At 39.3% G+C, this 72,089-nt stretch overlaps 4 protein-coding genes and 1 long non-coding RNA gene across 5 annotated transcripts; 3 read left to right on the top strand and 2 right to left on the bottom strand.

Annotated features, from left to right (window-relative positions):
- Positions 1-11,145: 11,145 nt before the first annotated feature.
- LOC114561593 (uncharacterized) lies at positions 11,146-12,192 on the bottom strand. Its single transcript, XM_028587656.1, has 3 exons — positions 11,964-12,192; positions 11,674-11,830; positions 11,146-11,459 (listed from the first exon to the last, which is right to left on the bottom strand). The coding sequence occupies exons 1-3, from the start codon at positions 12,168-12,170 to the stop codon at positions 11,146-11,148; spliced, it is 678 nt and encodes a 225-aa protein (XP_028443457.1). The 5' UTR covers positions 12,171-12,192.
- Positions 12,193-28,867: 16,675 nt separating this feature from the next.
- scinla (scinderin like a) lies at positions 28,868-37,148 on the top strand. Its single transcript, XM_028587286.1, has 17 exons — positions 28,868-28,931; positions 30,067-30,259; positions 30,407-30,561; positions 31,692-31,853; positions 31,965-32,114; positions 32,233-32,322; positions 32,428-32,560; positions 32,728-32,816; positions 32,921-33,136; positions 33,224-33,357; positions 33,911-34,001; positions 34,340-34,510; positions 34,605-34,779; positions 34,859-34,974; positions 35,077-35,154; positions 35,250-35,310; positions 36,509-37,148. Exons 2-17 carry the CDS (start codon positions 30,079-30,081, stop codon positions 36,628-36,630), a joined length of 2,124 nt encoding a protein of 707 aa, XP_028443087.1. The 5' UTR covers positions 28,868-28,931; positions 30,067-30,078; the 3' UTR covers positions 36,631-37,148.
- A 178-nt stretch (positions 37,149-37,326) lies between these two features.
- Positions 37,327-38,171, bottom strand: LOC114562087 (uncharacterized). Its single transcript, XR_003693437.1, has 2 exons — positions 37,889-38,171; positions 37,327-37,785 (listed from the first exon to the last, which is right to left on the bottom strand). It is a non-coding gene; the product is annotated as an uncharacterized LOC114562087 (long non-coding RNA).
- Positions 38,172-45,985: 7,814 nt separating this feature from the next.
- dr1 (down-regulator of transcription 1) lies at positions 45,986-48,924 on the top strand. The gene is made up of 3 exons (XM_028587490.1): positions 45,986-46,959; positions 47,114-47,277; positions 48,519-48,924. The coding sequence occupies exons 1-3, from the start codon at positions 46,740-46,742 to the stop codon at positions 48,663-48,665; spliced, it is 531 nt and encodes a 176-aa protein (XP_028443291.1). The 5' UTR covers positions 45,986-46,739; the 3' UTR covers positions 48,666-48,924.
- Positions 48,925-49,952: 1,028 nt separating this feature from the next.
- LOC114561590 (protein wntless homolog) lies at positions 49,953-53,297 on the top strand. The gene is made up of 12 exons (XM_028587650.1): positions 49,953-50,058; positions 50,275-50,538; positions 50,624-50,748; positions 50,869-51,024; positions 51,134-51,270; positions 51,840-52,008; positions 52,096-52,193; positions 52,277-52,340; positions 52,453-52,596; positions 52,690-52,773; positions 52,895-53,060; positions 53,197-53,297. The coding sequence occupies exons 1-12, from the start codon at positions 49,953-49,955 to the stop codon at positions 53,295-53,297; spliced, it is 1,614 nt and encodes a 537-aa protein (XP_028443451.1).
- The last annotated feature ends 18,792 nt before the right edge of the window (positions 53,298-72,089 follow it).

Genomic DNA, 72,089 nt, shown 5'->3' with positions numbered 1-72,089 from the left:
GAAGAGATTTCAACAGCAAAAAGTAATAGGCACTCAGTTATAAAGCACATTTGATGCATTATCATCCATCAGAACAAACAACAGTCTAAGTTTCTGTGATTGCATTTCATGAAAAAGCATTGCCAAGTGTGAAAAATTAGACATGACAGATGTGTTGCACAAGACTAAAGAATGCATGTAGCACAACAGAGCTGGGATAGCTGCATTGCTAAATTCTTTTAAGATAGAACATTAGAAGACAGGAACAAAGCATCATATGCTGGGAATGTTTGATTTGCTGGGAGAGGAGATTACAGTTTGGAGGAGAGTTACATGAGCCTAGAGGAAAGAAACTGGATGCAGATAAGGTATTTCCTGCAATTATGTAATGCTGATTACCTTGAGGCACTTTAAGTGGGCAGATGAAAGAAATATTTCCATAAAAGAACAAACAACAACCTTGCTGATGGCAGAGAAATACTGAGAATGATGGGCTTCAGATATTGTCCTCTTTGGATGCCTGATTGGTACAGATTCACAATGTCTAATATAATGAAGGACTTCTCCACAACCTTTCAGATTAATTACCACTGGAAAACATCTGCAGAGAGTTCTATGCCTACATCAGTTTACCTTTCATTAACAACAATAATCCCTGTTTAGTCTTGCAGCCCACACCTGCTCATTACCTTGTCTTTCCATTAACGTGCATCACAACCCAGTAAGTAGCTGAGATAACAAATGACAGAACGTATGTCACACAGCCCACCAGAAATAATATTAACATTTTCTGATCTGGAACAGTTTGTACCTGCGCCAGTGTTGAAGTACTCAGGATTTTATTTCAAGACAAGTCAAGACCTGGGGGGATATCAGCTGCAGGGATATCACTAACGTGCCTGTGCATTGTCTGCTTTATGTGTTAACATCATTACTGGGATTGGATGTAAAACTTCCTGCTTCAAATGCAACCAATAATTTGACTCACTTATAATTTGAAATGTGTTACTGTTGTTGACCCCCTCTCCCTGCCCCCTTAACACGCACCCCAAAGAAAGTGAATGTGGGAGACAGCAGAAGATGCTCTGGCTGTCTGGGAAACATTACAGTACATTGTCACATTATCATTAACAGAGATCGTGGACAATCCTGAGGCGGTTGTTTGTGACAGTTGATATGTGAGGTTGATAGGTCATTTTAAACTGAATATTATTTACAAATAGAAATATAGAGAGCAGACAGACTCATGAGAAATAAATGATGTTAGTCTTCCCCCTCATGGTGATACTCCTGTATTACAATTTTATGGCTGTATCCAGCTTTCATAAGTCACTCTGGGTACAAAAGACAAGGACATTCAGAATGTGTGGGAGTGGGTTCACTCTCAAGAGCTAGAAGGATGCAAGAGACATTTTTTTCCTGCAGTCGCAAGAGGTCCAGTAAAGAGCAAAGTAAGATTACCAGACCTTTAAAGTCTGGTGGGGTGGTGATTGTGCAGTGGATATAACACATGCCTTTGGTGTGGAAGACCTGTGTTCAATTCTCACTATGATACATCTACCAATGTGTCCCTGAGCAAGACACTTAAGCCCTAGTTGCTCCAGACGCATGTGACCTCTGACACATATATATATATAGCAATTGTAAGTCGCTTTGGATAAAAGCGTCAGCTAAATAACATGTAATGTAATGTTAAAGAAGAAATCTGATGAAATTCTATATTTAGAAGTTTTGTATGTGTGTCCAAAGCCTAATATATCTTATTGCCTGCTGTTTTAGATTTTGTTTTTTTATGTGAGTATATATCCTTAAACAATTTTTAATTAATTTACATCTTCTTCAAACGAGTTTGCGGATAAATTGACAACATAAGTATTTACTCAGCATACAAGATACGCTTCCTCAGAGGCAGACATTTTTCTAAAACTGGTGGTTTAGTCATTCAGTGTTCTCTATTCTGATAGATTTGATGATTTGAAATAATTTACTCACCAAAGATACATTTATTTATGGAAAAGCATTTCTGTAAATATGCTGTACCATTTACATAGCAGATGGTGTGCTTCACTTTGAGAGTGTTTTATGTAAATGTGATGACTAATGTGTTCATGATGAGCCTGTGGAATGAGACAGTGAAATGTTATGTGGCTGACCCTTTAATGTCCCACTCTCCTTCATCTAATGTGATACACGCACACGCACACACACACACACACACACACACACACACACACACACACACACACACACACACACACACACACACACACACACACACAGAGAGAGAGAGAGAGCCTGAAGACTTAAGAGCACAACACAACACAGCATGATACACTGCAGCTGCCACATGGCAGGCTTTGGAACACAGAGTTGCTGGATCAGGGTGAAATGTGATCAACAATGCTATACAGTGTGCACTTTTTGGTCAAGTGCATACAGGGATCTCTGAAACACAATCCCTCCCTAAAGAGGAGTGTACAAATGTCTAACACAGCTAGTTATGAGTCACTCCTCAAACTGGATTACCCCGAAGGAAATAACTGTTCTTCTTTTCTGTTTTAAAATGAGATTGTTTACTTTGAAATAAGTAGAAATGTCCCTGTGGTAAAGCAATATGTTATCAATGTCATTGATAATATATGTTTCATTGTTTTGAAATTTAATTGAGCCACATAGGGTGTTCAGTTGGTGTGTGTGAAGAAAGTGAGAGCAACAGCAGAGATGTAAATGCTACAGGACAAACTTTACTCAAGTGAAAGAATAAAGGTGTTGCCAAAAAAAAGTACTTAATATTATTATTGGATCATAATCTATAATCTGATAGATTGATGTACATATGATTTCAGTGTTGCAGCTGGTAAATGCAGGGCTAATTTTAATTGCTTTATATATAGCGCAATTTAAAATGAAAATAACATGATATCTTATTTGTTGATAATATTTTGTATTAATAATTTTAATCTGTAAAGTAACTATTAATTCAATTTATCAAATGAATGTAGTGGAGGTCAAACTAAAATATTTCCCTTTGAAATGTATTGTAATAGAAGTATAAAGTAACATAAAAATTAAATTACTCAGATCAATCAGAATCAGAAAAGGATTTATTGCCAAGTAAGTTACACTTACAAGGAATTTGGCTGGGTGGTTGGTGCATACATAAACATATTAAACATGAATATGAAATAAACAATAAATACAGAAACAAATATGTACAAAATAGCTGTTTAACATAAGAAAAAAAGGCAGAATTGTTTATTGCAGAATGTGCAAAATATATAGTATGTATGTGCAATGGGCAGGTGTAGAGTCCAGGATGTAGGTTAATGCAAAGTATAGTGGCTAAGGGTGGGGGGGTTAAGAGTCAATGTCTGTAAAGTAATGTAAAGTACCTCAAACTGTACTAAAGTATAGTACTTCATTAAATGTACTTAGGTTCTTTACACCACTGGATGCTATGCTGACTGTATTGTATCATCCCCAGATTTGTAAGGTCTGTGTTTAAGTTAAGTTAGTTAAAAAAAATACTTAATAATAATAATTTTTTTTGTTTCTGCATGTGGCCAGCCCGGAGGAAGGAGCTGGAGACCAAGGCAGTGCTAGTCACACTGCAGGAACAACAAAAGAAGCCACAGAAAGCCCAAGAAATGAGTGACTTTATACAGGGACATGTATAAAGTAATAATAGCACAGGAAGTTGAAAACATGAACATGAACCACTTATTAAACTAGAATGTAATTTATCACAAATCCCATGTCTAATCACTGCAATTAGTACTGATTGGCTCTGCTTGACACCACAGTGAATTGTATTTGTGTACAACAGAGGGGGAGCTGGAGAAAGAGAAAACAGTAGATGGCCACCAGCAACACAGTTTTCATCAATCAAGTGTGCAGCATTCACGGGATGGCTCTCTGTTGTGCAGTACATCTTGACAACATAAGTGCAGTGTGCAGCAAGATTGCCAGTGACAATCCCCTTGCTGCACCTCCCTCCCACTGCAGCACACGGCTCATCACCAAAACACCAAACAGGCTCAGGCCAGATACAGTTTTTTACAATCACTTTGCTACTAATTTCAGAAGCTTGATGTCATTTTTCAAAACTCTAGACACAAAACTCAAAACGGTCATCACTTGTAACACAGGCTGTCCAATGTTCAAAACATTGCATTGTGCATTCATATCTTTAAAGAAATATTGCACTTGCACAATCACTGGTTCAAAAAACAAATTTATTGTGAAATACCATTGAAACGTTACTTTGGATCACCCACACACAAGCTACCCATAGTTTCACTGGGTCATCGTTCGTACAATCATTACAGTTTTTTACAATCACTTTGGCGCTAATTTCAGAACCTTGACGTCATTTTTCAAAACTCTAGACACAAAACTCACAACCAATGATCAAAATGCACATATTTCAAAACTCTAACACTTTTTTCAATTGCTTGGATACAATACACATAAACCTAAGATCATTTGTTCATTTAACAAAGATCACCTGTTCAATATGACACAACTTAACATCAAAGTACTACTATTTCAAAAAGCAATTCACACATTACATTTCAGATGATTGTCTATTGATTTCATTACAATTATCTAACTATCAATTGATACAACTACTCAAAATGATAAGTAACTGTTGCATTACTCTCAATGCATAGTTGTATGGAAACAGACAAACAATATTCCATGTTTAGATCATGAAAGTTTCAAGATAACGAGGAATATATATATATATATATATATATATATATATATATAAAGTATATATAAATTATATATCTCAATCGTCAGTAACGAGTTGGCAGAATTGGACCTGCAATTCCAAGGGCCTGCATCCATACAGTGCAGTACTGTCAGTAAATATTCTTAAAGGTGGTACATGGGAGCATAGAAACAGTATCTAATAAACAGTAATACATTACAGTAAAGAAGGATGATGAAATATTACATCCATAGATCATGTAGTCTAATTGGTTTATGCTCCACGCTAATTGGTGACAATGAATCTCGTTATCTTGAAACTTTCATGATCTAAACATGGAATATTGTTTGTTTCCAGACAACTATGCATTAAGAGTAATGCAACAGTTACTTATCATTTTGAGTAGTTGTATCAATTGATAGTTAGATAATTGTAATGAAATCAATAGACAATCATCTGAAATGTGTATTGAAATTAGTGCCAAAGTGATTGTAAAAAACTGTAATACCCACTGTGCCTCAGGAAAATGCCACACGTGTTCTACTTGTATTGTGTCTCTTTGTATTGTTGTCATTTCAATATTTGTGCATTGTTTGTTGTATGTGTTATCATGTGTTTATCATGCACTCCGGACTGCAGATCAATTTTCCCATCTGGGATAATAAAGTGACTGACTTAAATATGCAATGAGAATACAGCCTTACAAGTTACTTTTAGTTAAGGGAAGAACATTAAAGGCGCAATCTGTGAGGTAACTGAGTTAAAGGGTCAAACTACAGCCAAAATTCAAAACACAGGTAGTTCCCTAAACTGTGACTGACATATAGATTGACAGGACTAACAATGGAATCTATTTTATTATTTTTGTATGCGATTGTTTGTTCACATTAATCATGTTTGTAAACATCAGTCATACAGCAATTTATTGGATCCCTGGCTACATTTTCACTATTTGTTTTCATATGCCAGTGATCATAATTGCTCTTTTGCTTTGTTAATCAAGCACTACATCGGTGGTTCCCAACCTTTTTGGTCTGATGTATCTATCCCCCACAACCCTGTCAGATGAACTCACATACCCTTTCATCCATTCACAATGTATGTAACACTATTCATGATATAAAAGTGGATATTGTTAATTATACAAAACAATAAAGTTGATCAATTGAACACGTTGGTTTTGGTCTGCAATCGTACTATTACTATAAGCCATTACTTTAAGCTAAACTATTTCAACTGTTAGGTAGCCATTTAAACTTTTAGCTTTTCACTTTAGCTAATCATTAGAACTGTTTGGTCATTACTTGTAACTAGTTATTTCTACTATTTATTCATTACTTTTAGCTAACTAGTTTTCACACACTTTTACATAATTGCAACATGTAGGGGCGGTTTCCCAGACACTGATTAAGACTAATCATAGACTAAATTGGAGATTTAAGCTGGACCAACTGAAATTGAATTTCTCAGACATGGTTTAAAATAGTCTCAGACTTTCCCTAGTCCTGAATTACAAAGTCTGATTTACAGAAGTCTGATTAGAACTAGTCTAGATTTAAGTCTTAAACTAAACCTGGCCAGAGGCAGGTTTAACTTCAGATTAATTGATGTTGGCCTCCAGATTGACTTTAGCAATAAAGGAAAATGGATTACCTGGATATTTTTTTTTTTTATTATTTTTTTTTATTGAGGAGTAAAGCATTATACATTGAAACCATGAAAGTTACATTTTTGTTTTTAACTATAATGACCCCCCCTCACACCCAAAACATCTTTTCCCTGGGCAGCTTAAATACAACAGAATAACAATGCATCTGGTTACAAAGACAGAATATAACCATTATGTCACTATACCAATTCAAGGCATGTACCCATGTATACCAATCTAAACAAAAGTACTGGTGACAAAAGTATCATTATTGCAGTATAAATGCATACTGAAAATAAATAAAAATAGTAATAATTTTTCCATTCTGTGAGACAAACTACACAAGGGTCAAAACAACATATACAGTGTTACAGAAAGGTATAAAGAGATAGATGCATAGAAAATAGGTTAGCTGGGTAATTCTTTCAAATTTTTAAAATATGACAAAATAGGTTCCCATTTCAAATAAAATCTGTCCACAGATCCCTTAAGTGAAAATTTTATCTTTTCTAATTTTAAAAAGAACATCACATCCTCTAGGCAAACTGTTGCAGATGGTGGGGTAGGGGATTTCCAACTTAACAAAATTCTTCTGCGGGCCAATAAGGAGGTATAAGCAATGATGTCCCTCTGGGTTGCAGTTAAGGTAATTGTTATAGAGTCACTGGGAGATCCAAAAATAGCTATTGAAGAACAAGGCCGCGGTGCCACCCCAAGGGCCTCACTAATAGTTTTAAAAAACAATTCCCAGTAATTATTTAGAGAGGAGCAAGACCAAAATGTGTGTGTTAGACTGGCTGGGGAGAAAGAGCACCTATCACAGGTTGCGTCTAACCCGGGATATATTCTCGCTAACCATTCCTTGTTCAAGTGAACCCTGTGAAGCACTAAATTGTATGAGCCCTAACCTAACAGAGGATGACGATGAGTGGACCCTTTTGAGCGCCTCCCTCCAGAAAGCCTCAGACAACTTTATGCCCAGTTCATCTTCCCATTTGGATTTAATTTTATCCAGATCATACCCTTTCAAAGACACGAGCTGGGAATACAATCTGGAAATCAATCCCTTATTATTAAAATTGAGAGTAAGACTGTCTAAGGGCGAGGTAGGGGGAAAATCAGGGAAGGGTGGAAACTTGTTCTTAACAAAATTACGAATTTGAAAGTATCTAAAAAAGGGAGGGAATAAATGATTTTTGTAAATAGGACCCAAAACTGATGCTGATGTAAATTTATAGTGACAGCGAAATTGATTAAAGATCTTAAGAGTAGAAAGTACTACAGGGTTAGATGTGAATCGAGAAGCTTTCAAAGGTAGGGAAGAATAGACTAAAGCAGGGAGACAGGAGGAGTGACATGTTTGTGCTTCAATTAAACACCAATTTGTTTCTGGGCAATGAAGCCAAAATAATATTTTCTGTATATTTGACGCCCAGTAGTAATAGGTGAAACTTGGGAGGCCTAAACCACCTACATCACGGGACCTCTGAAGAATATGTTTGTTAACTCTGGGGGTCTTATTTTCCCAAATGAAAGAGGATATAGTTTGATTAATTGAACGGAAAAAGGATTTGGGCAAGAAAACCGGTAGGGACTGAAACAAATAAAGAAACCTGGGAAGGATTGTCATTTTCACTGAATTTATTCTTCCAGCTAAAGTAAGGGGAAGACTACGCCACCTTTCTAACTCAACCTTTGTTTCTTTGAACTGAGCTTTATAATTGGCTTCAAACAAAGAAGAAAAGGAGCGCGTCATATGAATCCCAAGATATTTAAAGCCATTTGGAGAAAAACAAAAGGGTAATGATTCTTGTTGAATTAGTAGTGCCAAATCATTAATGGGGAAACATTCACTTTTTGGGAAATTTAATTTGTATCCTGAGAAAGTACCAAACCGACCTAATAATGATATAATTAAAGGACAACTGGATACGGGGTCACTGATGTAAAGCAAAAAGTCATCGGCGTATAGAGACACACAATGCTCAATACCCCCTCTCCTAACCCCCTGGAATGTGGTGGCTGTTTTCGAAGCTATTGAAAGAGGTTCAATCACAATGTCAAAAAGAAGTGGGGACAGTGGGCATCCCTGACAGGTCCCTCGTGCTAATGGGAAAAAGTCTGATCGAGAATAATTAGTCCGAATTGATGCCGAAGGGGAACGATATATTAATTTAATCCAAGACGTAAAAGTATTACCAAAACCAATTTTTTTTTAAGACTGCAAACAAATAAGGCCATTCAATTCGATCAAACGCCTTCTCCGCATCCAAGGAGATAACTACCTCCGGGTGCGGAGAAGTATCAGAAAGATACATTATGTTAGCGAGTCTACGAATATTAGAGAAAGAATGGCGACCTTTAATAAATCCTGTTTGATCGTCTGAGATTATTGAGGGGAGGACATGTTCTAAATGGAATGCCAACACTTTAGCTAAAATTTTAATGTCAGTGTTTAAGAGAGATATAGGACGATACGATTCACACTGGGTAGAGTCTTTGTTCTTTTTGAGAAGGAGTGTAATAGATGCTTGTGAAAAAGTTGGAGGCAGAGAACCTGCCTCCAAGGACTCTTTAAAAACCTCAAAAAGAATTGGTGCGAATTTCTCCTTAAATTTTTTATAAAAATCAATAGGATACCCATCGAGGCCTGGGGACTTACCACTCTTCATTGCCATAATGGCCCTACAAATCTCTTCAATCTCGAGGTCACGTTCTAAATCTGCTGCTCTGTCAGATTGCAAAGTAGGAATATCCAAATTGTTTAAGAAATTTTCCATATCCGTTGTATCAGAAGGGAATTCAGAAGTATATAATGAAGAGTAAAAGTTTTTGAAATTGTATTAATATCTTTTGGATTACTAACTAGAGTTTGATTTGAGTCTTTTATTTGAGAAATAAGACGGGAGGCAGTTTGACAGCTGGTGAGCCAAGAGCCGACTTGATTTGTCTCCATATTCATAGGAAAGACCACGCGTCCTCATTATTAATTGTTCTGCATGAGAAGTGGATAAAAAATTAAACTTTGTCTGCAACTCAACTCTTTTTTTATGTAGTTCAGCTGTGGGAGCTTCCGAATACTGTCTGTCTAAATCTAATATGGATTGCGAGAGTGTTTGCAGCTCCTTCTTGTGTTCTTTGTTAGCATACGATGTATAAGAAATTATATGACCCCTCAAGTAAGCCTTTAAAGTCTCCCAAAGTAACGAGTAAGACACTGTATCTGTTTTATTATATTCCAGAAAATTATCTATACTAGATGAAACAAAGTTACAGAACTTATCGTTTGATAGCAATAATGGATTAAATGCCCAGATTGGTCGTTCTCTGATGTTCAAAGGGAAGTGCAGGTCCAGCACCACAGGTGCATGATCGGATACAACTATAGCTGAGTAGTCAACTTTCTTAACCATTGATATAAACAAGTTGTCTACAAAAAAATAATCTAGTCTAGAAAAGGAATGATGAACATGAGAATAAAAGGAGAATTGTTTAGCCAACGGGTTTAAGAATCTCCAAGGATCTACACAGCCGTACTGTTGCATAAATAGAGAGAAGGCTATTGCCATATCGGAAACATTACTACAAGTGCTGGATCTATCCAGCTGAGGATCAAAAACACAATATCAATCCAAATCCCCAGCGAATAACAAATGATGTGTATCTAGCTTGTGAATTATTGATAGGAGACTGTTTGTAAACTGGACGTCGTCCCAATTGGGAGCGTAAACATTAACTAAAACCACTGGGATTTGAAAAAGAGACTCAGAAACAATAATGTAACGGCCATTAGGGTTACCTGGACTATTTTAATGATGATGAAAGAGCTCCATTTAGACCAGACAGAAGGGTGGTTATGGACAGGAGCAACCCACTGAATGATTTTGATGAAATCAACTTTTGTGAAAGCAACTGCAGCAGACATAATTAGTCTGCTTGAGACAAGGCTTTCATCTGATTCTTTTAGGGGAATGCCTATCCCTCCTTTGCTACAAGTTACTGATCACCTTAAGGTTTTTGGCATGTGGAACCTTCCATCGTGAAACAGGCGATTTGTGTGGCGTAAGTGAACCAACTGTGTGCAAAATAGTCCACAAAGTGTGCAAGGCTATATGTGAACTGAAGGACGACTACATCAAGTTTCCTGATGCTGCTGGCCAAGCCAACTACAAGGTGGAGTTCTTTGAATATGGAAAGTTCCCTGGCTGTATTGATGGATGTCATATACCAATAAAGTGTCCCTCTACTGCAGATTCTGAGGAGTTACAGAAATCGTAAAAACTGGTTCTCAATAAATGTACAAAGTGTGTGCACTCCCACTATGCAGTTGGAAAGGTGCAACTCCTCTCTGTACGCTCAGTTTGAAGGTGGTCAACATACTTGGTGACAGTGGGTATGCACAGACCAACTTCTTGTTCACCCCTTACCTTCATGCAGTCACACCTGAGCAGCAGCGGTACAACCAAGCTCATATCCGTACCAGAGGTACAGTGGAGCGCATGTTTGGTGTATGGAAGAGTCGTTTCCAGTGTCTCAGAAACACATTGCGCTTTGAACCAAGAAGATGCTGTATTGTCATAATTGCAACAGCAGTGCTTCACAATTACCTCAAACAGCATGGCTGCCCAGATCCTCAAATGGAACATAGGGATGAACCAGATCTTCCCATGGTTGAGCCAGACAATGACAGGTATGGACTGGCGTGCAGAGATGCTTTTGCTTTGCGGCACTTCTCACAATAAAGTTACCTCAGATGATTAAAGACAACAATTGCCACAGATTGATGAACAAAAGTTTTATTTCACAAATTGAGATATCGTGACCCTGAACTGGTGCTGGTTTCAGTAGAACATTGATACTGCTGCTGCTTCATGTTTCTCTCTTCCTCCTTCATGGCTAACTCAACATGAAATATTTTCATCTTCATTTCATGTTTATCTTTTAAATACGTTAATTTGTGCTCATGGAATTCCATGGCCAGTTTCTCGTGCATGGTCAGCCTCTTGGTCCTTCTCATCTGGCCAGAATTAGTGACACCATCTTCTCTCCAGGCTGCTGCAGCTGTAATGGGCTGACTTTCATCCTGTCTCAGGACCTCCAAGCTCTGGTGATCATCTGAAAAGTATTATATTGCAGCATTAGTGAACAATATGCATTCAAAAGTTCAGTTTATGAAATATTTCTGGTTATATGACTGCAAGAAATGACTGACAACAATACATATTCCCTGCAGTTTAAGGATGGCACATATTGAATTAATGTGGCCTACCAAATGAGGATTGGAATGGGGCCCCAGCTGAACTGTACACATGATCATCATCAGGGATACCTTCCAGGGGCTGCTGGCTATCAATGATCGAAGTCAACAAGTCTCCTAGGTCATCGGTCTCCGGCCTTTCTGGGGGTCCACCACCAGCCTTGAAAGGCTCCCTACGTGCAACAGCATTTGTCTTCTTTAAGTTTATTTTTATGTTTTTCCACAGGATCTTAGAAAGATGAGACAATGTAAAAAAATAAAATTATGTGTGAAGCTGTTTGTAATATACTTGGATCAAAGTGAAGCAACATTTCAAAGTGACTGACATGTAAAAGTAGACTAACAATAATACAGTAGCTTACCTGAAGTTGCTGAGGTGTCCTGTTGCTTACTTTTTCATTTGAGTTAAATTCATTGCAAATTGAAGTCCAAGCAGTCTTTTTCTTGTTTTCTGTTGCTGAATCATGCTCTTTGTTCTCAATAATTTGGTGGTTTGACACAATTTGCTTCAAAAGGGTCCTTTCAAAGTCACTGAAATTCTTTGAACGTTGTCTTTTACCTTTGTCCATTGTTTGGTTGGGCGATTTACTCCAGTTCCACACAATGTTAATGTTTCTTAAGGATCCAGCCCTGGTTTTTGAAGCAACCTGAGGTCTGCACCAAGTGCATAACATTACTCTAATCAGGCTTCACAGAGAGTAGCTAGTTAGTCTTTATTAACCTTAGTCTGCAACTCCCTAGTCAGGTACTACTTAATCTCAAATAAAGCAATGTCTCGGAAAGCCATTTTTTAAGTCCGTATTAATTTAAGTAGAATTAGTCTAGTCCTCATTTATTTTAAACTCTGTCTCGGAAACCGCCCTGTAGTGTTTAGGTGTTACAGTTACAGATATATATACAAACTAGTTGAGCTTCTTTACAATCTTTCCACATACCCCCTGGAAACTGTGGAAGTCCCCCATGAGATACATACAGTGGGGGACATAAGTATTTGACCCCTTGCTGATTTTGCAGGTTTGCCCACTTACAAAGAATGCAAAAATCTACAATTTTAATCATATGTACATTCTAACAGTGAAAGACAGAATCCCAAAAAAAATTCCAGAAAATCACATCATATGAATTTATTAAAATTGATAACCATCTGATGAGGAAAAACAAGTATTTGACCCCCTGGACAAACAGCAAGTATTCTGGCTCCTACAAGCCAGTTAGTCTTTCTTTAAGACCCAGCCCCAATCCGAACCAATTATCTACATCAAATACACCTGCCTCACCTCGTTACCTGTATAAAAGACACCTGTCAACACCCAAACAACCAGCATCCAACATCACCACCATGGGCAAGACCAAAGAGCTTTCTACGGACATCAGGGACAAGATTGTTGATCTGCACAAGGCTGGGATGGGCTACAAGAGAATCGGAAAGCAACATGGAGAGAAAAGATCAACTGTCGGTGCAGTTATCAGGAAATGGAAGAAGCACCACACCACCGCCAACCTCCTTCGGTCTGGGCCTCCACACAAGATCTTGCCTCGTGGGGTGTCCCTGATCATGCGAACAGTGAGGAATCATCCCAAAACCACAAGGGGGGAACTGATGAATCAACTGAAGGCAGCTGGGACCACAGTTACAAAAGAAACGGTTGGTAACACACTACGCCGTCATGGATTGAAATCCTGCAGCGCACGCAAGGTCCCCCTGCTCAAGAAGAAATGTACAGGCCCGCATGAAGTTCGCCATTCACCACCTGGACAACTCAGAAGAGGCCTGGAAGAAGGTGATGTGGTCAGATGAGACCAAAATAGAACTTTTTGGCCTCAACTCAACTCGTCATGTTTGGAGGGCAAAGAACACCGAGTACAACCCAAAGAACACCATCCCCACCGTCAAGCATGGTGGTGGCAACATCATGCTTTGGGGGTGCTTTTCAGCCAAGGGGACGGGACAACTCCATCGTATTGAGGGGAGGATGGACGGGGCCATGTATCGTGGAATTCTGGACCGACATCTCCTTCCCTCAGTGAGAGAGCTGAAGATGGGTCGAGGATGGGTGTTTCAGCACGACAACGACCCTAAGCACACCGCCAAAGCAACAAAAGAGTGGCTGAAGAAGAAGCACATCAAGGTTCTGGAGTGGCCTAGCCAGTCTCCAGACCTGAATCCGATTGAAAATCTTTGGAGGGAGCTTAAAATTCGAGTTGCCAGGCGACAACCTCGGAACCTGAATGATTTGGAGGCTGTCTGCAGGGAGGAGTGGGCCAACATCCCTGCCGAAATGTGCACAAACCTTGTCACCAACTATAGAAACCGTTTGACATCTGTGCTGGCCAATAATGGCTTTTCTACAAAATATTAACATGCTGTTTGTCCAGGGGGTCAAGTACTTGTTTTTCCTCATCAGATGGTTATCAATTTTAATAAATTCATATGATGTGATTTTCTGGAATTTTCTTTGGGATTCTGTCTTGCACTGTTAGAATGTACATATGATTAAAATTTTAAGATTAAGATTTTTGCATTCTTTGTAAGTGGGCAAACCTGCAAAATCAGCAAGGGGTCAAATACTTATTTCCCCCACTGTATATCCCTGTTTGGGAATCATGCTCTACATGACCATGCCACTATTTTGTTGATCAGTGGGATATGAAAAAAATACAAGAAGCTGATTTTAATACGACAAACTTATGCAGCAGTGTATATTTAACCAGAGACAAGAAATAATATGCTTTACCAAACATTTTGCAAACATGAGGAAATGTATCACATATCACATGTGTTATTTGTGGATTAGTCTATATCCATGACGTTCCACTTCTGGGATTGCTCCGTTGCCGGATGTCATCCTTTTCAGGTGGATGTTTGTTACCTTCCGCTTTTTTTGTGTTGGAATTTTAAACTCTGGTGGATTTATGAGGACTATGGTTAACTGCTCCTTAGATCTATGCAGGGTAAATCCAAACAGCTAGCTAGACTATCTGTCCAATCTGAGTTTTCTGTTGCACAACTAAAACAACTTTTGAACTGTTTTGGTATGTTCCACCAAAACAAGTTCCTTCCAGAGGCTATTTTGCAGCAGCACCTGGGCTCCGTCCGGCGCTTAGCATCCCCCATGCCGATTGTGATTGGTTTAAAGACATGCCAATAAACCAGAGCATGTTTTCCTCCCATCCTGGAATGCTGTGTGGACTAGTCAGACCCTCCTTCACAGCGCTGTGGAGGAAGGTCTGGCAATGCGAGACTATTTGTGGATATAAAGAAAGTGGTTTGCATTCTGCTCTCTGTTTTGTGAGCATGATGAAAAGTCTCGCATTGCCAGACTTTCTTCCACAGCGCTGCAGAGGAGGGTCTAGCCAGTCCACACTCTGAGCATTCTGGGATGGGAGAAAAACGTGCTCTGGTTTATTGTAGGGCTCACGCTAACTTTTATCCCAAGGAGCACATGTGCTCCTAAGTAGAAAACTTTACGAGCGCCTAAAGGATCTTAATTGTGCAATGAAAATGTATCAAAATGTATCAGATAATGTGTTCTTTCATAAAAGGAATACGAGGAGACATTTACAAGCAAAGGAATTGAATTTATTTGAATAGAACAAGTAGCCTAAACTAGGTTTTTGATTATTTCTGCTTCAAACTGTATTTATTTAATATTTATGTAGGCCTAATCATTTATACTTTAAACTGCATATGGTTCAAGGTTCATTTATTGTCATTGTAGCCTACAACAAATGTCCCACTAAATCCAGACAGCCCTTTGGAGAATTCTCTCCAGTCAGCTAATAGAGTGACTTACATAAGGTAACTGCTATAACTGTTGGTACACAGTGATACATTTTTTACAACACGTGTTATAAATACAAAATGTCATGAAGTGTAATGTTTTCTGTTTTAATAATAAATGTTCTACCGATCAAATATACGGTAGTGGTGTAACAGACCACTCCCACAGTTACATAATACACACAATACATGTTAAAGTGCTCATATTATGCTCATTTTCAGGTTCATAATTGTATTTAGAGATTATATCAGAATAGGTTTACATGGTTTAATTTTCAAAAAGCACCATATTTTTGTTGTACTGCACATTGCTGCAGCTCTTCTTTTCACCCTGTGTGTTGAGCTCTCTGTTTTAGCTATGTTCGTCACAGAAGTAAAGGCTGGACTACAATAGAGCTGTTTGGAGCAGTTTGTGAACAGTGTTTTCTTTTGGAGATGGTTCCTTTGGGGTGGACTTTGGGCTTTTTCACTTTGTAAACCTATGCTGTGCACAAAAAAGATATATCACATAATAAAGGAAAGGGAAAAAGCCAAAAAGCATAATATGAGCACTTTAAATACAGTTTTACTGTTGCTGTGAAACTGCCTAAACGTGATCAAAGTAAAAACTGCGAGGTTGTGCGCAGAGCACAGAGACAAACTGTGGCGCAGGTATACGTCATTGTTTCTGGTTTTAGTTGCAGCTTGAAAAATCAGCAGCTATGGGGTCAGAGTTGAAATAATATGAGCTTTAAATGCAGCGCTCAGCAGCAATTCCGAGCGGTTATTGCCATTTCTTTAAACCAATCATAATCGTATTTGGTGGTGCTAAGCGCCGGACGGAGCAACGGGGGCTCTACAAAATAGCCTTGGGAAGGAACTTGTGGATGTGTTATTATTTGATTTACTATAGATAGACGTAGAGGAAGAAGATAGATGGAAAAGAAAGAAGAAGAAAAAAGAGTGTAAATGTGTGTGTATGTATGTATGCATCTGTGTCGGTGTATGAATGGGTATATGTGAGCTGTAGGTAGGTAGATATATACAGTGTACGTGTATGTAAAGAAGAATTGTGGTGAATTGTTTTGTATTTAACTAAAGGATAAAAATAGACAAAGGGCTACCCCCCCTACTAGAAAAGTTTGTTTATGAACTTCTTCCTACTCCTTTTTGAACATGGGAATTTCTTATTTGAATTACTTATAATAATTTTGGTAGATTGTGCTGAGAAGTACATGTCCTTATTTATCTGTCTTTTAAATGTATATATATATATATATATATATATATATATATATATATATATATATATATATATATATATATATATATATATAAAGCATTCAGAGATGCTTGGACACCTCTTTGCAAAGATGGCCAACCAGGAAGCCCCCAGGTGTGTTGAGCTCTATTTTTGAATCAATACAACAGAGCACCATTGACCTGCCGAACAGGAATGGCACAAAACTCTGAATCTTGGCTCAAATGAGGCACAACAGAGTCTCCCTTGATACCCTTTGCTGTGCTGTGCCTGTACTCCTCCTCAAGGCATGGCTTTGCATAATGTGTCCACACAACAGAGTGGAATAGTTCTCCATTTACTTTTAAAGTAGGTCACTGACATACACACTGACTAACAGAGTTGTTAAGACACTGCTCTGTAACAGCAGTTGCTATGTTTCTTGGTATGTGATCAATAAAAGAGAAGGCATGGCCATTCAATGTGTTTGTGTCCATCTAATTTGAAATATGTTCAAGGTTTCTTTGTTTCTATGTTGCATTTGATATTCTTCATTTTTGATTTCATATCACAGACCTGCCCTGTGTTGGCTAGAAAATGTTTTTGTTTAAGATGCTAAAAGTATCACCAATATACTATTGTAAATTGCCCACAGACGTAACTGCTATGGTTTCGTATTGTTCAGCTCATGCGTGAGTTATTTTAAAACTCTGGTGTGAACAAAGACAGTTTCATTTGTTTTAAATCCTCAAAAGGGACATGCTTGCTAGCATCTGCTCTTTGTCACTAGTGAGTAAATTATCCTTTTTGCTGGAGGGCTGTGTGAAGCCAGTCTTATGACTTGCCAATTGTAATGATGTGTACTGAGAATGTGCTGTTTTAGATGACTTCCAGACATGTGCTGAGGTTACAAAAATGTATAAAGGGCCAAATATCAACAGCAGTACAGCTCATTTGCAAATAAACCAGTGTTTCATGAGCTACAGCAGCAGAAAGATACCTTAAGTCTACTGTTTGCTTCAGAGTGGAACATTATTGGATGTTAACTTCAGGCTCAGAGGAAGCATCCTTGTGTCATATGCTCACTGACGTTGTTGGCTGTTGTGTAGCAGGTCACTAAGAGTTGTGCTGTTTAGATTTGTATCACTCAACATGAGTAAGTTTCACAGTGAGCTGACTCAGAGGGAGCAGGACTTGCTGAAGATCCGTCGCGACAGCGACACTAAGGCTGCCGAACTTGTCAAGATGGAGAAGATGCTGGAGCAGACCAAGAACCTGTTTGACAAGAAGACAGAGTCTGGTTCAGATAGCATGGGCTACCAGGAGAACATGGGTCTGTATCGCAAACAAAACATTCTAACTTCACATTTTAAAATTCCTAAAATCTCATGCTGGTGGTTGTGTTGAGTGACAGTGTCTGTTCTGGTTTGCTTGTTACAGTGGAAGACCTGGAAGAAAAAGTGCGCTCCAGCAGACGACACAGGAGAAACTCCCTCCATCACACACAGATGCTGGAGAGCCAGATGAAAACAGTGAAAGGCGAGCTGGTGGGCACACTGGACCATCTTCAGGAGCTGAGGAACGTCTTGCGTCGTTCACAGCAGAAAGCAGAAGAGCGCAAAGCTACGATGGAGAAGCTGGCAGCAGGGCTCAGGTAAAGCTTTAATACACCAACTGAATGTCTGACCTGAGGCCCTTGATCCTGCCAACCAAACTGTGCAGAGTTTACAGAAAAGAAGACTGCACCCATATGCTGGTAAAAAAAAGAAAGAGACTTCAGCCGCTGCATTGGTCTTCTCTCTGTTCTCCTCCATTGCTGCAGTAAGCCATTGTATTGCATCCAAAGACTAAATTGAAAAGACTTTATCCGTGGTATTTCACAACCTGCCCTTAACAAACGTCTAAAGTAGCTTTTTCTTCCTTTTATTGACCATTTTTGTCCCACTCTTATTCTCATATTTTGAAGACTTTGTGTTGACATGCTTTGAATTTTAGGTTGTTGTCCAGAACTTGGGCTTCTCTATGTCTTCTAGAAATAATTTGAATCCTGCTGCTTATCCCATCAGGGAACCATCTGTTTTAAAACTACTCTGAAATATACATACAGTACAGTATTCCATATTTCTGTGATGTTCTTTTACTTTTTGCAGATTGCACTTAATGAGATTGCTCATCTCAGAGGCAATAATAAGTAGTATTCAGCTCCTAAAAATATATCCTGAGCAGCCCTCATAAATGCTTTTTTTTCTGGTTTGCTGTCTGCTTATCCATTTATGAAAAGAAAATATCTCTATGATTGATGGGATTCTCATGTGCAGCCCTGGAAATCACCTCAATGTTATTGCTTCATGAACCCAATTTTATTGAATTTATTCCTGCCCATAATATCATGTATATGGTGTTTTCTAATCTGTAAATTCATAATCTTAATCACTGTGATGTTATTACATTCTTAGACACTGATCAATCTTATGATGTATGCATTGTTTCTTGGAAAATCTATATTTGTATGCAAATCTACAATATAACAACAGAAAATATTTGTGATAAACAGCACAGATATCATTTTTGCTTTAATATCTTTGTAGGACTGGCATATACAAATTTATCTTTTAAATGAACTGTTTGATAATGTATTGTCAGAAGTGCAAAAATAAATCATCCTGAGATTTAAACATTAAATGTTGTATTACAGACAGATCTGAAGAGTTTTAAACAGAGAAAAACACAGTGGCCTAGTTTTTTTTCTCCCTCTGGTGACAGAGAGACACGTGTTTCAGCGTTCTGACTCCCTCTGGGATAAATAGCCTGTTGTCTGTTTGCTGTGGTGAATCATCTGAAAGCTGTAGTCTTCCCTTTGGCTTAGTGTGATTACACCTAATTTAGCACAGCTTGGTTCACACTGTGTCACATGCTGTGAGGCTGTAGGAGAATTTCATTCGCTGACCCTGACATAGACATTTAACTGTAATTATAAAACCACTGTTACGTTCCAAAACACAAAAATATTATTTTTTTGATAAGCAAAATCATGTAATATTGCTCATTATTTACAGCTGCATCCACATATATATATATTTCATGCTTCTCCTAGTGATGATTGTTATATTATGAATATTATATAAGCGTGGACTGAAGCTGATTTGGGATCATATAGGCAAGAAACAAGATATCGTTATTGCTAGTTTAATCTTAACAGAACAAGTTCATTATTTGGTTTAGCTCTTTACCAAATAGTGAAGAGGTAGTTTTTGTGACAGACCACAAGAAGATCACAACAAATGACCCTGCAGGGGGCACTGGAGACCTCAGAGCAGTACTCTCCTCCTTCATAACACCACATATTAGGCATCAATTGATTTTATTTCCAGGTATGTTATTATTTACTATTTACTATTATTTACTTTATTATATGTATTATAACTGTTTAGGTAAGCTTTTGTCTATTAATATTATTTAACAATTATTTAATGGCTCTAGGGAGAAAGTAATATTAAACTTGATATCTATGGCACAAAACATGTGCCTCAAGAGTAGCAGTTTGTTCATTCATCACAGGGTTCACATATCCAAGTCCTTTAGCAATACACTGAACCCAATTCGCCCCTAATGAGCCTTGCATGCAACTCTGACACATACTGTACACACAAGTATTTTTGTATTTTATTTTTATTTTATTTAACCTAGCTTATTTATTTATACAGGCAATCTCATTGCGACACAGGGTCTCATTCTCAAGAGAGACCTGTTTATATACAAACATAAATATATACCACATACATACACATACATTGTGTAACTTTAAATGATATATATGCCATACTAAATGATTAATCTTATTACTCTTATGTAGATAACTTCAAGTAAAGTGTTACCCTTTTTTTATTGAATCAGTGTTTGTTCACAACCCTTCTCACAGGTTGTCTCTAAAACGTTATTATAAATCCCAATACTTTTCTTCGCAAGACGGGCCCTGCGTCGCAATGAAGCGCTGGGATTGGCCAGGCTCATGCTTGCGTGCTCAGGTCCTATCCCTTGATCCCTGTGCTATCCTAACTCTAACCACTTGAGGTCAATGCCTAACCTCAACTATCTGCCCATTCAGCTGCTAAGCAGTGCAGGTCTTGCCAACAAGTGGGATTCACAATAATAAGTCTCTAAAAAAAGAGTTTCAATTCAGAGTTTGGGAGACCTGATAGCAAAAGCCTGATCCACTTACAAAAGGAGACCTTTGGACAGCAAGAAACAACTGATTTTAAGATCATATGTTCCTGGGAGATGGCACATGGGCGAGGCTAGAAGGGAGGAAAAGCCATGTGAGTGAATAACAGAACAGAGAGAATTATGAGTTTATCAAGGAACCACTACGTAGCCATGGCATTTACTACATGTATTGTATGTTAGTGTTTCCAGTAGTTTGCTTAGCTTTGTGAAGGCGTCACACCCACTGATATATAGCCCATTCCTGAAAACACTTTTCATTTGGCTTTCTGTCATTATTCACATAATTAGTCAAGCCTTGGATATCATTTTCCCTCACCCATTATGTATTTATATGTAGATGTAGAGAGGTTACACTAGAGCACACTGAAAGTAATAGTTTGACATTTTGGGAAATATTCCTGTTTGCTTTCTTGCAGATGATATATATAATAATAACAACAACAACAACAACTACAAAAATAATAATAATAATAATAATAATAATAACAATAATAATAATAATACCACTCTGTATGGTACTGTATGAAGCTACATCCAGGAGACATTATCTTAGCTTAGCATACAGACTGGAAACAGCTGTCCAAACTAAGGTAAAAACATTTTGCAGTGTTATGTGCTGGACTGTTCCTTGACTGGGGCCAGTGACTTTGGTGTCTTGTCATCACCTTGAGGTTGCCAGACAACCAGCTGAGGCTGCAGGAAGCATCTGCACATAACTCCACGCAAAACCTCAATATGTAGTTTTTACATCCGTTTTTGTAGGAATTAAACAAAGAAAATATAACAAACAAAATGGATAACTATTCCTTTATTTCTGTCAGATCTAGACAGGTGAAGAATTACAATATATTTACACTAGGAGGAGGATGGAGAGAAAACAGGTTAGTCCACCTGTTAACACGAAAAGCCTTTTGAAGGGTTGCCTTTATGTATTGTGGCACCACATTAGCCACTCAGAGACATCCTACTCACACCACTTTTCAGCTGCCATATTATTCTGTTGTGTTGTGTGTTTGGCTGTGTTGCATAATTAATTGAGATTACAACTGCAGTAGATATTTGTTTGTGTGAGCTGGTGCAGAGTTTACTGTATGTGCAGAAAGCTATGACAGATGTCCTTGTTGTGACAGTTTTGCAACATTCACTGAAACAACAAAGCTCATACATCAAAACAATGTTTTGTTCAGTCTCTGAGACATCTGCTGCTTTCTCAATACAATGGAGGTGAATGGAATTTAATTTGTGGTGCTCACTGCACTATTTATATTTACAAAGACCAACAGCTATGTCTTTCCAGAATATCCCTGTGACTCTGAATAATCCTCAGACCACATTGTCAACAGTTTTTATGAGCATTTTATGAGCAAGTCTCTCCAGAGTACCAGGGTTGTTATGTTTGTAAACAGATAAAATTGTTAAAATTGTAATTGTTATTATGATAGTTCAGCCACCAAAAACCTTAATTGTATTGGGGTGGAGGTAGAAATCTCCCAAACTATCTACATTGCAAGATACCATTACAAATGAATAAACGTTCTAAACATAAGTAGACATTTTGCTTAAACACACTTAAACTATTAATAAATTAATGTATCATTGATGTGAACAGGTGCCACATGCACATTAAAAGAGGTTACTTCCCCAAAGAAAAGACAAACTGGGGGTAGGGAAAATCATGGCTGCATAGAGATAACATTAAATGAGAAAAGTTAATCTACAGGATTTGAAAGCAGTACAGGATGCCTGAGAGCCTTACATCATTCTATTCTACTCTATTTTTTATATTGTTAATTGTCACCTCACACCTGAATATGTGTTTTCCTTTACACAAATAAAGACATTTCCACCAGAAATTAGTGCATAGAAATTCACCAGAATGCAGATAATTAAGTGTTTGACACTAAAACAAATTGGGGGAGGACCCTACTTAATATATGTTGGAACACAACCAAATCCCATGATGTAACATTATTTTTCATAAATAATCATAAGAGAGGTGCCTTTTTGCATGAGCATCTGCCCCCAAAATCTCTGTGCACAGCGCTGTTGTGGAATGTCACATTATTGACCAACATCTTTTGACACTTGTACGTCTTACTGACGTGTCATACAGATAGTAGTCTATATCCACGACGTTCCACTTCCGGAATTGGTCCATTGCCGGCGGAAATTTGGCACTCTTTTTTGCCGGATGTCTGTTACCTTCCGCTTTCTTTGTGTTGAGGACTCGATTTAACTGCTCTTTAGATTTCTACAGGGTAAACCAAGACAGCTACCTAGACTATCTGTCCAATCTTAGTTTTTATTTGCACAACTAAAACAACCTTTGAACGCTTGTACACATGTTCCACCAAAATAAGTTCCTTCCCAAGGCTATTTTGCAGCAGCACCAGGGCTTTGTCGAGAACTTAGCGCCCCCCAAGACGATTGTGATTGGTTTAAAGGGGTGATATAATGATTATATAGGGTATTTCCTTAAGGTCTCCTAATGGGGTATGTAACACTGGTTGGGCTGAAAATGGCCTGGTTGATATTTTATTGGCTCTTATGCATCCCTGTGTTTTGGCCCTATTTGTAACAAGAGCTTTTCTTCCAAATATGGTATGCTCATGAATAATTTAGATGAGCTGCGCGCTGATTGGTTGAGCGAATCCCCATACACACACATTAGAGACGTGCGCTGATTGGTTGAGCAAATCCCCATACACACAAATTAGAGAAGCGACAGAATCTCATATTCCAGACACTACAATGTTTCATTACCAAATTCAGCTTCTGAGACTTTTTTATGCGAGAAATCAACTATATAAAGCTCAAATATGGGCCGTTTTACGAAAATTGATGGCTAATTGCAAATTTGGTAAGACGTGTCGGACTTTAGGAGCTCCACACAGTCTGACGAGAAAGCGGCAGCCTGCTGGGCTCCATACCCAGGGCAAAGTCACCCTTTGTGGATTACTGCACTACAGGGGCTCCGCGGCCGGCTGCCGGTATAACTACAATATATTTACAGTTTGAATTTCGTCACGGCACGATTTGAATTTAAGGCATTTTTGTGAACGTCGGGGGTCTTGTTAGGAGGAGCAGCTAGCTAGCTATGTGTCCCATTCAATACAATGGGAAACGATTGTGGCTAGCTAGCTACACTTTCGGGCATAACTATAGTATATTTACAGTTTGATTTTCGTCACGGCATGTATATTACCGGTTCCCCAAGGTCTTACAAAGCTTAGCTAACACTTGTCCGATTTCGGATTTCAATTTAATGCATTTTTGTGAATTTCAGAGGTCTCGTTAGGAGGAGGCTAGCTAGCTCTCACTGATGGACTCCAGCTCACCGCGGGCTCTATCAATGACACTTGCAGACATGAGGCGTTTATTTCCCCAATCGTTTGTTTAAATAACTCATCACACATATCCATTATAAGATTAACTGGAACCTGCGGTAAGAGATTGCGGGCATAACAAGCTCGCTGACCGTTGTCTCACTCACACACCGGCCATTTAGCAGGAAGAGGGGAGGGAGAACAGCGAGCTGCAGGCCCTGTAGCTCTGTCAGGGCAGCGGCGTTTGGTAGTCCAGTCACCCAGAAAGGGTGAGTTTGCGTGGGTATTGAGCACCGCGGGCTGCCGGCCATGATGGAGCTCAATCAAGCTCACAGCAGGCCGGGGTCTGTGAAGGAGGACAGGCAGGGCGGCGATGTAGCAACCCAGGCAGCACCGGCCGCTGAACTCCGATACACAGTCGGATAAAATTTGTAATTAACCATTCATTTTCGTAAAATGGCCCATATTTGAGCTTTACATCTCGCATAAAAAAGTTTCAGAAGTGAATTTTGTAATGGAATAGCAGAGATCTGCATGACCTAGATTCAGAAGACTACCTGATCTTACCAGCTTAGACCGGATGCTTACGTCAACTTCTAGCTTTGTTGAGATTCGCCCGTTTTCACGACAGTTTCAAAATATAAGATTTTCATAGTAAAGGGGTGTCAATGGGATTTTGAGCTTCTATGTCCTATTTACCCACCGAACTGTCGTTATTCAACTATGACAAGGTAAAATCAGTTTTGCATTCTATCACACCTTTAAAGAAATGACAATAGCCTAAACCAGAGCACATTTTTCTCCCATCCCAGAATGCTTTGTGGACTAGCCAGACGCTCTTCTGCAGCGCTGTGGAGGAAGGTCTGGCAAAGCGAGACTATACAGATAGTAATCAAGTATTCAAGATAAGTAGCTGGCACGTGTCAATTCTGCAAGCGAATGTCATAAAATTGCTGCTATTCTGAAGCTTTGACAGATGTCGACACAAGGAGATGAGGCAGCAGCGGATTGCCAAATGTTGACCTCCAGCCTATAGGAACTTCTTCCATATGACACAAATCTGAACTTATCTGTACATCCAATGCCAACAGCCTTTATGTTGCAAGATGGCATTCATGTAGTTATGTTTTAGTTGCCTATAGCATATCCTAACCTTAGCATGGTGGTTTAGTTACCTAACCAAACTGTATCGTTGCTATGCACAAATGGGAAAATGTTGGCATTAGACGTTAAAAATAACCCTAAACTTTGACATCCAGATTTTGGCAGGGTTACTATTTTCATTCTTGTCTGGCAATAAGGTTCAATGACCTGCAATGTGCATGTCATATGCGGCTGGTGTACTGCCCTTTTGTCCCTATGGGATAATCTCCAAAAACGCTGTATCATACTTTTCTCTTTTTTCATTAGACTCTCCCTGCATGGTAAATGCACAAACCCCATTACTATAGTTTGTAACAAAGGCTTTCCTTCTAGTCTAGGCCCAAACCAAGATTATATCCTTATGACAGCCTCAGGGGTATTTCTCACACTTGATCTTGCTACAGAAAGTACACAGAGTATCCCGATCACAGCATTCCCCATGACTAGCAGCCTAAACTGAACATTATGCAGTAGACAGTCATACTCATCGTTAATATGGTGTTGCTGCTAGCCTTTTCAGATAAATTGTTAAATTCATTATTGAATTGTTCGTCCAGTCAGTCAGTTATTTACAACAGTTGTGTTTGATGCATGTGTATAAGTCTTTTTTCTTTTATATTTGCTAAATGTCTGCACCTTCGTCAAGAATACCTTCACAAATACTGTTTAACACAAATCCAACCAGGACCAACAAATGCAGCAATATCCCAAGTAAGTCAATCACACTCACCTACACTTTCCTGATCTGCAGTGCAGCTGCATGCATGAGTTCATGAGTGCAGTATATGAGTGCAGGTCTTACATACTGAAACTCAAATACACGGCCTTGCAGCATTATAGAGTATTCCAGTCAGGTTATTGCTCTCCTTCCTTGTATCCCGGATAAAGCCCATATACATTAAAAGAAAACCTTGTTAAATGAAGGGCAGGGTTCTATGGGGGATTGCAGATAATCCAGGAATATTGCTTTGCAACATTAATCTATATAGGCTATAACAAAAATAACAAAAAGCAGACTTTTTGCCTTTCATTGTCTAAACTTTTACTTCAGTGATTGCAATTTTTTTTCTCACCTACAAAAATTTCACCATGTTGGGAAGCATGCTTATTTGCTTTAGCGAGAGTTAGGTAAGAAGATGTTGTTGAAGGTTGCAAAAGATCTTTTTCATGAAAGTGAAAGTGCTGCTGCAGGAAAATTAAAATTCATTAGACACATCTGCAGGCAGTTTTGACTGAAGTATTTGCATGTAGGCTAGTCTCGCATTGCCAGACCTATCTCCACAGTGCTGTGGACTAAGGTGTGGCTACAGATACATTCTAAGATAGGAGAAAAAAACGCTCTGGCTTGTTTGCATTTCTTTAAACCAATCACAATCATCTTAGGCGCCACTAGGCTCCTGACTCAGCAACAGTGGCCCTGCAAAGTTCTCGTGAAGGAACTTGTTTTGGTGGAACATTTGCACCCCACAAAAGAAAACGCCACATACAATATTAAATGAAGTTAACTGTTCACACAATAGAGTAATGTGAGATATATAAATAAGCTGTATACATGGTTAAACATAATTTGCTCTTACCGCTGTATCACCATGTGTACGTTCACGTCCACAGCAATCCCACAAATCGGTCCCAAAACGTCCTAGTTAGATAGAAGCCTAATAAATGCCGTAAACATATTATTTGTAAATCTTTACATTCATTCCCAGAAAGAACCAAGCAGGCCTGCCTTGTTGCGCAATCCAAATTTTCTTCAAAACTTGCCATTTTCAGCGTGTAGCTTGTTAGCTCGAAGTTTGTTGTTGTTTGTCATATTGAAGGCATTTTGAGAACGGTGACACACAGAGAGACAAAGGAGGGGTAAAAGCCTCTAGTGCCGGATTTCAGACTTTAACCAATGATAAGACCATTGTTTCTCAAATGGGTGTATGCGTACCCCTAGGGGTACTTTGGAGCACTTGCAGTGGGTACGTGAGATTTTTTTTAAATATGTTAATTTAAAAATATCAGTCATCCATAATTCCCTGAAAAATTATACTATAATAGTAAATTAATTAATTAAAGTAGTATTTAAATGTTTTTCAGTTACAAAGTTGTTGTTTTGTCAATCAAACAGGTGTGGTGCAGCGCTCTAATGTACCTCTTTATACAGACTTTCTTTCCCAAAAGAAATGCTTTGCGCTAGTTAGAGGGTACTTGGCACAGAGAATATTTCATGGGGGGTACATAATTGAAAAAAGTTTGAGAACCACTGATCTAGACTATATGTAGGCCTTTCCCTTGTTCAATCAGGAAGAAGCCCTGTTATCAGACTTGTGAGTGGGCCATATGCTTTATAGCAGTGTTCCAGCCAAATACTGCTGAGGGCTGTTTATGTCTTCATGTGAAATTCTGAGGCCCTGCTGATGAAAACAGCCTGCATGATTATGCAATATGAAGTGCATTTTGGTCACACTCAAGTTAGAACAAGTAGCCTGTAGTTAGCAGCCTTTGTGTTAGGATTGTGTGTGTTTGTGTGTGTGTGTGTGTGTGTGTGTGTGTGGCAGTGTGTGTGTCTGTGTGTGTCTGTGTGTGCACTTGTGTTTAGTCTTGTGGAAGCATGTTGGTATGTCCCAGTCAGGGCCTCTGTAAGTTGTGTGTACCCTACAAGACAGAATGTGCTGATGCAGCTCTGATAGTAGCAGTGATGGACCCAGTCCTAACCTGAGGTGACTGCCGGAGCTCAGAGGAGATATTTGTGCCTTCAGGCTGCCACATAGGAGTAGTCACAAATTTTAGCTGCTGACAGGCCAGTGCAAAACAATCACACCGCAGACATACTTACTAAAACAACAGCAATGTAATTGCCAACCAGCCAAGAGGAGTGTGTAAAATGCACTCTCAAATGAGTCCCAAGAGATGTTCTTGCCATTACAGATCTTCTACGGGGCTTAAGAAGGAAATGATTCAACAGCTCATATTGGCTCTAGTTTTTATACTCCTTACATCAGGTTATGCATGTTGGTGTGTTATTTTTTAATAGAAGCAGCCTTCATTTTGTCTGGATGGCTTTCCTGTCACAAATAATTCTGCATTTTTTCTTTCTGCTGTGCCTTCACAGCAGAGCAAGGCTAGCTTTTACTTTTTATACTAAGTTATCTGGCTGCTAGCTGTAGACATATCACACATATACTCCTAAATGTCTTTGATATAAATAAATTACACCCATTTGCATTTATGATGGCTGCATACACAGAGTGTTAGTGTAGGGTGTTAAAGCATGAAGGATTTTATTAGAAATATAAAAAGAAAAGCTTCTTAGCTGTGTGTGTTGGTCCACTTCCACTTCTGAGCCAGATTCCACTTAATAGTTTGCCTGTGATCTTGATGCGTTTGCCTGGGTTTTCTTTTGCATATGAGTTCTCAGATTGTGTTCTTAATCGAGCATTGTTACATGAAGTTACATATGCTATTTTTGCAGCTCTTGTGCAGACTGGGTTGGGTTGGGATTCCACTGGACACGCCTCTTGTCACCACGCGGATGTCTCTGCAGACTATATAGCAGACCTGAGTGCAGACAGCCTGGGTGGAAACCTGGAAGAGCAGCAGTGCAGCAGTATCAGCTTCTTCTAACCCAGCATCTGTCTTCTGTCCTCACCAGGTAATAAGAAATTCTTAATATTCTGGATGGCTATAAAAACTTTCTGTAGCTGTTCAGATGGCATGTATGAAATTATAGACCAATTGCTTATTTTACATTTTAAGAAATTCACCTTAAATATTCATAGCAACAAGTTCAGCTTTGCCTGATTCGGCATCAAAGGAAGCACAATAGTTAATGCTTTACACAGCGACATTTGACAATTATGTAACATAATTTTGAATGTCGTGATTACACTGTACAGTATAAGGTACATTTTGTCTTTGGCTGTGAGGAAAGGCTTTTCCTGCTCAAAAATACCACACAAACAATTTGCATTGCAGTTTAGCAGTAAGTGCAGAGGCCACTCCCTGATGATTTTCCATCACTTTATGTCAACACAGTAACTTCTGTAAATTCAGGGTAAGGTACGTGTATTACAGGTTAGGCAACAAATGCTGCTGAGTAAATAAGGGATTGACCTTTTGTTCGTGGATAAATGGAAATGTTTAATGGAAATGGAATAAAGAAACACAATGCACTATTGATAAAATCGTAGAACTGTTTTAGTGAATTTTTTAAATACTTTGTAATGTACAATGTATTTATTTCCCTGAGATTCTCAATATCAAGGTTATCTCAAGTGATGATAAAGAGTGGGGATCCCAATATTTGTATAACTTTGAAGAGTTTCTTTTCCTGGTTTTTCAAACATGATGAGAATGGTTACCTGATTTGAGTCTTAATGGCAGAATTTATATCTGTATGAAACTAGGTCTGCAATTATCTAATATTTTCATCATTGAGTTTAGTGAAAAATGCAATTTATTATAAAGCCAGAGGTCATAAAATCGCTTGTTTTGTCCAACCAGCTGATCAAAACCCAAAGATAATCAGTTTACAATCACATCAGAAAAAGAAAAGCCGCAAATCTGCACATTTGAGAAGCTGGAAGTGGACACTGTTTGACATTTATGCTTGAAAACTGACTTCAATTTTCAGTTATTTTTCTGTTAATCAAGAAATTGGTTAATGAGATAATCTTTTCAACCCTGTATGAAAGTACAATCTATCAGCTCTTGTGTTATAAGGTTAGTTACAGTTTCTTGCTGTAGCCTGATAGTTTACTTGTTAATGAAGGCGTATTTCCCCTCAGGCCCTGATCACTATGGCATCCCACAAGGAGTTCGCTACTGCGGGGAAGAAGCCCGGCCTGCAGGTGTGGCGGATAGAGAAAATGAATTTGGCACCTGTACCTACTGAACTCCATGGAGACTTCTTTACTGGAGACTCTTACATAGTGCTTCACACCACTTCTGCTCCATCTTACAACATTCACTCATGGATTGGTATTGGACTTAGATTCTCTGCTGACACCTAAAATAAACTCTAGCTCATAGAATGAAATTCCCCTCATTTGTTTGTCTATACACTCTCTTTTTTTACAGTCATTCATTGTTTTTTTTGTTTTTTTACCATTATCTGTTATACCACAGGCGAGAAAGCTTCCCAGGATGAGAAAGGGGCAGCTGCCATCTTCATGATGCAACTGGATGACTTCCTGCACGGAGCCCCAAGACAGTTCACTGAGTTTCAAAACCAAGAGTCTGTCACCTTCATGGGCTACTTTAAATCTGGCATCAAATACAAGGTAAAAAGTGAAACACGATAGTTAAAGGTCCCATGACATGCTGCTCTTTGGATGCTTTTATATAGACCTAATACTGGGCGGGCAGAGCAGAGAAAGGGGAGGTAACCATCTGAGCTTTCATTTTCTCAAAGGCAGAGCAGGATACCCAGGGCTTGGTTTACACCTATCGCCATTTCAAGCCACTAGGGGATCATATGCAGGCTGGGGGAACGCATATTAATGTTAAAAAACCTCATAAAGTGAAATTTTCATGCCATGGGACTTCTAAAATAACATGATAATGCTGATGGAAGATGGCTCCAGGAAAGTCCAGGTATGCTCACGAGCCGAACCAGCTCATGCTGTATGTTCATGTCTTCAGATGTCAATGTGTAGATGTGACAATAGCGGGTGACTGTAGATTTGCGTGTGGTAAATAGTTTAAAACACATTTTTACAGAAATAAAAAAGTTGTGACAATTTCTTTCGTAACCAAGAGAGACAAATTACTTTTATTTGTACTTGACAACAAAACAAATGAAACCAATGTAATGACCTAAGCATGTTTATCTGTCTGGGAAGTAGAACTCGTCACAGTGCTATTTTTGGCAAATGTTTGGAGTGGTGATCGGTTGCTCCTACAGGTTTTCCACTCAAGTTTTCCTTGGGGAGTTTAAACGGTCCAACAAGACAAGCAGAAACATGCTCTCTAATGCCAAAACATCAGATGATGAAATGAAATAGGCCACTGAAAAACAGACTATAGCCAGTATTTTATTTTAGTATCATAGATGTGGAAAATATGGTGTCGAAATACTAATCCAGATAAACCACAATCTATACATCTTTAAATGAATAGTTTGACATTTTAGGAAATCTTGCAGAGAGTTGAGTGTTCAGTCTTTTATATGCCCGGTCAAGCTAATTGGCTGCTGGCTGTAGCTTTATATTTAGTGTAAAGACATAAGAGTGGTATCAATCTTTTTTATTTGACTCTTGGTAACTAAGCAAATAAGCATATTTCCCAAAATGTCAAACAATCTTTACATCTTTAATTAGTAGGCTATGCTTTGAAATCGACAAACAATGCAGTTGTAGTTTAATGTAATAGTTCTAATGCTTTAATCTTCTTGACTTTCCTCCTGTCAAAGGAAGGTGGAGTAGCCTCAGGCTTTGCGCATGTTGTGACCAACGAGGTAGATGTCAAACGCCTGCTGCATGTTAAAGGTCGCCGGACAATCAGAGCCACGGAGGTGCCTTTTTCCTGGAGTAGCTTCAATAAAGGAGACTGCTTCATCATAGACTTGGGAAAGGTGATCTATCTAGAAGACAGACTACAAAATATGTTAGACTGTGAGATATGTTGCAATGTTTCACCATAACTTTCTTTCCATCTTCTTTTCCTCTGCTCTGTGAAATGCTAGGCCATCTTCCACTGGTCTGGCAGTGAATCCAATTCATTTGAACGCATAAAAACCACTGAGCTGGCCAAAGATATCCGCGACAATGAGCGACGGGGTCGTGGTGACTTACAAATGATTGACGAAGGCTCTGAACCAGAAGCTGTCATTGAAGTGAGGCTTTTTTTACATTTAAATTGGAACAGCTTTATTCAGGATACATCTGACTTTGGCTGCTAGGAAGGTTGTTTGTGCAATGTTGCAGTCTGTGAGCGTTTGTGTTTATTTATAGGTGCTTGGACCCAAGCCCAACCTACCATCAGGAAGCCCTGATGAAGTACCCACCGACATGAAGAAGAATAACGTGGCATCTCTCTATTTGGTAAATATGAGAAACTATCAAGCTTTAAATTAATGTTGATAAATGTTACAGTTTAAAACATTCAGATTATAAAAGTAGATTTTTTTTTATCTTTCTACTTTTTAGATTTCTGATGCTACCGGTTCCATGACGACAACTTTGGTGGCTGATAAAAACCCCTTCAAACAAAACATGCTCTCCCAAAGTGATTGCTACATCTTGGACAATGGAGGAAACAACAAGATTTTTGTCTGGAAAGGTATTACACCATAACTTATATTCATTTCTGCAACCTTTTTTTTTTTTAAACTAAGTTGTTAGTCAGCACTCCTTTCCAAGTTATTCCAACTGGGAAAATATGACTGAATTTATAGATTTGACCAGAGTTTGTATTCTCTAACCACTGTACCACACGCCAAAATGCAGGGCAAAAGGCAAATGCAGATGAGCGCAAAGCAGCAATGACTTCTGCAAACAAGTTCATCAAAGACAAGAATTACCCCCAAAATACTCAGGTAATGTGGCCATGTAGTGAATGTTGCTACTATAACTTCATTCTTCCTGTCTTGTCTTCCTGTTGGTAAATATGCTTGCTCTTCTGTCAATTTAACATGAACAGATCCAGGTAATGCCAGCAGGGAGTGAGACCACCCTGTTTAAGCAGTTCTTCTTCAACTGGTTGGACAAGGATGAGACCACTGGCCCAAGTAAGGCATACACCATCGGTCACATCGCCAAGGTGGTTCAGATTCCCTTCGACTCCTCCAAACTCCACGACAACATCAGCATGGCTGCCCAGCACGGCATGGTGGACGATGGCTCTGGGAAAGTCCAGGTATATTCACGACCCGAACCAGCTAATGCTGTATTTTCATGTCTTCAGATATCAGTGTGTAGATGTGACAATAGTGGGTGTCTGTAGATTTGGCGTGTGGAAGGAGGTGCTAAAGTACCTGTGGACCCATCCACCTATGGGCAGTTCTTTGGAGGTGACTGTTACCTGGTCCTGTACTCCTACAAAGCAGGAGGCAGAGAGAAGCATATCATCTACACCTGGTGAGGGCAACCTTCTCAGCATGGCCAGATTTACCTGTTCCCCCTAACAGGTCAAAATATTGTTGTTGGGCCTCTACCAACCCCCCTTTATATAGGAATATTCACAATGTGAGCACAATGTGAGCACAATAAAAAGAAAAATAATAAATATCTAAAAACATCTACACAGGGTCCCTCTACAAGACAGGGCCACAGGAGATTAATGCAGGAATCATCTTAGTAGTAGATATTTTATTTTTCTAGTAGTGCAAATTCCTTTTTTAGTGATCAACCCTTTGTTTACACAATTCACACAGAACAGAAGCATATATTCATATAGCTGACTTAACAGTTGTTTTATACAACATATATACTAGTATACTAATATATTAGGATGTGCCTTTAAATTATATCTATATAGGATTCCATTAAATGAATTTGCTGTCTAGGAGCTGGGAAAGTTGACTGCTTAAGCTAGTTGGTAAACCAGCATTGCTTTTCATTGTACATATCTACATTGATTTAGCTTGAAGCTTCTTGAATAAGTTATGAATACATTATGGCTTTGCTGTAGGCAAGGGCGGAAGTGCACTAAGGATGAACTGGGTGCTTCAGCCTTTCTCACCGTCGACCTGGACAATTCCATGGATGGAGCAGCTACCCAGGTAAGATATTTACTGTGTCAATCTATGGTATTACTCAGGTTTTTCTTTACAGGAATAGTTTGACATCTTGGGAAATACACTTGTTGAGAGATGATGAGAAGATCACTACCACTCTCAACATAAGAGTGGTTTGTTTGTTTATTTAGGATCCTTATTAGTGGTATCGATCTTCTTATCTATTTCTCAGCGTGAAAGCAAAGTGTGTTTCCCAAAATGAACTAAACTCGAAAGGAACTATTCCTTTATCGACTTACTCCTGCCTTTCAATAGGGTGAACGACTCCTATCACCTCTGTCCTAATCTTACGTGTAGACTAAGCTACTGCTGTGTCTTGGCAGGTTCGTGTCACTCAGGGCCAAGAACCCCCTCATCTTGTGAGTGTGTTTAAGGCCAAGCCTTTGGTTGTCCACCTGGGTGGGACATCCCGCAAGTCTGGCGAGAGCAAGCCTGGCAGCACACGACTCTTCCATATCCGCCAGAGCTCCACCAAAGCCACACGGGCTGTTGAGGTCAGCTTTGTTTATGACATTGAATGTGCATAAACTGAGTGTCATAATGAGCGATTGATACTATTTTCCCCCTCTTTGTTTCTCACTGACCCAGGTGGAGCCCACTGCTTCCTCTCTGAACACCAATGATGTGTTTGTGCTGAAGTCGCCGAATTCCCTGTTCCTGTGGAAGGGAAAGGGAGCCACTCCTGAGGAGGTGGCTGCAGCTAAGTATGTTGCCAGCCTGCTTGGAGGAACTGCCACTGAGGTGGAGGAGACCAAGGAGCCAAGTGAGTGCTGAAAAAAAACATTGATTTTAGCAGGATAAAAGTGTAACAAAAAAAAGTGATGTTTTCTCCTCGTTGTTAGCTGGTTTCTGGGCAGCACTGGGAGGGAAGAAGGACTACCAGAACTCTATTACTCTGCAGAAGACAGTCAGGCCTCCACGACTGTTTGGCTGTTCAAACAAGACTGGCAGGCTTATAGTGAGTATCTAAGTTTCCATCCATTTTCATTCAGGGGAGTTAGTTGTTTTATTTAGATTTTTTGATATAGCCACTTTGTAAACATTGACTTATCATATTTAGGCGGAGGAAGTGCCCGGTGAGTTCACACAATTGGATCTGGCACCTGATGATGTCATGATTCTGGATACCTGGGATCAGGTATGCCGCCTTCAATTTCAATGAAACAATTTTGTTTTTGTTCTTATTATATTGCTGCCTTATCCCTAAATCCTTTGCATTATTTCTCTCACCAGATCTTTGTTTGGGTTGGAAAGGAAGCCAATGAGACAGAGAAAACTGGATCACTCAAGATTGGTAAGACAAACAGAGCTATTAAAGGGGTGATAGAATGACTATATAGGGTATTTCACACTGTTCCTTAAGGTCTCCTAATAGGATATGTATCATTGGTTGGGCAAAAAATTGCCCGAATGCTATTTTATGGGCCCTTAACTACCCTGTGAATATGGCCCTATTTGTAACAAGAGCATTTCTTCCAAATATGGTATGCTCATGAATATTTAGATGAGCTGCACGCTGATTGGTTTGAGCGAACCACATAGAAACACATTGGTGACGAGACAGCAGGTCTCATATTTCAGACACTGCAATGTTTCGTTACTAAATTCACTTCTGATATTTTTTTATGCGAGAAATCAACTACATAAAGCTCAAATATGAGCCATTTTATGAAAATTGATGGCTAATTGCAAATTTGGTAAGACGTGTCGGATTTCAGGAGGTCCCCACAGTCTGATGAGACAGCGGCAGCCCCACTGCGCTCCATACCCAGGAGAAAGTCACCGTCACTGGGTTGGCTACTGGACAACCAGGGCTCCGCGGAGCTGCCCGGCTGCCGGCATAACTATAATATATTTACAGTTTGAATTTCGTCACGCCACTTATATAACAGATACCCTAAGGTCTTACACAGCTAACGCTTGTGTCCGATTTCAATTTAATTCATTTTTGTGAATAGGAGGGGTTTTGTTAGTGGCTAGTGTCCATTCAATCCTATGGGTAGCTAAAGATCGAGGCTAGCTAGCTAGCTACACTTTCGGTATAACTAAAATATAGTTACAGTTTGAATTTCCTCACGCCACTTTTATAACAGCTACCCTAAAGTCTTAGAAAGCTAACGCTTGTGTCTGATTTAAATTTAATTCGTTTTTGTGAATGGGAGGGGTTTCATTAGCTGCTAGTGTCCATTCAATCCTATGGGTAGCTAAAGATCGAGGCTAGCTAGCTAGCTACACTTTTGGTATAACTATAATATATTTACAGTTTGAATTTCGTCATGCCACTTATAGAACAGCTACCCTAAGGTCTTACAAAGCTAACGCTTGTGTCCGATTTCAATTTAATGCATTTTTGTGAATTTGAGGGGTATCGTTAGCTGCGTTTTTCAACTATGACAAGGTAAAATCGGTTCTGCATTCTATCACCACTTTAAAGATGAGCAGAAATTGCAGAAGAGAATTTGTTCACAAATGTATCCTTGTTTTTCTTTCAGCCCAAGACTATTTGAATTCAGACCCTTCTGGCCGTCGTGGTATCCCCATCAGCATCATTAAACAGGGGGATGAGCCACTCTCCTTCACCGGCTGGTTCCATGCCTGGGACCCCAACATGTAGGACAGAGTTGCAGTGCCTGAAAGACAGAATCAAAAATAGAGTAGAAAAGCAACAAAGCAGTAGCATCTGCAAGAAACTTGCAAAGATTCATTACTTGTTTATCATTAGTCTTCAAAGAATAATAAACCTGTAAGATATTGTGTGAGCTTGGAATTTCTGAAGATGCATTAAAGATTTCACATCCCTTTATGCAATTATGTACTAGGCACAGAATCCTGTTATTCACACTTACAGTATCTAAAATATATTCAATTATGTATATTTTCGTTCTTTCTTAAATGAAAGACTGTTTACAATCCAGTAAATAACCATGATGCACTATTTCTCTCAAGTTCAGTGTGGCCTTATTTGTCATGGATGAGGTTGTGAAATTTAAGACATTACAAATTTATTTCTGTTTGCGACAAAACAAATGTCTATTTTGTAAACGTAACCTTTCCCTTTTTACAGCATAGTTTGCAAAGACAAATATAGATTGAGAAATTCTGAATTTGAATAAAAAGATGACCTGTTTTGAAGATAGTCTTTTCTTATTGGATTTCTCTATTCAAACAGATCATGTGCTTTTTCCTGACTTTTTCTCTAATAGCAGTAAAAATGACTTGTAATATTAGGCTACTTTAGGCACTTAGGAGCAATAGTGAACATGCTTTCGGAGACGAATTGTTGTGTGGAAGGATAGAACAGACCCAAGTGCAAAGTTCAACAAAATCAGGTTTATTTTAACAAAGGTGGAGGTGTGGGGAGGTGTATGCCAAAAAACAGGAGGGGAGACACGAGGGCTAGGGAAGGATGACGAGGGCCGAAAACAGAATGATGAGGGACTCACTGGGATAGGATGGCGAGGGGGATTCCAGAGCAAAGCTTAGGAGGACGAAGGACACAGGAGCAGAAGCTAGGATGGAGAGGGAAGACAGAGGATAGGATGGCGAGGGAGCTTACTCGTGATAGGGTGGCGAGGGAGCTAGGGGAGCGCGGGGAAACCGGGGCCGAGGAAACTGAGGAGGAGACACAGAAGTCCGGGGAACAGGGAGAATCTAGATGAGGGAAGGCTGGAAGCGGGAGCGAAGGTAGGATGAAGTGGAGAGCCGTGGGGAAAGAACCGAGTGGTGAAGCCAGTTGACTGGGGATGAGAGCGAGGCATGGAGACGATGGCTGCAGGGGAGAGACACAAGAGAGGTGAGGACACAGGCACAGGACAACGACAGACAGCCTATGTCTACAAATGTTCAGAGAGTGCGCTTGTATCTAGTGTCACCAGAGTGGTAGAGACAATGATCCAGCGAAGCTAGTGAGTGGAGCCGGGGTTGAAGTACTGAGCTTGATTGTAGATTGTAGATGGCAGGCAGGTGTGCGTGGCGGGAGAACGTGATATGGAATGATGACCAGGTGTCCGCAGTCAGCTGGCAGTAGCAGGCAGGAGGAGGGGAAAACACAGGAGACACAGAGGCAGGGCCAACAGAGAAACACACAGAAGACCTTGAGAACTGGAAACAAAAAACCCAAACCACCACACGAATCACTCAAAGTTGTGTAGTAAATATAAGAATATCATTTAGCAAGGAATTTATCATATTTTCATCATAACTGTATTTACCCAAAAAAGGAATTATATTTTCTTAGCAGTGTTGTAGTAAACTCAGTAAACTCTTTTGAGAACAATGTTAACAGTTTTCATTGAAACTGCTTTCTGATAATAGTCCCAATGGGAAATAGTCCCAATGTTGGATTATCCTGAGCTACTGGGACATTGTTTCTGGAAAATATGTTGCAGTTGAGAACAGCTGTCATTTTTCCAATGCTTCAAACATCATAAACTAAATTGGATTACCTCTATTGTATTGGTGTAGCAGCAGCAGATGCTTAAACAAAGCCTAAGAAAATAAAATCAAAACAATCTGCAATGCCACTAGTAGGAAGTTATGTAAATAGTTGAGAAAATATGTTTTTTAATCTGTGATGGTAGGTGCACTGGCCCTTGTTGCCATGTTCAAAGACAAATTAAGTGTCTGATGCCTCTTGGTGGACTTTAATTCCAAGTAGTAAACAAAATCCCAGCTTCAAATTAATTTTGTTTGTCGTAGTCTATGCCACCATGAAGAACCTAAGTAATAGTGAGGCGCTGGTCAAGGCAGCAGGTTGTACTCTGGGCAGGACTCTGGAGATCAAACAGTTGGACGTATGTGAGGACTCCATCAAAGCCTGTGTCAACGCCTGCCTGAATGCAAGGTGGACATTCTTAGTAAGCCCACACCATTTGCTTCAATGCAATCAGAACATTTTTTAATTCTGGAACTGCTTCTACTCTGTACACTACTGTTGGTTGTGCAACTATAAATATTTTCCCAATACATAACAATTGAACTGTACATGCTTTGATAACAATTCTTGCCACGCCTGACTTCATCTCAGCGACCGACCAATCAGCGTTGGTTTTGAGGCGGGTTTAGGTGTGACGTAACGAGGAGCGACTGCTCAGTCTAAACAACATGCCAGCTTCCACGGATGAGATGAGCGTAGCTATCACGCAAGTTTTATCCAAATTAGAAAGTATTCCTTCAATGAAAGAAGAGCAAAAAACGGCACTGGAGGCTTTTCTCAGAGAAAAATATCTATGGGAGGAAAAGATGCTTTTGCTCTTCTCCCGACTGGTTTAGGCAAGAGTTTGATCTGATTGGCTTATTTGGCCTGTCTATCACCGGATGGTTTATCCAATCAGCTAACCAGTATTTTCGCCCCTTCCCAAAAGTTCTCCAACGGAAAGTTCCCAGATGGACATGCCGAGCAAATGCAAAGCAATCCATCTGGCGGAGACAGGTTAAGGGCTTGTGCAGTTGCTGAACGAAATCCTACCTGACATGAAGAAGAGGAACAAAGGCCATAATGTGGTCATTAGCATGTGTCATGGGCATTTATGGTGAGGACGGTTACATCTGCTTATCATGAGAGCAGTTATTTATGGTGACAAAACACTGTCTTATTAGTTTTTCACTCTGTTTTTCAGTAATTTTATTCATTGACGTCTATGCAGCATCCAAGTTGGCTGTTGAAGGCCTTTGCGAAAGCTTAGTAATACAAGCCCTGAGGTTTAATCTCAAGTAAGATACTAATGCTTATATGCTGCGTCTGCACAATTCACAGACTACTGCACACTCACTTTATTTTGTACTGGTTTCTCAGTGGGATTCAAATTGTGTTCACAAAGCTGGGATCAGTCAGGCAAACAATCCCCTTCAGAAGGAGAAAACGCCTGCATACCAGCACTTTTCTATGCACACCCATATTGCACAACCAGATCCAGCATTGTCTTACCACTGAGAGGAAAATATGCCAGCCAAAGTATGTCATGGCAAAACAAAAACGAAGCACAACAAACCCTAATTTGGGGCAAGTCTTAACACAGCATCATTCAGTAACCAAATATTTTGGAAACAGCTCTGCAATCTGGATTCAAAAAAATATATCTACACTCTAAAAAGTAATACAGGACCACCGGGCAGCTAACTTAGCTTGCCATGCATGCAGGTCCGTTAGTACGATTTGCACGTTAGCTAACTTTAAGGCACACTATGCAAGATTTTTACCTTAATATAACAGCTTCAAAGTCATTTCATACAAACAAACAAACAAACTCGTAGTAGAGCGAATCATCCCGAGCACGCAAGCACTAGTGTGCTCGGGATGATTCGAGAAACTGACTGCATGAGGAGCCAGACAAGAGTCACGCTTTCACTCGTTGGCAAGAGCTAAAAAGCAGCAAAGGATGCAACAGCAATGCTGACCTGGCATTCTTGTTGATGGACTAGTAGTAAGTAAATCCCTTATTTGTAAACTTGCTTGCTTTCTATGTTGTATGTTGTTGCGCTTGCTTGTTGTGTGTCAGTTTTTAAGAAGTTGTTCATTCATCCATTGTTGATAATAAGACCAATCCACTAATTTCCACAGGTTTCATATGGCATGTGTACTGTGCTTGTGCAAACTTTAGCTGGCTAACAGTGTTAGCAGACTTGCTAGCAAACACTCGTCTCCCTTACGCGTTTTTGCGTTAAGTTTTATTGGCTAGCTTGCCACACGAGCAAGTTTGCCAGCTCAGGTGTTGTGAGGTGTATTTATCACGTAGTCCTTTGTCTGGTTCCGATTTCGTATGGCGTGTGTACTGTACTTATGCAAACTTTAGCTGGATTCTATTTTACTTAGGGTGACCAGACGTCCCGGTTTGACCGGGATAGTCCCGATATGACTGGGATAGTCCCGATTTGACCGGGACAGTCCCGATTTTGAGATGCGTGTCCCGAGTCCCGACAATAGCCTGTCATTGTCCCGGTTGTCAGCGATTGCATAGCCGACGTGGTCTTATTATAGCCCGATCATTAACTAAACCCATGTAGAAAGACTAATAAAGTATCCTGCGTATGATTTTAACAATGTGTGTGTGTGTGTGTGTGTCTGCATAGTCTGTGTGCAGCCAGCGTTACAATGTATATTTGTAAACATTGTTGCAATGCCTCTTTCTTTTTTCTCGTTTTAACGGTTACGTTATATCGCTGGCTAGCTAGGCTACACTACGAAATGCCGAAGAGAAAGTCAGCATTCACTAAAGATTTGCAAAGGGCTTACCCCTTCCTGCGCGAAGTCCAAGTCCAAGATGATTATGCAATGTTCTGCACACACTGCAAAACCTAATTTTCTGTAAGCCATGGTGGTAGTGCAGATGTGAAAGACCATGTTAAAACAGCAAAACATAAACGGTGGGTAGAGGCAGGGGCTAGCAGCGTGGCCACCTACTTTAGCAACGTTAGTGCTGAAAGTGCCAAGCTCAAGCGGGCTGCTGAGGAGGGGACGTTTGCGTATCATCTGGTGAACCACAACCAAAGCTTCAGGTCCATGGACTGCACTGTGGGTCTGATAAGAACATTTTATGATGAGCGCTTCACTTGTGCACGAACCAAGGCTGAAGCGATCGTGACCAATGTCATCGCATCCCATGACATGGATCTGGTAAAGGCTTACCTAGGAGCAGTTCAGCATGTCTCTGTGGCTGTTGATGCTTCTAACAACAAGGCTGTGAAGCTGATTCCCATTGTGATCCGCTACTTCAAGGATACAGAGGGGGTACAGGGGAAAATCCTGGATTTCACATCCATTCCAGGTGAGATGTCTGATATTTTAGTTGGAGAAGTCAGTCACAGCCTCTGATCGTTCAATTTGATGGACCAAGTAGTTGGTTTTTGTGCTGACAACACCAACTTTGGTGGAAGAGCAAGGGTAGGGGTGAATAACATCTTCTACAAGTTGAATCAGGCCACTGCCAATGACCTGGTGGGAGAAGGCTGCGCTGCACACATCACTCACAACACTCTCCAAACTGCCGCAGATACCCTTCCCTGCGACATTGAAAGCTTCACTGTGAAAGTGTTCGGACATTTCCACATCTTTACTGTCCGCACTGAGCAGCTGAAAGAGTTCTGCGACTTTGTCGAACTCCAGTATGCCACTCTCCTGGGGACGAGTAAGACACGATGGCTGCCACTCGGCCCGGCTGTCGAGCCTTAGAGTCCTACTTCAGCTCTCAGGACAAGCATCCTACCGCGATCGTCAAATTCCTCGACAATCCGGTGTGTGAAGCATGGATGTGGTTCCTGCACAACCAGCTGTCACTATTCAATGACACAATCAAAATGATAGAGAAGCAGATGAACACAGCTGCTCATTCAGCCTGCCACCTTCGCACTCTCGAAGCCAAGCTTACGGAGAGGAAGTCTGCTTCATTCACTGGCCTCAAGGTAAGTCTTATATACTCAAAATTCCTGCCTTACGCGCTAGAGTCTGACGTCAAAATTAAGTTTTTCTAGCTCAGTAGGCCTACAGTCTGAATTTCAGCCATTGACCATTTCTATTTTGGAAGTGAAATAGAAAATGGAAAAACAAGTGGTAGCTTGGCATAGTCACTTGCTAAATGAAAATAATGCCATATTTTAACCTATTTCATGCTGCAAATGAATGGATAATGTAAAATGCAAAATGCAATAAAGAAAAATAAATGTAATTCTAACAGTGTTATTTGGACAATAGGATACCTAAAAAATTTGAGGGGTATTTCACAATGGTAGAATTAAGAATAATAAGCAAGGCGCAGAAAATAGCGTCATTCACACAAAGTGGACAATTGCTTTTGATATAGGCCTAAACTAACAATGAAGTAATGTTTTTTCTTTTTTCAATGGGGAAACAGGGCTATTTCTGTAAAAAAGGGAGATGTGGGACCAACTGAATGCAAACTTACCACATAATTTTCATTAAGTAAGTGACTATATAACATATGTCACATACCACTTGTTTTTTTTTCATTTTCAAATTCACTTCCAAAATAGAATAATGACTGAACGCAAAAGTACACGGACCGTAAAAGCCTTAAGGAAATTAACCACCCTGTATGTAGCAACTCAAATTTATAAAAAGATTTGCGTGGCAATTAACTTGAAACTGTATTTTATATATATATATATATATATATATATATATATATATATATATATATATATATATATATATATATATATATATATATATATATATTATCCCTTGAGGGATGGGTTAAATGCAGAGAATGAATTTCGCTACATGTACGTCTATGTGACAAATAAAGTACCTTTACCTTATACAATTATTTATAAATTGCTTTTAAATGTGAAGAATCTTCTGAGCGCCCTTGATGATCCACGGAAGGGAGAGGATTTTCTGAAAAATGTCTACACTTTTTACGACTTTTGTTCTTCATACATACAGGAATGGTGAGCATTGTTAAGGAGATGGAGGTTCTCTCCTGGACCCTGCCCAACAGAATCCCTCAATGGGATGAGTTTGAATCGTCCCTGCAGTATGTATCATCAAAATTAAACCAACACAACATCAACGAGACCTCATCAGTGAGGGCGTACGCAACTGGGATGGTCACTCAGTGGAAATATTTGCCCATTTCAAAAGCAGGGAGATTCCGTTCAAAAATGTATGTGTGTGTCTACCGGCCACAAATGCTCCCGTTGAGCGGATCTTTTTGCTCATGAAAAACACATGGATTGACGGGCCAATTTTGCTGACACCTGTGCATCTGTGCATTTGTGCCCGTTAGACACATGGCGAACTGACAAAGGAGACCTAAATGTATAGCCAATTTATAGCCAACAAATTGATTCTTGAGCAAATTCACCACAACTACAACAAAACAAATATATGGAATGAATATTTCCAATAGGGAAGCTACCTGCTCTATGAAATGAGATTTGTGTGTGTGTGTTGTTGGTTAGAATAACACTGGTAAAACTTTACGGTTAGGGTACATAAATTATTATGAATTCATGCACGAATTAATTGATTTATGTATTATTATGTATTATGTAATTAATGATTTATGTGTTACTGCATTCCTTAATATCCCATGAACAAATCATGAATTAATTCATGCATGAATTCATAATTCATGTACCCTTACAATAAAGTGTTACCATAACTTTAGTTCAAGCCTGTGGCAGCAGTTCCAAATAATTTGTTGCAATTTGTTGCCATGCAATGAAAAATCCCTTTTCACAAAGTTCAGTGGGTGCATTTTCCAAAAGAATGCTTTAATTCTGAAAAATTAAGTTGGTCCCACACGAAACTCACTCAATGTCTTGTAATATTAATTCTTAGATATGTAGGCTACATACCAAGAAAATTTATGAATATTAACGGAGATACCCCATTATGTTCTGAGCAGTAGGCCTACGTGTGCTGTTGGCAAAATTGTGTCTAATCCGTCTGTGTCTATGTCTATGCACTACGGTCACACAAAATCTGGAAATCTGGTCTTCCTAATCCTACTGAACATGTACCGGTATACAGGGGGGAGGGTATCAGGCCGTGAGGGTAGAGACGGCTATGCGTGAGTGGCATTTACGACAGTAATGTTAAATACAAGTACTCCGCAGTGACTCTAGGGGTAGCTGTTTGACAAAAACGGAAACTTCATAGTATGCACAAATTCACCAATCTTTCAGCAATAATTCAGCTAAAATTGCTTAACATACCGCAACCAAAATAACATTATTAAAATAAAGAAATGAATACCATGATAACATCTAAATAAATGTAGATGTAGCGTTATAGTTTTAAAATTATCAATAAACAAAGCAATCCAGCTTCCCTGGCAATAAGACCGAAATAATAACATTAAAAGAAATACATATAAACCATGATAAGATCTTGTGAATAATTGACATGTTCACAAACATCTTGAAGAACTACAGTCAAAACTTTATAACCCTTGGACAGACTGATGATGATGTAGCAGAGGCTCATCCACAAACATTCTTCACCTTGTTATTTATTGTTTTGTCATTATAACACTACAACTGAGATGAATTGCTGTGCATTGCCTGCACCTGGTTTATACTTCATCTGTGTTTTTCTTCCTAGCATACTCTCAAGATTATCACTATGGAGAATCCTCCTTTCCGTCATCAGACAAACACGCTTTACACGCCTATGACCACACTTAAATATGCTGATCCCAATAGCGACCTCCTAATCAACACAAAGTGGTGTTTGAACACAACAAGGTCTTCAATGCCAGTCTGAACTTCTGACCAACTATTAGAGTCTTATCTTTGTTATTTTTGGGACAATACATTCTTCTTGTGTGTCTAAAAGCTACTGCGGCAGGTTTTTAAACCACACCGGTACATTCAACTGTCTACCATAACTCTCTTAACTGTTAAGCCTCCACACACACTTGGCTAATCTGGGATTCAGCTGTTTGCTCTGAGCCTCACAAGATGAGATAAGATAAGATAGACTTTATTAATCCCGCACTGGGGAAATTCCTTTGCTACAGCAGTTCAAAAGAAAAGAATTACACACCAGAATAACACAAATACACATTTAAGTGGACATAGGCAAAAAGAATATACATTAAGTATAAGAAATAGAAAAAATAGAATTAGTTATAATAATAATAGTAATAAATCAAACATATAAACAGGAAGTATATAAACATAGATGTTGAGTATGATGCGGATGAATAGAAATGAAATAATTGCACAGTTGGAGGTGACACAGAGTAATAAATAATAAAGCGTAGTGCAGAATATTGTCCAGTGATGGCTCATATTGCAGAAACAGCTAGCAGTGCTACATTATGATGTTGCATTAAAGAGTTGGACTGCTGCTGGAATGAAGGACAGACCAGAACAGAGCTAGCCCTCTTCACCTGTTTGTCTGTTTGTGGACTTTTAATTAGAAACCTTTCATAGAGATATTCATAAGTTCTTAATATGTAGGCTCAGGCTGTACAGGCTGCTACAGCTGTAGAATATAATAAAATGGAATATAATAGAAATGTGTTATTCTCTAATTGAACAGTAGATGGCGGTAAACAATAGCTAGAGGCTTGACACCAGCTTGACACCTTACACCGCATCCGGTTCTTTGTTTGACGTGGTATCCGGACAAATTTAGGCTAATGTTAACCAGAATACAACATTTTTAAATGAACTACTGGTAGCTTTAAGACTGTTTGAAATGTTTGACTCATTTGGTCGATGCAAGGGAGAGTAATCTGCAGTGTTGTGGCGACTTCATTCTACTCGTCCGCTCTACCTAGCGAACTATTTAGTTACATATGGCAGGGACAGTTCATTGTTAGCTTAGCTTTAGCCATGCTCTCAGACTCGGCTTTCACTTGTCTTTTGGGTTGCTTGTGACAGGGACCACAGCTACTAGCTAGCTTGGTAGCTAGCTAGCTAAGCATATTTTCCAGTATTAACGTTTTTGTGTTTCTCGCGTTGTTGCTTGGACCTTTAGTGTCTGTCTCAATCCGTGTAACAGCGGGGGTCTGTAGAAGCTGCACCTCGTTAGTGTTAACACGTACAATTAGTTGTTAGCAAGCTAGCTAACCGGCCAACTTTGAGGAAACGTCTTTTTTATGACATTTAAATTGATGTTGACGTTGCCTTCACCTGGACAATAATCTCCATTAACTCAAGAAGGCCTGTCATAGTCTGCTAACATTTTTCACCACCCAGTCAAGAACTGGAGCTTTCATTTCTGTGGTTTGTGGTTATTTTCCTGCCACGATGGCTTCTTCCTCTGGAAACGACGATGACCTCACCATCCCTAGAGCAGCTATCAACAAGATGATTAAGGAAACTCTCCCTAACGTACGAGTGGCTAACGACGCGAGGGAGCTTGTGGTGAACTGTTGCACAGAGTTCATACACCTCATTTCCTCAGAAGCTAATGAAATATGCAACAAGTCCGACAAGAAGACCATATCTCCTGAGCATGTCATCAATGGTGAGTCCTTGTCCGCGTTTACTTCGTCTTTGCACAACTAGCGAACGGTTAATGTATTGAGAAATACATGAGGGGGTGTGCCCATCTCCCTGCCATGGATTTTAAACCATAAAGAGTAAATATTTCGCTTTCGCCTCTTGTTTTCACACCACAGCCCTAGAGAGCCTTGGTTTCGCATCGTACATCACGGAGGTGAAAGACGTCCTGCAGGAGTGTAAAACTGTAGCTCTGAAGAGGAGGAAAGCCAGTTCTCGACTGGAGAACCTGGGTATCCCAGAGGAAGAGCTCCTCAGACAACAACAGGAATTGTTTGCCAAGGTATCATCTGAAAATACTAACAAATTACAATTCTATGCTGTGGATGAGCACCCCCATTTTACTGTACATACAAGTTGGGGGCTGGAAATCACTGTATGATTTAATGCAACATTATAGTTTCACTTCCCACAATAAGGCAGCCAGGCACTTTTGCAATATGTGGTTTATTGTAAGATTGCATCTCTGTGTGTGTGTGTGTGTGTGTGTGTGTGTGTGTGTGTGTGTGTGTGTGTGAGAGAGTAAATATTGAAAATAATCATTTTAAAAATTGTGTTTTAAACACTTTTTTTGTGTAGTTCACAATTTGAAAAACGGTATTCATATATCGGGTTAGGCATTACAGTATTGTGTACAAACAGTGAAGGAAACAGACATTTAAACATACAGAGCTATGATTTGTAAATAAACATTTACATAAATGGCAATAAATTACAAGAGATGGTAATAAAAGCCAAAAATATAAGTTAAAAAGGGGTGTGGTCTGAGCAAGTAAAGGTATTTAATCTATAGTGTAAAATGATTTGTGGACCAAGGTGAAAATGTCATATGATGTATCTGTTTACTAAATTTAAATTTGATTTCACTTTAATAATTGTGTGATAAACATCATGGAGCAGTAAAACTTGGCCAAAGTTATTAAGATGACTTTATTCTAATTATTCTAACTATTGTTATAATAACACACTAACTTTTAGCACCCTCTCTAGATTTTAATACCCCCATTTCACTGCACATATGGAGAAATATGATATTATTACAACATATTTATTTGTCACATGACAAATAAATCCTTAAATCTTGCTGTGACTTTAGTGTAACAACAATAAATTAATTGGCAGAAGATAGGGCTGTTTATATATCAGCCCTATCAATGACACCCCTGTCTCTGTCACATTTGTAACATGTTGAAGTGTTGTGGTACCTATGTGCAGTGGCTTTGTGTAAATGGGATAATAAAAACATGTCTACTTTGTGCATATTATAAATGCACAACAATATGTTTAATATAGCATGACACATCTATCTAATGAACTTGCTAAATCAATCGTCTTGCAACATCTAATGCATCATAATTCAGCCTCACTAATGTATTGTATTGCAATGTAATGTATTGTGGGCATTCATCTCATGCCTAATGCATAACAGCCTAATATCTGAGACAAAAATACTGTAATATTTTGCTCAGCCATAATAAGCTCTTAATTTGCCTTCTTTTGTCTCTTGTCGCTATTTTCCTGCAGGCGCGGCAGCAGCAGGCAGAGCTCGCCCAGCAAGAGTGGTTACAGATGCAGCAGGCTGCCCAACAGGCACAGATGGCAGCCGCATCTGCCAGCGCTGCCCAGCAGGCTGGTTCCTCTCAGGATGAAGACGAAGAGGATGACATTTGATCCTAGGACGCCGTTCTACTTGTCCGAATCCTTTCCTGGGACAGTGTTAGCACACAAATCTCCCAGTGCTGTCATCGGCAGAGACATGAGGCGTGTTTGACTGCTGGTATACATAAATGTAACAAGGATAAAGCACATTGGAATAGACACTGAAGAGAAAGATGGAGGGGGATTTCATGAAACCCACACGTTCAGACACCAGTACCTGAAAATGATTTGGATTGAGAGGCTATTAATGAAGTCTCATCCCCCTTCCTCCTCCTCCAGTTGCTTCTGTTTAATTATGTCTTGATATTATATTGTAAGTAATTTGTTGATTTCTGGATGTGTTGTGTACACTGAAGGAAGACATTGCCTGGGATATGTCAGTGAATTTTGGTGTTAATGCAGCAAGTGTTTACTCCTTCAGGTACTGCATCAGATAGCTTACTTCTGTCCGTTGTACTAGATCACTTTTGGTGGTTTAAGGAAACTGCTTCAGAATAATTTCAGAGCAGTCGATTTCTCCTTTCTTGTGGTTTGATGGTCACTTTTACAGAAAGGGTTTTCTCTACCCCCTCTTGGTATATTTGTTCAACAGACGATCATTTGAGGGGTTGTCAATATAGGAATTATTTTGTTAAGTAGAGAAATAAATTTTGGTTAATTTTAGCTCATTCAGATACTTTATGTTGCATTTTCTTTCATCTTTGAGCCACCCACAGTATTGCTAATTAGCGACACCTTTCAGAAAATCTATATTTTTGTGTCATAGAACCAAAGATAGAGGACAGACTAACCGTGCAGACTTAATGTTTTTTAAAGGTGTAGGTGCTACTGTGATTCTTGTTGCTGACTCCAGGTCAGTGTAAACAATGTTAAGGATTATTAACCTATGACTTTGTAAAATGCTTTGATATCCAGGCTGAATTTGTTATTTCCCTTCTCTTCGGGTGCAGTATCAAACATTTGCATTGTGACTGTGGTCAATCCTCAGTGTAAAGACAAGTAACCTAGTTGTGATACACATTCACTCGCCTATGCTAGAAAGTTGTATTCTTTAAGCAATAAAGGAATCATGTTTTATATACACTTATTTTGTGTGTTTTTAATCATACAAAACCAAGTAAGTGTTTTATTGTTCTAAATCCAAACGCATGATGTTTCCACTCCCGCCCCCCTCTGCACTCGGACGATGATTTGTGACTCCTGGGAGAGTCAGTGTGAGCAGGTAGACGAGCAGCCGTGGAGCACTTAGCCTTTTGGACCACATGCTTTTGTGTCACTTTTCTAAATCATCTTTTAAAAATGGCAGGAACAATCATAGAGAACATGAGCACTAAGAAATTGGTTTTCTTTGGTTTCTTTATTCTTGTTTTCCAAGTTCTTTTCATCATGGTTGGAGCACTAATCGGTAAGTAGTCAGAATTTATTGTTTATTTGTTGTAATAAATAGTATTTATAGAAAGTAACTTACATATAGTTTGTGTTTTTAAAAGCACAACAAAAATCAGCTTATTTGAAACCGCTTCTCTCAATGTGCCTAAATAAATAAGATATACCTTTGTTCTGTCTGTACTTCATAGAACATAACTGTGTGTCTCTGACAGTTTATTCCCATTTGTCATAGCTCCCAGTCCCACCAGTGCTATTCGCTACTTGGCCACCAAATGTATTAATCGCCACAGGGCACATGCCTGGCTAGTGCCGTGGGGATCAAATCGGTGCCAGCAGATCCACAGTTTTGATGAGCCTCTGGCAAAAACACTGGATGCCAACGACATTGTTTTTGCTGTGCACATACCTCTTCCCAACAAGGAGATGAGTCCCTGGTTTCAGTATATGCTTGCTGTTCTACAGTTTGACATTGCATTTAAAATTATCAATCAGATTGGTAAGAGTTGTTTCCTACATTTAAATAATATAGGACCAAGTGTGGTAGATATCTAATAAACCAAATCTTGTCCCTGTCTGTGTAGAAGATGATGCTATCATCACCATTGATGCTGGCCTTGCATACAGGGATGATTTGATATCTGAGTGGACCACAAAGTTTCACTCAGTGGAGCAAAGGCCACTCAGGTGCATATTTGCAGTTTCCAAGGTAAACCTGCATGACTGCATTTAATACGAATATATTTATGTATGTGCAAATAATATATACTGTACATTTACACTCTTAATATCTCTCCTAAGTAACCTGTAACAGTCCATGCTTTTGCAGACATATGAAAATGAAGGCCGTTTTTATCATTGTGACCCCATACCATTAATGGAACTGGAAAGTGTGGCCCACAAATATTTTTTGATTAACCTTCGCTTGCCAGTGAATGACACATTGAATATAGGAATTGGAGAAATAAAGGACATCCATTTAGTGGTGAGTTTATTTTCTTATAATTTAACTTCCATTATATGTTTTGATGGAATTAAACCGCAAAGCCTGCACATGTGTTATATTCAAACATTTTATGTCCCTCTTCTCCAAGGGCATACACCAGAATGGAGGCTTCACTAGAGTGTGGATCAGCATGAAGACTATGTTCTGTCCCTGGATATTTGTGGCAACAGTTTGGTACTGGCACAGGATCAGCCTCATGGCAAGACATCCAGTCCTTTTAGAAAAGTATGAGCCATTAAGAAAGAATGGCTAAATATGTTTATCAAACTAATAAAACTTTGACTTTGTACCACTAGTAATGTATAGCCACATCATGAATATTGAGCAATAAAATTACAAATATATGGAAGCCTAAAGAGTTCAATATTAAAAAGAGAAATTTCTCAATATGATACATTTATAATAATAAATAATCATAGGAATAATTGTGAGTTAATAATAATAATGAGTTAATCATTTTTTTATGTAGAAAACTATGGGCCTACTTCTGTAGGCTTTAGATACAGACTGAATACATCTTTTTTTTTAGAAGGTAGAGTGAAGTTATAAAACACCGCTCTACTGCTCTTAAGTTGAAATTGAGTGCAACCCAGGCTCTTTATTCACTCGGTGCAGACTTAAAGCCACAGGTAAACCCTATGCCATACTAGAGTTATGCACTGCAGTGCTTCAGGGTGACATGTTGAAAGCAGGGGAAATGATAGAACCAGGTCAAAACAATGCCTGCAGCAGAAGGTTACTTTTCTTTTATGAGCAAATGCAAGTCATTAATACTGTGCATTTTCCTTGTACAGGGTGATTTTCGCCCTGGGTATTTCTGTGACGTTCTTGAACGTGCCGGTGGAGTGGCTCTCCCTGGGCTTTGAGTGGACGTGGATGCTGCTATTTGAAGATGCTCAACAGGGCGTCTTCTACTACACACTCTTCTGTTTCTGGATCATCTTCTGTGGCGAACACCTTATGGTAAGCACCTTTTACTTCTACTCTACTATAATTTTTTCCATACTTGCAGGCCAGTTATGCAATTTCTTTCAACACCAAACCATGTAGGACCAAAGTCAGAGGAATCAGCTTTCAGCGTACTGGTGGCAGGTTGGGCTGGTGATGTTCAGCTCATCTATTCTTCTTATATTTGACCTGAGTGAAAGGTAAGTCCATGACTGCTTTTGATGAGGTCTGTTGTCTTATAGTTATATCATTTTTTAATATTATTGTGCTTTATTTCTTAAAGGGGGGTTCATTTGACCAACCCTTTCTACAGTGTTTGGGCATCAGAAATTGGGATGAAGGTGGCAGTATCCCTCAGATATTTGTAGTGTATCAGAAAATAATTCTGCCTCATAACAATATACTTTACATGTGGGTCTCTCTTTGTCATCCATGCTTTTTCCTTGACTGTCATCACAGATTACTTTCGTTATTGTGGCAGGAATTTCTTTTTGTCTGTATTTCCTCTCTTTGTGTGGCATGGTGCATTGTGTGTTCAGGAACATTGATGGGAAAATAAACCAATTTCCTGAAATGCCAGAGGCTAGGAGACTGCGTTATAAGGTTTGCTTTGTTTGATTCAATTAATTTGATTTCTGAAGCACAGTAGTTTAAACAACATTATGTATGTTTTTCCTCTTTTGCTGGTTTTGGCAGGGTATAGTCTTCAGGTTCAAGTTTTTTATGCTGGCAACTCTAGCATGTGCAGCAATGACTGTCATCTTCTTTATCCTAAATCAAGTAAGTATTACCCCTCTAATGATCAACATGGAAGTCTATAGTTCTGTCATTACAGTATTTGATATTATGGCATGTTTTGGGCTCTTAACAATGATTCCAAATTTTCTTTATGCTACACCAGGTCAGTGAGGGGCACTGGCACTGGGGAGACCACACTCTCCAAGTCCACAGTGCTATTCTCACAGGGACCTATGGCATGTGGAACCTGTATGTTTTCACCGTTATCTTCCTCTATGCGCCCTCCCACAATTACAACAAAAGAAAGTCAGGAGATGGTCAACAAACAGGTCAGTAAGGTTTCAACTGTATATTTACAATCCGGTTCTTAAATGAAAAAAACCCAAACCAATGAAATGAGGCATTTACTTGGCAAACATATCAGATGTTCAGATGTTTGTTTTAGATTATGTTCACTATTGACAGATGTGCTTGAGAAGGCAGAAAGCCAAGAGACCCAGCTGACATGTGGAGAGCAAGGGCCAACCAAGACCTACAGGATCACTGGGAAGGTGACCGAGGAATAACTGCCAGAAAATCATTCTTTTTGTTGTTAATTTTGTTATACTGTATATACTATACTTTTGTTTCTGAAAATATTTTAACCACATTACAAACACTGTAGGACTGTCTAGAATAATATCACTTTAATTGCAGTGAAATTTGTATGACTTGAGATGTAGATGATAGATTAGCAATGCAAATTCCATGGGCCTCCATGTTCACTCAGAGGCATTTTAAAGAGTGATTTTGTTTTTTGTCAACCTGGAGCCTATTTTCCAATCCATTGGAGTCTAAGTAACTACACAAATCATTGGATTAGTGATGCATTAATGTCTAAGCGTTCCTTTAATGTTGCAGCTGGTGAAGGTGGGGCTAATTTTAATTAATTTATATACTGCTGGGTAGCTAACCCTATCCTAATATATTATAATGTATTAGTTAATCAATATTTTTATGTTATTTTCTTTTAAAAATCTAAATTTGCAAAGTACTAATAGCTGTTAAATAAATGTAGTGGAGTAAAATGTACAACATTTGCCTCCACAATGTAGTAAAGTAGATAAAGTAGCATAAAATGGAAATACTCAAGTAAAGTACACGTACCTCCATTTTATATTACTTTATACATATACTCCACGACATTTGAGAGGGATATATTGTACCTTTTAATCCACTGTGTTTATTTGGAAGATATAGTTATTAGTTACTTTACAAATTAAGATTCAACATATGATAATCCTTTAAAATACAATGCGGAGTTGGGCTCCTTAGTGCAGTACTTTAATTTAAAAACTACTAAAAAACAGTATTTGTATGTTTTTGTGTTGCTACTTGTAATCGGAATAGCTCATCCACCACTGCAATGAATTCAGAAAATAATCAGCAGATTAATGGATAAATATAAATAATAATAAAAATAATAAAAACAACTGCTTCATGAGCATGTGGCATTAAACTAAAACTTTTATTGGCCACATTCACAAGGTTAAGGATGAACATTTTATTATGTGGTATGCAATTTTACATTTCACAACAAATTATTTGTGTCTATTCCACAATGGACAGACTATTAAACTTAATTTAAACATTTCAGCTAGCATTATTAGGGATTAAGATCACGTGTAATTTAGATGTTATGACATGACAATTAGGTGTACTGTAGGCCTATGTACAGAACCACCGACAGAGGGCGCTGTTGTCTCTTCGCAACCTTAGAGTAGGCCTAAATATGGTCCCAGCCCAACAGCTCAGCATCCGCCAGTGTTACTGTCATCAACAGCACTTCATTTTTATTTTCTGCATTGTGAAACGTTTCATTCGACACAGCTAGGGCACATTACTTAATGAGAGGACCTCCACGCGAATTATTTCATGGCTCGACTTTAAAAAAAAAACTCTGAGCTCCAGTCGATCACCGTAACTTATCTAGCCTAAACAAGAAGCAAGTAAGCTACAATTTCGGAAAACACATTCATTTAATGTATTTCCATCAGGTTGATGGATGGTGCACAGTTCTAAGGCATATACATATATATGTACAAAAAATAAAATAAAAAGATAAGTATGGTTTTATATACAGTGTGATATGCAGTGTGGAGTAATGGTATTGCACAGTATACAGATATTGCACATTGGTGAAATTGCACATTATTATCAGTATTATCAATAGTATTAAATATTAATTAAAGCTGCGAGCAGCGATGGACGGGCCCTCGCGCCTCTGTGCGCGTCGGGGTTATTGGCGGACGCCGCTCCTTGCGACCGTGCATTTGCGCGGCACTCAGACACCGCAAATCTTCACCAATGAAAAGGGAACGGGGAGTTCCCTTTTCATTGGTGAAGATTTTCTGAGTACAATACCTCACACAAGATTCTACGTCATGAGGTTCATTAGTGTGAGAGGGGGCTTGGCCAAAGCCAAACCATCACCAATGAAGAAGGAAGTCTCTGCTGAGTTCATTGATACCTCACACAAGGGTCTATCTTAAACGGTTGAAATTTTAAGAAAGGGGGCGGGGCTTAAGCATAGGGGGCGGGTCAAACCCTCACCAATGAAGAAAGAAGTCTATGCTGAGTTCAATGATACCTCACACAAGACTCTACCTTAAACGGTTCAAATGATATGAAAGGGGGGGGCGTGGCCTGAGTAAGTGGGCGTGGTCATATTATAGGGGGCGGCTCAGTATCACATGTAGACCACACATTCTAAGTTTTATGTAAATCGGATGATGTTTGTCATATAAGGCGCATTTCCTGTGGCCAGGGGGGGGCGCTATGACCAAAAGTCAATTTTGGCCTGGAGGTGTCCTCAGGCCTGGACCCTTGGACCCTGGACCTAAATAATGGCCCTTATTTGTCCTCAGGGTTGGACTCTTATGAATCCTGAAAAGTTTCGAGGTAATCGGACAATGTACACTAGAGTTACACCGAGTTTCGGCGGCGAAACAAAATGGCCGCCACGCCACGGCCACGCCCTATGACGAAAGGTTTTTCTTTTAACAACTTTTCATCTTTAACATCTTAAGATGGCACAGACCGACTTTGAAGTTGATCGGATGAAATCTCTAGGAGGAGTTCGTTAAAGTACGACATGTGGAAATGGCCAAAATCGCACTAATTTCGAACTTTGAAATCAAAATGGCGGACTTTCTGTTGGGTTTAGGGTATGGCTCTAATGAAGTTTTGACATGCGACATATGTGTACCAAGTTTCGTGAGTCTACGTTAAACGCACTGCATGGGCTCAATTTTTTTTACTTTCTAGGGGGCGCTAGCGAGCCATTTTTGTGCGCCTATTCACGAAACCCTTAAAATACGTAACTTTTCACCAGACTTGATGCGACAGCCAATTTTGGTGAGTTTTTGAATATGTTAAGCCCTTCAAAAAGCCAATTCATTTGACGGGAAAAAAATAATTCCTTCAGTTTCAATAGGGCCTTCGCCGCTGTCGGCGCTCGGGCCCTAAATATTGCACAGTAGGTGGGTAAAGGAAAGTCCAGGGGGTTTGGGGGTTAGACTGTGAAGTCAGTGCATGTTTGAGTTCAAAGTGATTATGGCATTCGGAAAGAAACTGTTCTTGAATCGGTTAGTCCTTGTTCTGATGCACCTATAGCACCCCCCTCAGGACAACAGGTCAAACAGATCAAAGCAAGGGTGGGAGCTGTCCTTGGTGACTTTTTCTGCTCTGCTGAGGCCGCTTTCACAGCGGTGGGATGACACGATACTGCTATGTAAACAGCTGACACACAGGCATTTGTGTGCCTGCTCCATAGACAGTATATATAGAATGGACCAACAGATCCCATTGCTCTGGACGGAGACCAGTGAAGGATATTAGAAGCACTTTTCCGGTGAGCGCTGAGCGTTACCGCGCAGCCTCCAACTGAGCTTGAAGATGTAAATGTGAAGTGAGCAACCTGTCTGAAAGTTGTAAGTCTTCTGGTAGCTGTGCCAAGAGAAATCTCAATCATTCCGAATCTTGCAAAGACAGAGAGCGTAGGTATATGTAAGGAGATAACTGCCTGCAAGCTTCTCCTGTACTATACGGTAATTCCTCTACTATGTGACAGTAAGTCGCGTGGTTATGACACAATCGTTTTTTTATAAAAACGTCTGCTACGGAGCCATAACATGAGATACAAGGTAATGGAGCCTTTTATACATTGTCATGTTTCTTTAGAAATAAACAATGGACATATAGAGTCTTTAAACACTTCAGGTGTAAAGTTATTCGCTGTCAAAGTGACGTCAAAATGAACGGCAGTCGATGGGATGCTAATGGGGGTTTAGTGCTTGTTAGCATCAAAATGGCGCCATAGGAGCTACGCTTGCCAGACACTCGCTTACCCCCTTGGCCTGCTCTTGGGATGCTGTGCTGTGTGGAGAATAAGGCATGGATACCCGAACCAAGCCCGACGGTACCCGGGTTCGGGCAGATATTTAGAAATTATGGTCGGGTTCAGGTTGGGCTCGGTCACATCATCGTGATAAGGCATTTGTTGTAAAATGGTGCTGCGGCCCCTTAATGGCGCCATTTTGATGCTAACAAGCACTAAAACCCCATTAGCATCCCATTGACTGCCATTCATTTTGACGTCACTTTGACAGTGAATAACTTTACATCTGAAGTGTTTAAAGACTCTATTTGTCCATTGTTTATTTCTAAAGAAACACAACAATGTATTAAAGGCTCCATTACCTTGTACCTCATGTTATGGCTACGTTTTTGTAAAAATAGGCTAACGATTGTGTCATAACCAAGCGACTTACTGTCGCATAGTAGAGGAATTACTGTATAATACAGGAGAAGCTTGCAGGCAGTTTCGACTTACGTTAGCTGTTTAGGTTTAATTACTAATGTTAACTAGCATTTTAGTTAGCAATAATTAGCCTGTGCCTATGTTATCTCATTACATATACCTACGCTCTCCGTCTCTGCAAGATTGGGAATGATTGAGATTTCTCTTGGCACAGCTACCAGATGACTTACAACTTTCAGGCAGGTTGCTCACGTCACATTTACGTTGTCTCTGTCATTTGGAGGCTGCGCAGTAACGCTCAGCGCTCACCGGAAAAGTGCTTCTAATATCCTTCACTGGTCTCCATCCAGAGCAACGGGCTCTGTTGGTCCATTTTATATATGTCAATGGCTGTAGGCTATGCATGCAACCAGAGCAGTGTTGGTGTAATAAGTTTAAGTTTTGTACACATGTGTACTGAAAGCCAAGTTCATTCATTTGCTCACCAGAAACGGGATTTTAACCCGACGTTATTCATTTTATAACGTCAGCCTTGGAGGTAATGAGTCTCCCCTGGTTTTCTGATCATGGTCGGAAACGAAGCAAGCAGGAAAGGTTAACACATTGAACATTTTAACAGCTTATTAACGTGCGCTTGTTGCCCCGTGTGTGCTGATGCGCTCATCTGTTGACATTTCCGAATGCCTTCCTACAGTTGCTTAATAAAAGCGGGCTTTCCACACAAAAACGTAGCCTACAGTCATTAGTATGAGAAAAAAAGAGATTTTAACTGCGTAGGGCTCGGACACAAATTTCTTAATGCCTCTCGGGCTCGGGCCGTGTTCAGTCACGGCTCTGTTGGACTCGGGCCGGGCTGCTAAATTACAAATCACACTATGGCCACGCCAAGAACTGCCCTACAAAGCAGCTCGATGGTTGGGGTTAGGCATTTCACCTCGAGTGGTTAAGGTTAGGATAGCCGATTGGTCAGGGGATAGGACCTGTAGCCTACAAATGGGGTTACATTACCTCGCGTAAACATGGACGGCTGGCCAATAAATGCTATGGAAGGGCGGGTTTTGGTGTGGCCATAGTGGGATTCGTAATATCGCGGCCGGGCTCGGACAGAAAAATTCGGCCCTTTGCCTCAGTATGTTTTACGCACGGCGGGCATCAGACATACACAGTAGCTGTTTGTTCACTGCCAAGATCGCTCACAAGGCACAACAGCGGTTGTCTCACTGGCTATGTGAAGCTATCACCCAAGCCTATAGTTTGGAGGGGGTGGAACCCCCTAAAGGCATCCAGGCTCACTCCACGAGGGCGCTATTAGCGTCCGCGGCCCTCCTCAGAGGCGTGACGGTGGCTGACATCTGCGCAGCGGCTTCATGGGCATCCCTGTGCCCATTCATCCGTTTTTATCTGCATGATGTGTCCACGTCCTCCATGACTCACTCGGTCTTATCCACACTTGGCGGAAGATGACGCACTGTTGGATTTGTTTCCATCCTCCTGCACTTTATTGGCTGTGAGGACTGTAGGTTTTTTGCGGCTATTAGTTGTGACATTTTTTTTTTTTATATTATTTTTTGGGGCATTTTTAGGCCTTTATTTTCACAGGACAGATGAAGAAATGAAAGGGGAGAGAGGGGGAATGACATGCAGCAAAGGGACGCAGATAGGAGTCGAACCCACGACCGCGGCGTCGAGGAGTAAACCTCTATATATGTGCACCTGCTCTACCAACTGAGCTAACCTGGCCACTTAGTTGTGACATTAATCCTTTGCCATTATATAGCACTTCACAACCTACATGACATGGGCCTTACAATCGGAGTAATAGGCCAATTTATAATCATGATAGGGTTTTTTATCAAAATAATATGTTGTTTGATACATACACAACTTGTTCAATATCAATATAAATGTGGTTTGTATATTGGAGTTCAAATATGGGAGTCATGGACTTTTTTCACAGCAGACATTTTGACTTGTCATAGTAGGAAAAGCACAGATGAAATTGATATCCTTAACGATGGCTCAATTCCATCAAGTGTCCCAGTAAGCTATTTCAGTGAGTCAGCATGCCCAATACCAGGGCCTCTCCTAAGTGGAATGCATCCATCATTAATGGTTTTGAATACACCTGTGCTTTTCCTACCATGACATGTCAACATGTCTGCTGTGAAAAAGGTCTATTGACCTCAGCTAAAGTTTGCATCGAGTGAAATAGGTAGTGTTGGTTTGGGAAGCATGGAGGGCTGAATTGAGGTGTGTCAGCACTAAGGCAGCCACTTAAACATGATGATCAACATCATGTTGTCATTGTGACACAGATGTAGGGCAGGCTACACTGAAACATTTAGTCAGCCATGGTGGCTTTCTAACCTATGAAGCAATAGGCATCCATTCAGGTGTTCAGAAATCAAAGTAAAAATATCAAAAAGTTCAGATTAGTCTTAGTTGGAGTTTAGTATTTTTGTACTAAACTTTTTTTGTTGTAAGGTCTTGTACATCTGACTACCAAATACTACTAATAAAAAAACAATGTGGACTTTACTGGAATGTGCCACTCAGTGTTGTTATGACAGCAATTTAAATATTAGAGCCATCTTTTTTGTTCAGGGAATCTGTTATCTGTGTCACTGTACACCTGATTGTTAGTCTTGGCTACTCAACTTTGGTTTGAACTTTTTTGGTAATTTTAGCATGACTTTTATTTATCTTTATTATGTTCAGATACAATTTTTTTCCTTCCCGTTACCAATTCCAATACCTAATCTTGCATATCAGCCGAATACCGATCCAAAATATACATGTACTGTATATATATGATATTTTTTAACAGCTGTATACTACTATCCCTGTATGGATGTGATATGGTTGCTATCATTGTTGTATGGTCTGGTTCAGGTCTTTGTAAAACATGAACAAATACAGAGATTACAGAGAATGAATGGCAGAGAACTTTCTTTTATTATCTTTTGACAGTCAGTTGTAACTGATGAATAAGATAAATTAACTACTTTAAAAGGTACAATATGTAACATTTCTGTCTAAAAATTACTATACCTATGTTATATATTTTTGTTGAGTTGTGTGAATTGTAAATGATACAATGTCACAGATAGAGTTATACTCAGTAACCCTAATACTGCTTTTTTTCTGCCACACGGCATCATTTTGTCATTAATTGCATGCCACTTTGCAACACAGTAATACAGCAGAGACCTTATTTATAGATACATTTCAATATCGATAGATCCAGCTTAGTAGCTACAATGTGCTGGTTGACAAGTAGCTAATGCTATTGCTTGGTGGGTAACATAATAAGTAGATATGCACCGATTACAACTTTCTAGGCCAATTCCAATTTCTTATTTTCGTTGAGTTAGGCCAGCCGATACCGATTTTAGCCGATTCCGATTTAATTTTTTCTAACCACTTTACAGCACTCACAAATATGTATTTTCTATCTTTTCTTTAATAGAACATTTTGCACAGAACATAGAAATTTTTTTGAACAGATAATGGATCACTATAAAATAGAACTATATAAATTACTCCTGGTGTGGGAAATTCTAAAAACATCTAAAGTGCAATGTTAGAACCATTTCCTTCTTTTCACATCCAATATCCAACAAAAAAAATGTGACTTTGGTTTTTGGTGTTGTCCCTCCATGCCCTACTTTTTCCTTGCAGGTGTTGCATATTGAAAACTTGTTATCTTCTGCACACACACTGAAGAATTTCCAAACAGCTGACATGTTGCAGGTTAATTCACAAGGTTCCCTACATGTGCGAGAATAGCGCGGACAGCTTCACACCGCGAACAGGTACGCACAACACACGGCGAAAAAGTTGAGAGAAAGGAAAATGAGACCGTGCTGTGGCGTCCGTGTGTGCGTGTGTCCTTGAGAACTGTAACTCGTAGAACTTATATTGTCAGTTAATTGTAGCATTGACCGGCATGAAATCGGCATATGTCAGACTGACCTGCCGGCTGCCGGTCATGGCCGAGCACGTGAAAACCAGCCGGTCTATCGGTGCATCTCTAATAATAAGTTGACAACATCTTCAACACGCTCATTAAGTTATTTTTAGTATGATTGTTTTGACCACAGATAATAGCACTGGGCCAACCCACAAATACGTTCACCAGTAACGTTAGCTGTATAGATAGACAACTAATCTAATGCTAATTTAGCCAGCTAGCACACCCCGTTCTGTCTGCATCACTCTCGCGGACCTAAGAGACTTCAGTCTGGATGAGAGCTGACAACAGCCCTGGGACATATAGTTAACGTTAGCCCCCAGCCAGCTAGCAGCCAGCCACTATCATTACAGCAATCCAAACCCGGCCAGCACTTAACTCTAGCACCGGGTGCTAACGACGCTAACAGCAGTTTAACCAGCCATCCCCTCCCACACCCGTCTCTCAGCGTCGTTGAGTAACGTTACAAAAAAAACTTTCGCAATCAAAATTCGATTAATTGCACAGCCCTACTTCCACTAACAAAAATACAATAGCAGGAGTCACCACAGGTGAGCAACAACTGTAGAGTTCCAGTCTTTTTCAGTAAAAGGCTCACAGGTGTGAAGTATCTTACCATGTGAATTAAAATACTACAGTGAAAACAGTGGCTTGAACAACAAAGATTTAATAATGCTCACATACATGTAGGCTTTCGAACACTTACATGCAATTTTTTTTAAATAAACTCCAGACTGCCCAAAACAAGTTAAACAGTCTTAAAGTTATACCTGTACCCCTCCTGATTCAGCATATTTTCAACAACTAAATTGGCTTCTAGTTAAAGAAACATTGGGCGCCTGGATAGCTCACTTGGTATAGCAGGTGTATGTATATAGAGGTTTACTTCTCGATGCAGCAGGCCTGGGTTCGACTCCGACCTGTGGCCCTTTGCTGCATGTCATTCCCCATCTCTCTTCCCTTTCATGTCTTCAGCTGTCCTGCCAAAATAAAGGCCTAAAATCCCCAAAAAATAATCTTAAAAAAAGTGTCATACAAATCAAGTTGGGACTTACCTATAAAATGTTCTATTACTATTTACTAATCTATCTGTTTGCCTATCTATCTATCTATCTATCTATCTATCTATCTATCTATCTATCTATCACAGTGACGACACAGTGACTGAGTATATGTCACACAATGAGGCGGCTTATTACACAAAGCATTAACTGCCTTTCAACAAGGGACTTTTTTTTTAAATTGATAGTATGTTTACATGCACACTTCATCTAAGAATATATTTAGCTGTCTTTTAAGTTCAAGTGCAATACTTTATTGCCACATTGAGGAATTTTGTTTTTACAGAAAGTCAAAATTCATCACTTCAAAAGTGAGATGGTTTTACTGCCCCCTTTTGTTTGACTGTAACTGCTGTGTCACTTGAGTTAATGCACCTGTACTGTATATAACAGACACACTTGAGTGTGTGCGTGTTTGTGTGTGTTTATGTGCGTGTTTGTGTAGTAGCAAAATGTGTTGCTGCGACACCTACTTTAGCGGGAACTACCACGGGTTTTGAGTGCCATGTGTTTACCAGCTGTGAAGTTGGTATTGTTTTCACCTTGTGAGTCTTTGTGTGTGTCATGATGGCAAAAGAGTACTACTGCTACTACTGTAGCAGAACTACCCAAAAGAGTGGAGTTGAGTATTTTGCCAGTTGTTTATATTTCCGATTTTGTAACCGCAATAGCATCACAACCATGCAGTCACAAAACTTAACAGGTGTGAACTTGAGATCAGAATGAAAGGCTGAGTTCAAAAAAGGGTGTGGTTCCAACCCCCCATGACTTTACATGGCCTGATTTGGCATTGCGGTTGGTGTGATCCTATCGCAACATGGTTTCTAATTATATTTCTGTCTGTCTGCAAACATATTGTGTTACCGCAATAGTGTCACAACCGTGCAAGATGCAATCACGAAACTTTACAGATGCATAGTTAAGACCAAAACGAATGCAGAGTTCTTAAATGGGTGTGGTCCGAGCAAGGGCGCCGGAAGTAGAGGGTTAAAAGTAGGGAAGGGGCCTTGGATCTCAGAGTTATTGCTGTCTGAATTAAGAGAGCAATGAGCAAAGAGAGCATTTTGGTAGCTTATAAATTCTAAATAAAGAGCTTCTCCCCCTGCACAGTGACACACAGGCAGCCAGGTGTGTCATCTCTATGAACTCACTGACACTGTGGGAATTGTAATTTTGCTGTGGGATATTTGTAGACATGTGCTTTGTGCAGTCCCACATGATATGCGGTTCAACTAACACAATTACATGAACCAACTCCAGGTCTCTGTGGTGCATCTGTGCAGCATCAGGGGAATGAGTCTCCTAATAAAGCCATTGTCATTCAATTTAATTATCTTCTCTTTATGCCCGTCCACAGTCAACTGGTACCTGTGGGTGTGGTATGCACTGATGTGTAATCCGTTGGTTGGGTTGCATTATGCAATAGAAAGAGCTTGTGGACAAGGGATCCGTAAGAGAGGTGGGCATGGGCACCAACAGAGAGGCCAGAGAGGTTACTGTAAATACTGGCATAATTATTGTAGAGTATATCTTAATTAATTACAATGTGATTACACATAGGATAGATATTATGTAAAATATATATTAAATAATAGATTCTGCAAGTGTTGGGTAATATCTAATGTGAAAACTGTAATCTGTATTTTACACTACTGTAGCATCTTACTTTCAGCACTTCTAACGGCATTCATATCATTATGTTGTGTTCTGGTGATTAAACCAAATATTCCCATGACATTTCACAAAAAAATGAATCAATGGTTGTTTGGTGAGAGATGTTTACAATACAAATAAGTGGCAAGTGGCAAGTTTTGAATGAAAGACTGGCTGTGTTACAAGTGTGAGGAGTTTGGAGTTTTGTACTAAAAGTTGTGAAATTGTTCCACATACTTGCGATAATAGTACCAAAGCAATAAAAAAACTTCAAGATGGACATATTAACAATATGTGACTATTATCAATAAACAGAACATACAGTATAAGTTATTGCCTGTTGGCATATCAAGCAACGTCTAATGGCTTCCTGACACCAAGGTCAAGAAAGTTACTTAGTTTTTAACAACTCATCTTTGCAGGGTTAGTGCAAGGCTGTGAATTAGGCCTTGAAATGAGGAGGAAAGGTAACTGTTGAATGCAAGTATACAGAAGAAGAAAAACTAAACAGTATTTTGGACTGTCTGAGCTCTAGTTCTGATCACCAAACCCTGCCTCCACTTGTTACCGAAAGACACAGAGTTCTCAGACCAAAGAACTGGCCGTTAACTGGTTTCATGGGAATGTGGTAATGAATGCAAATTGACGCTAGAGTATCTTCAGCCACAGCAGATTTGGCATGCTAAATGACGAGAAGGCTGATGTCAGGGGACTGGTATTCATCACACTAAGGGGGCTCATGCTCTCACAGTTGTGTTTGCCCTCTGGTTTGAGGACAAATAAATAAACAGTGTTTCTGACAGACATTTACCTCCTTTCAACTTCCATGCTCACAGCCAATTCTGTCAACCTACCCATTCAAATGTTGCTGTTTACTTTGTTGTCATGGCTAGTTAGTAATTTCAACATTTTCTTATCTATTTATGCTGGTCACACAGACTGGGACATGGGGCATGGGTTTTCCCAACACAGGTCAGTGTCTCTTTCAGTGGACTGGTTCCCATTTGAGTCAACAGTTGCCACCAGCGTCCCTAGCCTTTACTGTTTTGGGAAAAGGATCAGGTTACAAACATTGCTTCAGCCCCAGTCCCCACAAATCTTTCATATCTCCAGTCAGACTGCATTAACTGCCTGCAAGGTGCTGCCCTCTGGTGATAAAAAGTTTACAGTGGTGTTGCAAATGGCAGCAAACTGGCTTTTACATTTTGACATTGCTGGCAAAGTTCTGTCATGCTGACAGTTAAATAAACCACCAACAAACTGCTAAAGTTTCTTCTCTTATTCTAAAAGAGAACTCTGTTGTTTTCATTACATACCAGGTCAATTAATTTATATAGCCCAATATCACATATTTGCCTCAAGGAGCTATACAATCTGTACAGCACATGATACCCTCTTTGCTTTGACCCTCGCTTCGGATAAGAACAGTGTACCACTGTTATTGAACATAACCAACATCTATTGCATGTCTGTTCTTGGTAACACTTTATAAACACTTATAAATGTTGAATTGATAGTTAAATAAACCTTGATAGTTTCTTTAACTTTTAACAAACAATTATGCATGTAGGAGGGGCTGGAACCTGCTTAATTCGTCTCATAACCTTAAAGGAAAGATTCACAAGAAATACTGTTTTATAAGCAGATTATGACTTAGGTGGCAACATCACTGCATAGTACAACTATCGATTGACTATTATTATACAATTATTAGGGACTGAGTTTAGAATCTCTCGGCCTCTGCTGCATTGATTTTGACCTTTCTTTTTTGTCTGTCTCATGTTAGTCCCCCAACTATATGAAGGTGCAACACTAGATTGCTGCAGTAGCTTTTTAATATGAATTCATTATAAGGACTGTTGCTCAGAACGTTTATTGTTTCTACTTGTAGATTCTATACTATATAAGCTATGGTTTTACTTGCGTTGAATGCTGGAGTTGTAGCATGTAAGTTTCTGTATAACATGGATGCATTATTACTGACATATACTGTAGAATTAATATTAATTGTTAGAAAGTTATCAGATATTAGATCATTTTATTTATTTATTGTTTTGCTCTGGAAGCCGATCATTAGTCTGGATGTTTCACTAACTGTATGTATTATTATTATTATTATTATTATTATTATTATTATTATTATTATTATTATTATTATTATTATTATTATTATTCATTAGGCAAGCAAGACATGCCATGCTGTTTTGCTGCAACTCATAATGAAGTAACTCACTCTCCTGTGTTCTGTGATTATACATTTCCTCCACATGATGGCAGTATCAAGCAGTCTATTCTCTCTATTCCCCAGGTTTAAGATAACCCTGCAACATAGGGCACTGCCGATACTATACTCAATGGTTGGTCAAATCACTAACTTTGATATATTTTTGATAAACCTCTTTCGTTGTCCCTGTTTGGTCACAGCATTACAGAACAGTGAATAAAGGAGTAATCTATTTCTATAGCAGAAACCAACAATGTTTAGTATGTACAACTGCTTCTTTTTGCAGTTTTGTCTGGATTTCATGCATCAAGATCTTTGGCTGTACAGTACATATACAATGTAGTGTAATTAGTAGTAGGTCAGGTAGGATCAGAAAAATTATTCATTCCATTAATTTAAGGTCAGTTTAAATAAAATGTAACTTTCCAAAGACATCTTTTAGAAAGAACACGGTATGGTTGATGCATGGACATCACTTATGAGTGAAAAAGTGACCCAGATCATATGAAGGTGTTAAACAATGGCTCTTTTTGCCAGTTTGCAGGTGTGTTGCTAATTGGCTGCAGGACATCGGCCTATTCTGCACTGCTGGCAGAAATAGAAACCTGCTCTCTGTTAATGGACCCAAACACTGATACCACTGGTCAGTGGCTTTATGTGGTGGCACATATTAATTCTTGCCAACACCTACAGTAATTGTCATGATCATCACATAATAGCTTTAGGTAGGATGTTTACCAAAGGTTGAATGAGAGTTTGGACTCGGTGCAACAAGTGACAATGTGTGTTAATATGAGGAAGTTTTCAAATGTACTGCATCATTGACGTACCCAAGGAAAATCTCAGGCCTCTTCAGGCATGTACTCTATCCTGTTTCATAAGCAACTGCTCATATATGGGCATCTTCCTTCCTTCTTCTCAGTTGCACTACACCCACTTCCTGAACATCACCCCCCATCACACACATATACACGCTCCTACTCATGTTGGTTAGCTATGGGCAGAGGCGGGAGTGGCTTTTTTCTGTGCAGGAAGTAATGTGGTTAATACTCATTTGATCACCGGTTCTGATGACTTGCATCCATGACCAGCAAGGCAGCTAGTTGTGCACTGACTGATGGAAATAGCTCATATATCTGTACGTGAAACTGATTGTTTCCTTCATGCCACACATGCCCCACTTCAATTCTTTCATGGAAGTGGAAGAAAAAGAAAACTATTTGATCTGTAAGAAACATTCAAGACCTCTTGTTCACATGTGCAATGCATTTAGCAGCTTTCTTCTGTTCTCAGGAACTGCAATGTAGTCTTTGTTGCTTGTAAAAATAAATAGACTTCCTGAGATTTACGTTCTTCTAACCTTCTTCTCAGCCAGGATTGGTGTGCACTGGGTGGCCTCCAAATGCCCTGGGTGCATGCAGATACTACTTGAGATTAGCTGCCCTATCTCCATAGCTATAATGTAGACACGCTTTGAAGAAGGACAAACAGCCTCACATCTTTGCCACAGGGCACAGAAAGTGTGTAGCTGGTTCTCCATAAGCCACTGAATTCTACTTTTTCTCTTGTTCACCTAGAAAAATATTAACAATGAGAACCATATGCTGTAGATTAAAGCTGCGGCCGGCAAAATTTTAAAAGATGATAGAATTTGAATTAGAGTGAGACCTCCTTCTGCGGCTCTCCATCTCCCCTCTCTGTCCAACCCCTCCCATTAGGCTAGCATTCATATATAGCGGCAATTCTATGAGTTTTCGTAAGCCCTGAGATGACATACTGTGAATCAAGGTTCTAGTTAGCTACATAAACTATAACTTGAATTAGTCACAGCCGTTAGCTATGGTTAGCAGAAGGCTAACCTTCAGATGGCAGCTAACCTTCAGATGGCAGCAGTAGGCCGGTGCCGAGGCTTCTGCCTTTGGTCCTCTTAGGAGGCTAATGCTGCCATTAGGACAAGGAGATGCAGGAGGCTGTGTGAAAGTAAACGTAAATCAGAATCAGAATCAGCTTTATTTGCCAGGTATGAGGACACATACGAGGAATTTTGCTTTGGATTATACATTGCTCACAATGTGCTTACTCATACAAAACAAACAACAAAAACAAACAATATAAACACGACAAATGAGCCAGTGTTCATGCTAATGATAAAAGTTAACCCAGCAGACCTGCTGTCCTGACTGTTTTCACAGCAAATGTGTGCTCCCTACATTTTTTTTGTACACAATTTTGTTCCTATATGTACTGTATATAGATTGCTCACATAAAGTCTCTTATTTAATCGTTTAGCCTTGAATTAGCTGCAGCCCTAAGCCTTTGTCTACGGTAATCAGAACTCAAACCCAAAGAGATGTGAATGCCCATCTGAATTAGCAGAACAGACAATAGGAATATCTCTCTAAAATGACCTGTGATTGGCCAAAGTCTCTTGTGATGGCTAGATTTAAGCCTTACAGAGCCAATGAGGATGTGCATAAGTCTAGTTTTCCCTCAGACTACTGGAATTAAAATATGCTGAAAGATTTTTGCAAATTTCTTACCCAATTACACCAAGAATAAACTGCATACCCCAGCTTTAATACAAAAAATTTAGCAAGGATGCTTATTAGCGCAGGAACATTTCCCATTTGAAGAAAACAGAATGTCCACTGCAGCTAACATTGTGCATACACAAAACCATTAGCGTGAATGAATTATTACTGCAGTTTCAGTATCAACCCACTCAACAACTAGGTCACTGCAGATCCTGTTTCCATGGATAGGATTTTCACACAACTGCCTACCAGGTGCTTATTTTACCTGTGTCTGTGGAGAGAATTGCAAGGAGGGTTACATGTATGTATTTTTTTTAGCTATGCTAAATAAAGTGTTACCCAGCAAGCAATCAGTATGTTTGACAGGCTGACCCAATACATACAGGATAATAAAAAGAGTCGTTTTTAGATTTGATCGTTCATTTTCGCCCATCACTACTGTCTACTACTTCCGTCCAGACTGAAATACCTCAACAACCATTGGATGGATTCAGTCTTGTATAAAGTACTGAAAGCAATACTTGAGTAAAAGTACAAGTATCTTACCAGAAAATGACTTTGGTAGAAGTTAAAGTCACCTTTTAGAATATTAAAAAAATATATATAAATAACGAAGTAAAGTACAGATACGTGAAAATTCTACTTAAGTACAGTAACAAAGTATTTGTACTTCTTTACATTACAACGCTGGATGGATTAAAGGGAAACTTCGGTATCTTTCAACCTGGACCCTATTTTCCCATGTTTTTGTGTGAAAGTGACTAATGGGGAATAATGGGAACACTTTTTCTTTTTAAGTTGGTCCAGTATTGATCAAGAGTGAACATGGCTGTAATGTAATTACATAGGGCAATAGCAACCATCGTCCACTAAAAGAGCTTGTTTTTACCACTGACAGGCTCAGATTGTTATAATAAGTGTCTGACAACATTATGGAATGATGAAGAAGTTGCTATTATCCTGCCATGCTTTCTAGTGTACTGATGCCAGGTCAACACAGTAACTTTATCAAATAACATAAGTTAACCTCTGCTATTTCCGCAGTGGGCAGAAATATGGGTCACTCTTAACTGAATTTGAATCATTTATATTTAAATTTTAATTGCTCAACTTGAATAATTGCATTACATTTTTTGTTATTTGAATCACATAATTTGAATTTGTATTGTTTAACTTGAATAATTGCATTGAAAAGCTGAATCTGAATAGCATAATTTGAAATTGAAATTAGTTTAGAAATTAATTCTAATCATCTTAAAACTGAATGTTAAATTATTAAATTAATTCAGTTGCTCTGAAATTTTGATACTCACTGAAAATTTATTTTCTATTCTTCCACATCCAGTTATTACAATTTAAGTTTAACTCTTGCAAATCAATTTCAATTCACTGAGACCCAAATCCGGTCGTTGAGGAAGAGCAATCGAGTGTAGATTCACAGAACTCCCGGTCCGTGTAGCCATAGTTCTATACTAGTATGGATCCAAAATCCAAAGTGGCAGCAAGGAGGGTCCGTCTCTGCAAAATATGACAGCTACAGTAGCTTGGAAAATAGCACATTAGGCACTGAAATTTATGAATTTACTGTTTATCAGACCACAAATGAGATAAGAATTACCAAGCTAAATTAGCCTCACTCCCCGCCCCTGAAGACTAAGGCCAGACAGAGCGTGATTTGCACATTGCAAACACTTTCATTACTTTATTAGGAGGAGAGCGTCTGATGCTGGACTGCCCTAACTTCCCAGCGGCTCAACGGTTGCTGCTGTTTGACAGGTTAAACCCAGCACCAGCAAGCTGCACTGGGGTTTGCTGCTGACTAAATTTGAATTTCTACAGCTGGTCTGTCTCTGGAGCAATACGGGATCAATTTAAAAAAAAATAGTTGTCCGCCATTAGTCACGTAGAAACAAAAACATGTGAAAATAAAGTCCAGGTTGAAAAGTTCCACTTTAAATTAGTAGTCCCCAGAGGATGAATCCTATTGATTTAGACGATCCAAAGTTATCGATTTTGATTTGTGTGGAATGCAGTGATGCGTAACTTGCTTAATTCTAAACAGATTTTCATGAAATTTTGTTTACTATAAATGTGGGAATTTGAACATGATACTGGTTCCTTATTGAAATGATTTTCCGTTACTGGGGGCGGATCTAATCTCTGATCTATGAACAGGTAACACAAGTAGATTTTGTGAGTTTTTCCAACAAAGTAGATCTCTATTATATGGTTATAAAGTCACCTGTTTGCTTGTTATTGTATTAATAATTAAATTAATTTAATAAATCATTTATAATTAACTCATTAATAAGATAAACAAGACCAGACTCCAGTTAAGAAAATAACATCCAGTCAGTTTATCTGTACACCCTGAGACACATATGATAAGTCCACTTCTGCAGGCTGGACAGTTGCTATTTCACAAACAATGTAACAAATTGTTAATCTCAAATATTTTACTTTCATCTTTATAGATTCACTTGAGACACTGACACATACAACACAATATAGTATTGTATCATTATTTCAACAATGTTTGATATTATATTACTTAAATAAAAGATTGGTTGTATATTATTGGTAAATTAACCTAAGGATTAATCAACTAATCAGAAAATAATCAATAGATATATCGAAAAAAAGAATCATTAGATTAATTGACTAATCATAAAAAAGAATCAATAGATTAATCAATTAAAAAGTAATTATTAGTTACAGCCGTAGTCCCCATCAACCTTAGCTTGGGTTTATTGATAATTAGCAAATGTTGTATGTTAGAATTGTCATTGTGAGCATGCTGACATTAGCAATAACCCCAAAACACAGCCGCCACGGCCGTAGACTTGTTTGAGTTCTTATTTGTCTTCTCCATGTCTATGGATAGAAGCTCTTTGGAAGGAAAATGCTTCTGCGTAGCAACAGTATGTCTGCTGCTGTCTGCTCTCAGCTCATGGCTGCAGGGTCTTGACAATAAACACAGCTTGCTTTATCTGCCGCTGTGTCCACTTTGACGCTCCTGTGCCACGTGTCTGCCAGACAAGAATTCCAGCCACCCTGATCTTGCTGCGGGAGCCATCCAGAGAATGTCGCCCTCCAGTTAACATAAGGGCCT

Source organism: Perca flavescens, chromosome 9 (assembly GCF_004354835.1).
Source record: "Perca flavescens isolate YP-PL-M2 chromosome 9, PFLA_1.0, whole genome shotgun sequence".
In the NCBI taxonomy this organism is placed as follows: domain Eukaryota; kingdom Metazoa; phylum Chordata; class Actinopteri; order Perciformes; family Percidae; genus Perca; species Perca flavescens.
The sequence above is the reverse complement of the archived record's forward strand: the minus strand, read 5'-3'. Positions and strand labels throughout refer to the sequence as shown.

What these genes read in the sequence shown, in the direction of transcription:
- dr1 (XM_028587490.1), top strand. Translation starts at nt 46,740, where the DNA reads ATGGCTTCTTCCTCTGGAAACGACGATGACCTCACCATCCCTAGAGCA. An exon ending in TCCTGAGCATGTCATCAATG is followed by an intron (nt 46,960 to 47,113) that starts GTGAGTCCTTGT and finishes TTCACACCACAG; the next exon opens with CCCTAGAGAGCCTTGGTTTC. An exon ending in AACAGGAATTGTTTGCCAAG is followed by an intron (nt 47,278 to 48,518) that starts GTATCATCTGAA and finishes ATTTTCCTGCAG; the next exon opens with GCGCGGCAGCAGCAGGCAGA.
- scinla (XM_028587286.1), top strand. Translation starts at nt 30,079, where the DNA reads ATGGCATCCCACAAGGAGTTCGCTACTGCGGGGAAGAAGCCCGGCCTG. An exon ending in AATCTGGCATCAAATACAAG is followed by an intron (nt 30,562 to 31,691) that starts GTAAAAAGTGAA and finishes CTCCTGTCAAAG; the next exon opens with GAAGGTGGAGTAGCCTCAGG. An exon ending in AACCAGAAGCTGTCATTGAA is followed by an intron (nt 32,115 to 32,232) that starts GTGAGGCTTTTT and finishes GTTTATTTATAG; the next exon opens with GTGCTTGGACCCAAGCCCAA.
- LOC114561593 (XM_028587656.1), bottom strand. Translation starts at nt 12,170, where the DNA reads ATGGACAAAGGTAAAAGACAACGTTCAAAGAATTTCAGTGACTTTGAA. An exon ending in GGACACCTCAGCAACTTCAG is followed by an intron (nt 11,831 to 11,963) that starts GTAAGCTACTGT and finishes CATCTTTCTAAG; the next exon opens with ATCCTGTGGAAAAACATAAA. An exon ending in TAGCCAGCAGCCCCTGGAAG is followed by an intron (nt 11,460 to 11,673) that starts GTATCCCTGATG and finishes AATACTTTTCAG; the next exon opens with ATGATCACCAGAGCTTGGAG.
- LOC114561590 (XM_028587650.1), top strand. Translation starts at nt 49,953, where the DNA reads ATGGCAGGAACAATCATAGAGAACATGAGCACTAAGAAATTGGTTTTC. An exon ending in CATGGTTGGAGCACTAATCG is followed by an intron (nt 50,059 to 50,274) that starts GTAAGTAGTCAG and finishes CATTTGTCATAG; the next exon opens with CTCCCAGTCCCACCAGTGCT. An exon ending in TCTGTGGCGAACACCTTATG is followed by an intron (nt 52,009 to 52,095) that starts GTAAGCACCTTT and finishes CAAACCATGTAG; the next exon opens with GACCAAAGTCAGAGGAATCA.